Source organism: Cibotium barometz, chromosome 1 (genome assembly GCF_041138505.1).
Source record: "Cibotium barometz isolate CiBa-2024 chromosome 1, ASM4113850v1, whole genome shotgun sequence".
Taxonomy (NCBI): domain Eukaryota; kingdom Viridiplantae; phylum Streptophyta; class Polypodiopsida; order Cyatheales; family Cibotiaceae; genus Cibotium; species Cibotium barometz.
The window spans coordinates 22,720,642-22,792,730 of NC_141046.1; the positions used below are offsets into that span (position 1 = coordinate 22,720,642).

Below are 72,089 nucleotides of genomic sequence, written 5' to 3' on the forward strand. Positions count from 1 at the left end.
ATTATTGGAGGAATGAAGGTTGAGCTCTATTTTAAATCCTTGTGAACAGAGTGAAATACTTCAAACTTAGGAGGGTGTATATAGACTCATAAATGACAGACTAGGCTGACACACCCTCACCTCCCCCACCTATTCATTAGATTAACCATGAATTATGATGGGATAGATCACGAAGCAAGGTTGTGTACCAAACATATAACCCTCATGTGTGATTGGCTGAACAAAATAAGGTGGGCACCCTAGCATTCACAAAGGGAACATAGTTCAGATGAGTAAGCCCTAAAACTAACATGACAATCCACCTCATGCACTTGGATATGGCTTGTGCAGGTGGGCAAGTTTGCTCACCCAATGTCAGCAAGAATGTTAGCAATCAATCATCTTCTTCACGTGGCAGATAATTATTTTTTTGTCCCTTTCCTCCCCTTGCAACCTTCGACCACCAAAAGGATGAAACTAGCCCAAGGTGACAAGTTTTAAAAAAAAATGTGTACACCTATGTTGAGGGCACACACCCTCATGGGGAGGCTGGGGTTTGTGAGGGACCGGAAAAGAGCCGTAAGGCCATTTCTCCGGTTTCATGCCAGAAACTGAGTTAATTTCCCGTCATTAGACATGGGTGCTTGTTTGTATTCGAATGCACATGGGTCAACGTTCATTGAAAACATTTTTCTCAAAAGATCATGAGGCTCATAACTTCAAAATTTTAAGAAAATTGGAAGGTTATGAGAAATGGATTAAGTTTTTAAGGATTTGGAAGGTGAGAAAACATATTCTACAATTATAATAAGAATTGTAGTTTGTTTTTTTGTGGGTGCCTAGCCTGCTGGTCGTACATTATTGTCTGTGTTAAACGCTCCGTGCAGTTGTTCCGACACTACGCAACCTCTGTGATGAAGGCAGAGCGTGCATCGTAAAACCCTGCGCCGGCTCGCGTGGTGTGCTTGGATTAGGGTGATTGTCAGTGGGATCGATGATGCCACATTCATAGGATCTCTGCTTTGCCCCGTCTTATAAATGGATTTGGAACGCCTTCAACGCGCTCGGCTGTCCCGCCTTTCCTCCGAGAAGAAGGGCCAGACGGAAAATGGCGGTTGGGTTGCAGCTTCTCTGCTCAAAACCTACTCCTGGAACTCGCCCTACTGTCCTTTGATGGATTTCAGCACCCCTCTTCCCCGCGCCCAGTTTGTCAAGGTGGGTCGGAACTCCTCTTTACATTTCCGCTCCTTTCATGTTTTTGGGTATGGCCTTCATCAGTGGATTTGCTGCAGGTTCCTCATGTCCAACAGCTTTGCAGCTGGGATTGTGGACTGGCTTGCGTTTTGATGGTCTTGAAAGCACTGAGTATAGACGGCCATGACATAAAGTCGTTGGCTGAACTCTGCTGTACTTCCAGGTAATGCATTACATTGGAATAGATGCATACACATGCTCTTGCATGCATTTACGCTGGAAAGATGCAGGCACACATACACGCACTTAATTTGAGATAATGCATTTTCACAGTGTCTCACAAAACACACATTTCGGTATATTTGAAATTCACATGACAGCATCATTGTTTGTAAATATCCTTTTTTATTTCTAGAAAGTGTTTTAGTTTGGAGTGCCTGAGCAAATGGACTTAATACATTTCGCCATGCACCATTTGGCTTAGTTGATGGGAGTGGATTCTCAGCCTGCACACATGAGAGGGTGAGCTCCATCCGGCAAAACCCTGACGTCAGCACTCCGTTCACCTCCGTTCAGGAGAGAGAGATTGTTTGATATGGCGCATGCTGATTTGTGTTAGGGTTAGGGTTCCACTCAGATAGACACACAGAGAATCAGCAGCAAGCAACAAGTAGATGGCGCTTGCTGATTTGTGTTAGGGTTAGGGTTCCACTCAGATAGACACACAGAGAATCAGCAAGCAACAAGTAGATGGTGATTGATGCTCACACAAATGTATTCCATTGGAATGTGTGGAGCTAGGGAGTCAACTCCATAATATCAAAATACAATAAAAGTGGTGGTGTCCTTTCACACCAGATATCCAAGGGGAAAAACCCAAAGGGAGAAAAGTGCCCTTGGTTAGCCCCCGTGTTCACATGTGGCACTACTCATAGCATATATGCCAATAAATCCCCCCTGTAGTGGCAATGTGAACCTATAGTAGGTCGGCAGCAAATCACTCTCTTTAGGAGAGTAAGCCTAAAGCTTTGCAGAAAGCTTCAAACTTCTCTCGAGGCAACGCCATGTAGAGCAGTAAGATAATGAGATCTCCTCTACATGAATCCTCTCCCTGACATAATGATAACGAATCTCTATGTGCTTAGTACGTGCATGAAACACTGGGTTTCGTGCCTTGGCTATAGCACTTTGACTGTCAGTGAGTATGGTGGTGGGTGTCTGTTGACACTCACGAAGACCAATCATCAATATCCTCAGCCATACACAATCTACTATGGCTGTAAAGGCTGCCCTATACTCAGTCTCACAAGTAGATGTGGCAGCAGGGGTTGCTTTTTGCTCAGCCTTGATATGCATGAATTCCCCAAAAAGAAACAATTCCCACCGATGGATTGCCGTGTATCATAGTCACCAGCCCAATCGGAATCACTGTAAGCATGTAACTGCAAGTTGTTCCCCTGGGATATACCAAAGCAAGATCCAGGGAGCCCTGAAGATAGCTGAAGATCCACTTCACTGATTGCCAATGCTTTGTACATGGGACCTAGGCTGTGCATAAATTTGCTACACTGGGAAATCCCAAACTGAATATCCGGGCGTGTGTTGCATAAGTATACGAGGCAACTGTCTGCCAATGAGGTGATAGCTGAAGTGGTGAAGGTGTTTGCCTAGGACCAAGAGGTCATCGGTTCAAAACCCCCCTCGGTGCTTCCTTGGCGGCATCGCCTACGGGTGGATAAATAAGCGCCTACGGGCAGCCGCCTCCAACATCATACATGCTCTTTTTAGCCCTGGCTCCATTGGAGTAGAGATGGGCTTACAATCTTGAAACCCAAATTTGTGCAACAGCTTTTGAATGTACTTTGATTGTTGTACATAAATTCTAAGATTTGTTTGCACAAATTGTATGCCCGAGTAATAATGCAACAATCCCAAATCTATTATCTCAAATGATGTTTCTAATTCAGCTTTGATTGTTGAAATTTTCTCCATATCATTCCTAGTTAGCAACATGTCATCTACACAACGAACGAGCATAATCAAAGTGCCATGATCCTCTTTCACATAGAGGGTGCTCTCTGTTGGACTATTGCGAAAACCTTGCGTGGTCAAATAAGTATGTATCTTCTCATACCAAGCTCAGGGAGCTTCCTTGAGACCATAAAGTGTTTTTCAAAGCTTGCATACTTTGTTTTCATGACCTTGCATTACAAAACCAATGGGTTGATTTACATAAACTTCTTCTTGCAAACATAGCAGCAAAGAAACGCGTTTCTTTTTGAAAAGAAACGTACGGGACGTTTCTTACATAAAAAAACGTGAGGTAAGGGTTTTTTTAAAAATTTGACTTTAGCCTTAGGAAAAGTTTTAACATTTTGATGTTTTCAATTCCCTGCTCGCTCTCTCTCTCTCTTTGTGCTGCGTTCTCTTAGCGCTCTCTCTCTCTCTCTCCCCCTCTTTCTTTCTTCATCTTCTTCTCCTCATCTATTCTTCCTCTTCATCCCCATATCATTGTTAGCTGAAAATTGAAATTTCCAATTTCTCCCAATTTACAAACCCTAATTTTTTCCAATTATGGAATAAGCCCCATTTTTTAGCCGTTTCTCAAAATTGCCTCAAGATCTACGCCTTCTGCTCTTCCAATTTGGTACCTTGTTTTGTGTTGCTTGCATCATCTGCTTGAACATCTCATGTACACTTATGCCTGCCGCCCTAGAAGGATTGCCTAGCGCGCTTTGTTCCCAAGATCGTCATTCTCTCGTCGTGGCTCGCCATACCAAGAAAAAGCACTTCCTATCCGGAGCGCAATTCGACCATCCACTATGCGTGTGGGAGACGTCCGGAGGCTGGAAACCCGTGGAAGAAGAAGCGGGCCACCGCCATATCCACCTCCTCCTTCAACTTGGGGTTCCAGTTCTCCCCAAGTGTAGATTGTCGCCGTGGGCCACGTAATGGTTGAGAGGCCGTGGAGATGGAGGGTGCCGGCGTCGTGGATGGAGTAACATTCCGACTTGATGGTGAAGGTGATGGTGTGCATGATCCCGATCCACATGACTCCATTGTAGAGGCTTGAGTTCCTCTCCCCATCGTCGCGGGATCCATGGCCACTCGTGGTGTCCTTCTTGTCGCTTCGACCGCTTCGTAGACGCTAAGCTTGGGCATGACATTCGTGCAAAACCTCACCTCATGCCCACTCTCATGCAAGAGGTGGGCTCGCACTTTGTCGGCGCCACCCGTTCATCGGTACGGGCAAAGCTTGCATACCCATGGCTGAGAACCGCCTCCATGAACGGATGTGGTGTAGTTAACCTCCTCCCACCATGTCCATCCCGTTGTCCTTCTACGAGAAGCCCCGGCACGTGAGGAGGATGCCATGGTTGAAGATGGCTTGCAAGTTGCCGCTTGACTCTTGAGCCTTGAGGAGAGAGAGAGAGAGAGAGAGAGAGAGAGAGAGAGAGAGAGAGAGCCTAGAGGCTAGAGGCCTAGAGGCTAGAGCCTAGACTCTAGAGGCTTGGAAGTTGGAAGACTCAAGAGGCTTGAAAGTTGAGGGAGAGGTGAACCGTGTGAGAGAGAGAGAGAGAGAGAGAGAGAGAGAGAGAGAGAGGCCTAGAGCCTAGAGGCTTGGAAGTTGGAAGACTCAAGAGGCTTGAGGGGGGAGAGAGAGAGAGAGAGAGAGAGAGAGAGAGTCTAGATTCTACAATCTAGATAGTAGGGTGGCGGCCCGCGGGCCTTGTGTGAGAGCCTAGAGGCTTGGAACTTGGAAGTTGGAAGCTAGAAGAAGCTTGAGCCTTGAGAGTTGTGTGTGCTAAGTGCTTGTAGCCGTGTAGAGGCTTGTTCTTATATAGATAGGCAAGAGAGAGAGAGGAAAGCCTCAAGGGCAAGAGAGAGAGAGAGGGCCAAGCCTCAAAGGCTCAAGGCTCAAGGGCCAAGGCCCAAGGCCAAGCCAACAGCCATAAACGGCTAGAAATGGCAAGCGCAACGGCCAAAAACGGCGAGCGCAACGGCAAAAAACAGCCAGCAAACGGCTCTCTGCCGTTCCCTCACAGTGCCGTCCCTGACCGGCGTCCCCGTCCCTGCGGCGTCCCCGTCGCCGTCCCCTGTGAGAAACGCGCCGTGGAGGATGTCCATCCATCCCCGTCCGTCTCGCTGTCCTTGTTCTGTCCCGATTCGCCGTCCCTGCGTTCCAAGCAGCCGTCCCCTCCGTCCCCTGTGACTATGGAACTTTCCGCTGTGCATTCTGACATGGTATCAGAGCCCAATGTGGCTTGAAGCTTGGAGACAGTGGGACATCGAGGGTTTGCTGATTTGAGGTGCTGATTGGAGACTGTTTGGGTTGTACGGGACTTGGAGATCGGGTAGAAGCGGCCATCACCGTCGGACAGCCACCTTGCATATTATTTGCAGCCTCTTCTTCTTTTTGCCCACCCACCCTCCCTTCACAAGACCTTGTGAACCCTTGAGATGGCAGACTTGCTTGAGATGGTTGAGAAGCACTTGAAGATCCCAACACTCCCCATGTTCCCGGTGGACAGTTGGACGGGAATAACTGCGGCATATGGAAGGTAATGATGGAGTCTGTTTTGGAGCCTTATGACTTGGCTGATTTCATTGTTGTTGGGGTTCCATGGCCGGAGTTGGAAGATGGGGAGTTACCCTCTATATGGAAGGAATGGGAGGCACAGACACAGTTATGGGATTGTGTTAATACCCACGTTCGTTCTTTCATCTTCCTGAATTGCTCACCACAGGTGATCAATCACATAAAGCATATGACGCTGGCCAGAGGGATTTGGCAACATTTGGCTTCTTTGTACAACAGGGTATCACCCATGAAGAGGATCTCCTTGGAAGTTCAGATGTGGGTGATGAATCCTGCAAAGTCATTGACGATGCAGGGGCACATCAACAAGTTGCAGGCTCTTCAGCAAGAGGTTCTCCAGACCAAGAAAGAGATATCGTCAGAGGATATGGCCATCACGTTGTTGTCTCATTTGCCCTCTTAGTACTGAGCATTTTACTCCTCTTTGATCACCAGTGGCAGCACCATCACATGGGAGGAGCATGTGCCGATGGTCTTGGACCAAGAAGAGCGATTTACAAACCCTCCACAGGGCGGAGGTTTTGAGGCCTTGATTGGCCAGCGGTCGAAAGGCCGTAACAATAACAACAAGGGCAAAGGGAAGTCTTCATCGGAGAAGTCTTTTGAGAAGAAGCCTGATTCAGATTGTGAGAAATTGAAGGCCGAGAGGACCTGTAACGATTGTGGCGAGAAAAGGCCACTATTGGAGGAAGTGTCCCAAGCAGACTGGGAAGAGTGGTGATTCTTCAGCTTCAGCTGCAAAGACTCCAGTCTTTGTGCACTTGGAGATGTTGGACACCGATGCTTCATCTTCTTCGAGCGAGGAGGCGGTTGGCTTCACCGCCAGGGATACTCGAGAGTGGATTCTTGATAGTGGTGCTTCCAGGCACATGACTCCTTTCTGTGACTTCTCTCAGGATCTTAAACGGCAATCAAGTCACATTTTCATTGGCGACAATTCCACCATTCCGATTCACAGTGAGGGCTGGATGGAGATCATTCCCGATGGCAGAGGGGGAAGCATTTCTCTCGTGTTCTTTACGTCCCCGCACTTGGTTTTCATTGGTTGTCAGTTCATGATGTTTGCAAGACTGGCTTCCAGGTGGAGTTTGAGGAGCATTCTGTTGCTCTACGGGACCGAGAGACTGGCCAGGTTGTTTGGGAAGGCAGAGTGGAGAATGGTATATACAAACTCTTAGCACTCTCCTCATTGATAGGCTCTCAGATTGGTGACTTGTGGCACTTTCGGTTTAGCCACTTGAATGTGGATGTGTTGCGGCGAGCTTTTCGGGACCAGATGGTGGTTGGCTTGCCAGATGTTGGTAGTAGGTAGGGACGTTGTAGTTCTTGCATTTGTTGTAAGCAGCACATGGAATCTTTTCTGAAGCAGGCTTCCAGGCGGCTTCAAAACCTTTGGAGTTGGTACACACTGACTTGTGTGGACCTATGCAGACTCCATCCTTGGGAGGTTCTTTGTATTTCATGCTACTGCTTGATGATTGAAGCAGATTCACTTGGGTTTATTTTCTTTCACAGAAGGACCAAGCTTTTCCTCGGTTCAAGGAGTGGCATGTGATGGAAGAGAAAGAGTTTGGCTTGCAGATAAAGACTCTTAGGGTTGACAAAGGAGGAGAGTTTTCTTCCAATGCATTCGTGCGGTTTTGTGCGGAACATGGCATCAAGCGGGAGCTGGCCAATACAGGTTCACCTTCAAAGAATGGAGTAGTTGAGTGAAAGAACATGACTGTGGTGGAGATGGCGAGGACGATGTTGGAGCATCGTGATCTTCCTTGTCCACTTTGGGGAGAGGCTGTGGCTACGGCTGTCCATATCCTCAGCCGTTCTCCAACGACTTCAGTATCGAACATGACTCCCTTTGAGGCGTATTTTGGCAGGAAACCAGATGTCTCCCATTTCTGTGTGTTTGGGAGTGATGCATATGTTCACATTCCAAAGAAGCAGAGGGGAAAGCTTGACTCAAAGTCCCAAAAGCTTGTTTTTGTGGGATATAACTCTCTTTCCAAGGGATATAGGTTGTATGATCCAGAGAGGAACGAGATCGTCGTCAACAGAGATGTGGTTTTTGATGAGCATGTTCCAGTTTCCACTGTTGATGAGCTGCCACTTCTTGGAGACCCAGATGATTTCGATGATGATTCCTAGTCAATTGTTCCAGCTGGACAGCCTCAGTCAGTTGAGGAGGTTGAGCCCACAGCTGGAGAAGAGCCCCCGCAGAGCAGCCGGAGGCTCCGCGTTCTGTTCGAGTACCCAGGTGGTTGGTAGACACCCTTTGGGAGTCGGGTGTTAGAGAGCTTCCGTGTGAATGGACCACAGAGGACAGACCTCGAAGATTGCATAGAGTTCGAGACAAAAGTCATTCAATGGAGCTCTTACAGGTAAACTATGCTTTGATGTCTCGTATCATGCAGGACAAAGAGTCCATTTCCGTCAAGGAAGCCCTTGCACAGGATACTTGGAGGAAAGCCATGCAGGTGGAACGAGATGCCATAGAGAAGAATAAGACTTAGGAGTTGGTTCCAAGGCTATCGAAACGGTTTGTCATTAGTGTCAAGTGGGTCTTTAAGACCAAGTATACGTCAGATGGGTCGGTAGACAAACACAAAGCCAAACTTGTGGCTAAGGATTATGCTCAACGGCCTCGCATCGACTATGAGGATACCTTTTCACCGACAGCGAGGATGACCACGATTTGGACCGTTCTTGCCCTTGCTTCTTCTCAGCGGTGGCCCGTATTTCAAATGGATGTGAAATTTGCGTTCCTTAATGGTGATCCTGCAGGAGGAGGTGTATGTTGAGCAGCCTCCAAGCTTTGAGGTTCCAGGATCAAAGGGGATGGTTTATAGGTTGCGGAAGGCCTTGTATGGTCTTAAGCAGGCTCCCAAGGCTTGGAATCAGAAGATTGATTCCTTCTTTGTACGGACTGGATTATAGAGATCAGTTGTAGATCATAACTTGTATCTCTTTCGGGAACATGGCATGGTCACGTTGATCATCCTTTATGTGGATGACCTCATTCTCACTGGCGGTCATGTGGAGCACATTGTAGACGAAGGCTGCCTTGTCAAAGGAGTTTGAGACGATCGATTTAGGCTTACTCCACTTCTTCTTGGGATTGGATATCTGGCAGACCCAGAGGGGGTTCATTGTCTCTCAGTAGCGATATGTCCATGAGTTGCTTGAGGCCTTTGGGATGGAGAACTGCAAGCCTATCATGTCACCGATGGACCCGAACACGAAGCTTGCTGTGAATGATCCTTGTGAGCCAGTTGATGCCTCGATATCGGAAGCTGGTTGGTTCATTGATCTGGTTCTTGAACACCAGATTGGACTTGAGCTTTCCTGTGGGGTTGTTGAGCTCGTTTATGCAGACACCGTTGAAGTCTCACTAGGACGCAAAGATTGCGGATCTTGCAGTATCTGCAGGGTACGAAGGATCTTGGACTCTTCTACGCCACTGGAGGTGAAACGAAGGACCGAGTTTGACTCCAAGGTTGGAGTGACTCAGATTAGGGAGGAGATCCAGACACGAAGAGATCTACATCAGGGTACAGTTTTACCCTCGGCTCAGGAGCTATTTCATGGAGCCGCAAGAGGCAACCAACTATTGCCTTGTCGTCTATAGAGGCAGAGTATTGAGCTGCTTGTGGTGTTGCTTGCAAGGTTGTGTGGCTGCGGAGGTTGCTTGGCAAGATTGGGTTTCCACAGAAGGAGCCCACGGTCATCCATTGCGATAACCAGAGCTGTATCGCTATTACTGGGAACCCGGTCTTCCATGCCCAGACCAAGCACATAAAGATACAATATCACTTTGTTTGTGAGAAGATCTTGGCTGGTGACATCTTGCTTCTTTATTGTTTGATGGAGGACAATGCGGCGGACCTCGTCACGAAGTCTCTACCTCAGGCTATGCTCCGGCGGCACTCTAGCTCATTGGGGTTGGTTTCACATCCAAGAGCTGAGAGGGGTGTTAGCAGTCATTTCCTGTCTGTACACTATGTCAGGGCTGCTGTTGGCTGTTTATGGGCTGGCCGACCGGCAGCCTAGGGCCATATAAAACGGCCCCTTGCCCCCACACTCCACATTGTGTATTTCCGGGATTTTCTTTGGTGTATATAGCAGAGTTACACAGCTTCTCTCTCTCTTTCATCTGTGTCTTGCTCTCTATAGCAGTTTTCTTTCATCTGTGTCTTGCTCTCTATAGCAGTTGTCTTCATTTCCGCTGTGCATTCTGACAGGGCCCCCACCACGAGTGGTGTGTTTGCTTTATTAGAATGATGTAAATCAGAAAATAAAGACAGAATCTTGACCTGCACTTTTCACCTTGATTGAAGCTTTCCCCTTGGTTGTCTTGGCCCTTGGAATGCAGCAATTCCTTGTGAATTATGAGATGAACTAATCGTTTTCTTGACTGGGCTTTAAATACCCTCTATTGCTGCAAGTTGGCCAGCTTCTAGAAGAGTTACACAGCTTCTCTCTCTCTTTCATCTGTGTCTTGCTCTCTATAGCAGTTTTCTTTCATCTGTGTCTTGCTCTCTATAGCAGTTGTCTTCATTTCCGCTGTGCATTCTGACAGGGCCCCCACCACGAGTGGTGTGCTTGCTTTATTAGAATGATGTAAATCAGAAAATAAAGACAGAATCTTGACCTGCACTTTTCACCTTGATTGAAGCTTTCCCCTTGGCTGTCTTGGCCCTTGGAATGCAGCAATTCCTTGTGAATTATGAGATGCACTAATCGTTTTCTTGACTGGGCTTTAAATACCCTCTATTGCTGCAAGTCGGCCAGCTTCTAGAAGTCGGCGTGGAGCAGTTTTCTCCACAACCTGGAAAATAGCATTAAATGCTGGATATTCCATCGCATTCACACTGTGCAAGGGCTCGTCACCTGCTGGCTGCTGGGCAGCACCTGGGCTGACTGTGGGCTGTCCCACAGCTGGCCGACAGGCTTTCTAGGGCCTGAGACCCTGGCTGCCTGTCCAGGGGCCTTAGGGCTGGCCGACAGCCCCTCCAGCCCAAGCCAAGGCTGGTGGGCAGAGCTTGGGGCCTTCCTGGCCCCTTGGGGGTGGTTCTATACCTCCCCCATACCCACAATAAGAGCTCTAGGCTCTGCCCTGGGGTAGCCTTTGGCTGGCCCCTTCTCTACATGCATCTACAGATGTTTGGCACCTTGTCGCAGATCAGATACTCAGATCACCTGAAATCATTCCAAAGGGAGGCTCACAGTACGGACTGGCACTGCTTCGTGTGTTGGACAATGCACACATGACCTCGGATGCATAGAGTTGAACCCTGTCTGACTCGTCCCGGACTGGGCTCACATGGGACCAGTTTCCACTTCAAGTTCTGCACCTTCTTGTTCAGATATGTCTACGTGGCATCCAAGTGTGGGATGCACGTGACAATTTTGCTTAGGAGAATATGGCATTGCTCATTGATACTTTATGCCTTTTTCTGCAATAAAAGCTTTGAAAGCAATGGACATGTATTCCCCCCCTCGATTTGTACGGAGGGTCTTTGCAACCTGTTTGAGTTTCAGCTTGTGCCACAAAATGCTGAAAACATGCAAATACATCAGATTTTTCTTTTAAGGGATACACCCAAGCAAATTTGGAGTAGTCATTGATAAAGGTTACAAAGTATAAATGCTTTCCAATAGATGGTGTCCGCATCCGCATAGGACCACACATCACTATGCACAAGCTGTAATTTTCAGAGTGTCCTTCTTGATCCATCTTTTGGGAATGCATTTCTATGCATCTTGCCTAATATGCACCCTTCACATACATGTTTTGGTGGCAGTTCTACACGAGGCATGTCCTGTATCATTTGATGCCTTTGCAATAGCATCAAACTGCCATAATTTACATGCCCAAAATTGGCATGCCACAATTTTGCCTCTTGCATGGCAGGTGTAAGAGTAGTAACCACATGAGCATCATGCTCTCTCTTGTCAAACTTATCAAGCTGATATAACCCATGGTACAATGAGCCGAAAGTGACCAATGCATAGCCTGTCAAAATACGCACCGGAGATGATAACAAAATCTGAGCTCACAAGAGCAAGTAGAGTGCAGAAAATAGACAGCACAAGAGAAGGAGAGAGATAGGCGTGTAACTCTTCTCTATACACAAGATCCCGCAATGAAAACAAGATACAATAGGTGGGGGGGCCATGGGGCCATTTTATATGGCCCCATGAGTGCAGTCGACCAGTAGATGGACAACCGACTGGACATGAAATGCCCACGACCAGAAAATACAGCAGTCGGCCAGCATATCATAGTCGGCCCTCACACGTGTGCAGTCGGCCAGCAGCAGAGAGCAACTGGGACTGCCTGTGACTAGTTGGCCAGCAACTGGTACAGCCGACAGGTCCTACACTTGCCTCTCCCACACCTTGGAAAAATAGGAAAAATAGGAAAAAATGGGAAAAAATATGAGGAGTGAGGAAAAATGATAAAACACCTACAAAGGGCGGGCACACCCACAACAGAGGCCCTAGTGTCTGATAAAGACATGAGATGACTTCTAACACCCCCTCTCGGCTCTTGGTTGTGAAATCAACCGTAGGGAGCTGGAGTGCCGCTTGAGCGTAGCCTGAGGTAGAGACTTCGTGAAGAGGTCCCCCGCATTGTCCTCCGTCGAACAATAAAGTAGCAAGATGTCACCAGCCAAGATCTTCTCACGCACAAAGTGATACTGTATCTCTATGTGCTTGGTCCGGGCATGGAAGACCGGGTTCCGAGCAATAGCTATACAACTCTGGTTATCACACTGGATGACTGTGGGCTCCTTCTGTGGAAACCCAATCTCGCCTAGTAGCCTCTGCAGCCACACAACCTCGCAAGCAGCACCACAAGCAGCTCGGTACTCTGCCTCTGTCGAAGATAGGGCAATAGTTGGCTGCCTCTTACTGCTCCAAGAAACTGCTCCTGAGCCGAGGGTAAAACTGTAACTTGAAGTGGATCTCCTCCCCAATCTGAGTTACTCCAACCTTGGAGTCTGACTCCATCCCCTCCTGTGTAAAAGAGTCCTAGATCCTTCGTACTCTGCAGATACCGCAAGATCCGCAAATCGTGTGTCCCAATGAGACTTCAATGGCGTCTGCATAAAAGAGCTCAACAGCCCCACGGAGAAGCTCTAAGTCCAATCTGGTGTTCAGCAATTAGATCAATGAACCAACCAACTTCCGATACTACTGAGGCATCAACTGGCTCACAAGGATCATTAACAGTTAACTTTGTGTTCGGGTCCATCGGCGAAGTAATAGGCTTGCAGTTCTCCATCCCAAAGGCCTCAAGCAACTCATTAACATACCGCTGTTGAGAGACAAAAACCCCCCTCTGGGTCTGCCAGATCTCCAATCCCAAAAAGAAGTGGAGTAAGCCTAGGTCGGTCATCTCAAAATTCTTTGACAAGGCAGCCTTTGTCACGCCAATGTGCTCCACATGACCGTCGGTGAGAATGAGATCATCCACATAAAGGATGATAATCGTAACCATGCTGCGTTCCCGAAAGAGATACAGGTTGGGATCTGCAACCGATCTCTGAAAACCAGTCCGAACAAAGAAGGAAGCAATCTTTTGATTCCAAGCCCTGGGAGCCTGCTTAAGACCATACAAGGCCTTACGTAACCTGTAAACCATCCCTTCTCATCCTGGAACAACAAAGCCTGGAGGCTGCTCAACATACACCTCCTCCTGCAAGTCACCATTTCATTCGTGCTGTCGGTGCAAAGGTATCCTCGTAGTCGATGCCTGGCCGCTGAGCATAACCTTTAACCACAAGTCTGGCTTTGTGTTTGTCCACTGACCCATCTGATGCATATTTAGTCTTAAAGACCCATTTGACACTAATGACTGACCGTTTCGACGGCCTCGGTACCAACTCCCAAGTGTTCTTCTTCTCGATGGCATCAAGCTCCACCTGCATGGCTTTCCTCCAAGTATCCTGTGAAAGGGCTTCCTTCACGGAAGTGAGCTCCTTGTCCCGCATAATACAAGACATCAAAGCATAGTTTACCTGAAGAAGCTCCGCTGTATTGCTTTTGTCGCGGACTTTGTGCGATCTTCGAGGGCCGTCCTCTGTGGTCCACTCGGAGGGTAACTCCGTGACACCCGACTCCCGAAGGGTGTCCAACAACCACCTGGGTACTTGAACAGATCGTGGAGCCTCCTCCTGTTGCGGGGGCTCTACTCCAGCTGCGGGCTCAACCTCCTGTACTGACTGAGGTGGATCAACTCGAACAATAGTGTGGGAATCATCATTAGACTCTGCTGGATCTCCAAGAAGTGGCGTCTCCTCGACAGTGGATACTGGAACATGCTCATCAAAGACCACATCTCGGCTGACAACAATCTCATTCCTATCTGAATCATACAATCTGTATCCCTTGGAAAGAGAATTATACCCCACAAATATAAGCTTGCGGGATTTGGAGACAAGCTTCCGTCACATGCACTCTGCACTCAGTGCATGGTGACAAGATGGCTCATCATCAAAAGTGCAACAGTTGTACAATTTTAGAACCCAATAGGATGATAATTGTCGTACGCCGTGACCCCATTGTACATCCTCAGTCCAGGATAAGTCAGGCACGAGCTACGTAGGTCATTCCTCAGCCTTAGTGGGTCAGTCAGTCAGTCAAGTCCCTTAGCCCACTTGGAGAGAATCATTCATGCATGTAGAGTCAGTAGAAGCCTTAGGGTTTGCATCAGAAAGCATTCCGCATCCTGCATAATATGCATTCATATGCCTGTGCATCATTTAGAACATCCCAGAAGTCTTAGGGAATTTACTAGGATTTATCTGGTATTTTTTCCATATTTAATAGTATTTATTTAGCATTATTTGCATTATTGGGCATTTATAAATATAAACTTTATTAAATGACCAACCTCCAGTTAGTATAAATAGGCTTGCATAGAGCTTAGTTATTCATTCAGTCTTCATTGTGCTAAGAGCTCTCCTCCTCAGCCCTAGGAGTATCATTGCCTTCAGCCCTAGACTAATCCAGCCCTTGGAGCTCATAAGCTTGCTTCTCCAGCCCCTTGAGAACCCCTTGCTTCAGTCAGCCCTAGGCGCCTGCCATCAGCATCAAATCAGCCTGCATTCAGCATCACTTCAGGCCTTGATTCAGCATACAGATCAGCCCCAGTTCAACGCCAGGTTTCAGCCAGCAGACCTGCGTTTCTGTCCAGCCGTACAGCAGCATACCTGCGTTTCTGTCCAGCAGCCTCAGAACACCTGCGTTTTCAGTCCAGCAGCATCCCTACAGGTCTGCGTTTCTGTCCACAGCAGTTTCCAGCCCTGAATCAACAGTTTGCATCAGTATCCAGCCTTCTGTGCATCATCCTTACATGCAGCAGTCATCTGGTGAAGGTAACATAGCATTCATAAGCATTTACAGCATTCTAACATAGCGTAGAACAGTCCACCATCTTCTTTTCTCAGCCTCAGGTGTGCAGCCCTTCCTCATACCCTTGGGAAGAGTGCATAGGCTCGAGATCAGTTCATGGAGGTGTTTCTACAACAGTGTACAGATCAGCCACTCTCCGATCCTCCGAGATCTTGCGTTTGGCTTATCTACAGTCCACAGTCATTCTCTCTAAAGAAATAAAGCAAATACTATCTCGTTATCGGGATAGGGGGCCCTTCAGTGGGTAATTCGGGACCCAATCTGGTGTACAGTTCTCATATATCTCTCTCTCATCTCTTTAAAGTTTGAAGTATTGAAATGGATTGCTAAACTCACGAAACTCAGGATACAGAAGACGGTGTGAGCATTTGTGTGATAGGATCTCCCAATACAAAGACTTCCGCTGCATATCACATTGGTATCAGATTCAGATTGTGCACACACACCGTATCCTAGCGTGGGGGCATCCGTGGATGGTTAGATTGCGTTCCGGCGCACGACCATCGACTTCAGCATCATGTCTATAGGGGAGAGTACTCATCAACCGGAAGACGTCTCCCCCGAAGGAGACCTTGTTCTTCCGCCTACAGCAAACACCATAGCTCTTCTTAGAGCTCAGAACCAGCCGCTCATGGAGCGTCTCCAACTCTTGGAGGCAGCAGCACGTCCTTCTACACCTCTAGCAGCACCCGACTAAATCTCCCTCTTCTTTCAGATGGAACAACAAAGGAGAGAGGACGAGGCCCGAAGGAAAAGAGAAAAACAAGAAAGACGGGACTATGAGGAAGCCCAACGCAGGATCGACGAAGACTGGCGTCAGGCTGAACTCGATCAGCAGCTCTCCTCAGTCTCCCCAGTCATAGGTGTCACCAACCAGCAGCCCGCAGCAGCATCAACCACCGTCATTCGTAGTCAACCAAACTTCGGTAAGTATGATGGTGATCATTCATTAGTTAATCAATTTATTCATCAGTTTAATGCTCATTTTCCATTAGCTAGGATCACAGACCCACAAGACAAAGTCCACTTAGCGGCTCCCCATCTCACTGGTGAGGCAGTCACTTGGTGGCAGCATTGGTCTAGTATTCATACAGACCAGGCCACAGGTGTCACAGCCTTTGACTGGGACATCTTTGTCCATGACCTGAAGACCAGATTTCTCCCGCCCCAGTACATAACCGGTCTGAAAGACGAGTTCTATGGACTCAGACAGAACGGATCCCCAGTGCTTCAGTTTTTCGGTAAGGTTATTACTTTGGCACAGCAGTTAGGATTATCTGAGCAGGTGTGATATGCAGCGGAAGTCTTTGTATTGGTTGATCCTGTCACACAATATGCTCACACCGTCTTCTGTATCCTGAGTTTCGTGAGTTTAGCAATCCATTTCATTTACTTCAAACTTTAAAGAGATGAGAGAGAGATATGAACACTGTACACCAGATTGGGTCCCGAATTACCCACTGAAGGGCCCCCTATCCCGATAACGAGATAGTATTTGCTTTATTACTTTAGAGAGAATGACTTTGGACTGTAGATAAGCCAAACGCAAGATCTCGGAGGATCGGAGAGCGGCTGATCTGTACACTGCTGTAGAAACACCTCAATGACTTGATCTTGAGCCTATGCACTCCTCCCAAGGGCATGAGGAAGGGCTGCACACCTGAGGCTCAAAGAAGAAGAAGGTGGACTGTTCTACACACTGTTAGAATGCTGAAAACACATATGAATGCTGAGTTACCTTCACCAGATGACTGCTGAATGTGTTGATGATGCAGAGAATGCTGGATACTGATGCAAACAACTGTTTCAATGCTGGAAACTGTTGTAAACTGTTGCTTCAGGGCTGGCTTCTGCTGTGGACAGAAACGCAGGTCTGTGGAGGATGCTGTGGACTGAAACGCAGCAGCAACAGGTGATTTCAGGGCTGCTACTGTGGCTGGAGCAAAACGCAGCACTTCTGTACTTGCTGGATCAGAAAACGCAGGTAAAACAGGCTGCAATCTGCTGGATTCAGGCGTTGAACTGAGATGAAGAGGATGCTGAATCTATGGCATGAACTGATGCTGAATTCAGGCTGATTAGAGGCTGAGGACAAACACCTAGGGCTGGACTGAAGCTATGGTTCTCAAGGGCTGGAGAAGAAAGCTTATGGGCACTAGGGCATGGATTAGTCTTATGCTGAGAGCAAGAGAGAGAGGAGAGCTCTTAGCACAATGAAGACTGAATGAGCAAAAGAGGCTCTAGGCAAGCCTATTTATACTAACTGGAGGTTGGTCATTAATATTTATAAATGCCCAATAATGCAAATAATGATAAATAAATACTAATAAATATGGGAAAAATACCAGATAAATCCCAGTAAATTCCCTAAGGCTTTGGGGATGTTCTAAATAATGCACAGGCATATGTATGCATGTTATGCAAGATGCAGAGTGCTTTCTGATGCAAACCCTAAGGCTTCTACTGACTCTACATGCATGAATGATTCTCTCCAAGTGGGTTAAGGGACTTGACTGACTGACTGACCCACTAAGGCTGAGGAATGACCTACGTAGCTCGTGCCTGACTTATCCTGGACTGAGGATGTACAATGGGGTCACGGCATACGACAAATATCATCCTATTGGGTTCTAAAACTGTACAAATGATGCACTTCTGATGATGAGCCATCTTGTCACCATGCACTTAGTGCAGAGTGCATGTGACATTAGGCCAAGATGGAGCAATTCATTCGTGAATTGGACTCTAACATTCGGTTCACAGTTCGTAACTTTGAACCAAGTACATATGACCGGGCTCTGACTCTCGCTCAGAATGAAGAAATGAAGCTTAACGGGGGCAAGCCCAAGCAGGCATCTTAGTCCAGTACCAAACCCCAGCAGCAGCAATCAGCTGCACAGATAGGGAAAGGTAACGCGTCTTCTAAAGATACTAAGAAGGACAGCAGTAATAGCTCCAGTTCAGGGGGTAAGAAGGATAAAGAACCTAAGAAAACCCCCGATGAAAAGGCTAAAGCAGGCATTACTGGAGGTTATCTTCCTCCAGAGGAGCAAAGGAAGTACCAGTCAGAAAATAGATGTTTTTTGTCATATTATAGGGCATGGTAAGAAGGATTGCCACAAATGGCAAGCGCCACAAGCCGCCAAAGCTCCTTCTGCCACAGTTGCCACAGCCTCCCCAGCTCCTCCAGCCCCGCCTACTACCTCAAATGCAGTTCAACTTTTACCTTCCATGCATCCTATGCCATCCGTGGTATTTGATGCTAAGCAGGAGGGTGAGAGCGATGCTGCTCAGAAGAGCCTCATCCGAGCTTATGGCTCTGCCCAGGGCCAACAGTTTGTAGTCCTTTTCGATATGGGTAGTTTTGAAGACACCATCTCTCCCCAGTTGGCTAATAAATTGAACTGCACATTAGTCCCATATCATCTGGATGTGGACGGGTTTACACCTGGTCTTCGCACCCACATTTCCCAGAAGGCACAGCAATTTGCCTTTGAAGTTCAGAAGGCCTCATTTCAACGAGATTTCATCATCTCACCTTTGTTGGGGTGTGACATGATCTTAGGAATTCAGTGGTTCTGTCAGTATGAGCCTATTCCCAATTGGGGGCAGGACACTTTTACTATTTGTAAAGGTTTTCCTGAGCCTGTCATGATTCGGGGGGATAGAAGCATTCTTGGCATCCCATTGATTTCACATCTCCAGGCCAGACGCGCTATCCGTAAGGGAGCAGAAGGAGCACTCCTTTATGTTCGTGCTCAAACAGCCCCTCCCTCATTAGTAGCATCCCTTACATCTTCAGTCCCTCAGTTAGCAGACCTCCTATCCAGACACCAGGACATTATGCTTAGGGACGATCTCCCGCCCAGTCTCCCACCCTCTCGCCTTGAGGACCATCACATTGATTTGGTCCCTGGATCAGATCCTCCTAGCAGGTTTCCCTATCATCTTTCCAAGACTTTAGAGGGCGAGTTAGAAAAGCAATTATCTGAGCTTCTCCGAGCCGGATTCATTCGGCCTTCTTCCTCCCCATTTGCTGCACCTATCCTATTTGTCCAAAAGAAGGACAAGTCTGCACGCCTTTGTGTAGACTACAGAGCATTAAACAAACTCACTATCAAGAATAAGTTTCCTATGGCCAGAATAGGGTACATTTTGGAGCGTTTAGACGGTGCTAAAGTTTTCACTAAGATCGACCTCCAGAGTGGTTACCATCAGGTCCGCATTTTTGAAGCTGACATTCCAAAAACAGCTTTCCGGACAGAGCGTGGTCACTACGAGTTCGTAGTCATGCCTTTTGGGCTTACAAATGCACCCGCAACGTTCAATAAGATGATGTCTAGGATTTTCGCAGTCCACATTGGGAAGTGTGTTTTCATATTCCTTGATGACATACTAGTCTTCTCAGCCACTGCGGAGCAGCATGAGAAAGATGTGGAGAAAGTCTTGCAACTTTTGCGAGATAATCAACTCTACATAAACGCCAAAAAGTCTGTCTTTGGTGTTAAGGAAGTTCAGTATCTGGGCTACATCATCGGTTCTGATGGGATTCGACTGGACCCATCGGTTCTGGTTTTGATGGGATTCGACTGGACCCATCAAAGGTTCAGGAGATCTTAGATTGGGACATTCCTAAGACCGCCCAAGAAATCCGTTCATTCGTAGGTCTTTGTCAGGCCTATAGCACACATGTCCATCAGTTTTCCAACCTTGCAGCACCTCTTACCGACTTGCTCAAGGGGGTGAAGACTCGCAAGCAGAAAGTCTCAGTTACAGGTAAGGCACTTGATGCATTCCGTGCACTCCAGAAAGCTGCCTCAGAAGCACCTGTATTAAAGTTAGCATCATGGGACGAACCTTTTGAGGTCATCACCGATGCCAGCAATGTAGCCATAGGTGCAGTCCTCCAGTAGGACAATAGACCCGTGGCATATTATAGTAGAAAGTTGGATGTCGCCGAAAAGAATTATTCGGTATACGACAAAGAGCTTTTGGGTGTGATCACAGCGCTCAAACATTGGAAGCCTTTTCTTTATGGACAGGCTTTCACAGTGAAAACAGACCACCAAGCACTTAAGTGGCTTCAGACTATGCCAAGTGCCGAGTGGAGTGATCGACAGGCCAGGTGGAGTCAAATCTTCCAACAGTTTGGAGGTATGATTGAATACATCCCTGGTAAGCAGAACCCAGTAGAGCAGATGCTCTCAGTCGAAAGTCTAGCATCCAGGCAGTCCAAGAAGCTACCATTCTCGAAATCACGGGGAAGGACTTGGATAGTATGAAAGACCAATATGTCGACTCCCCTGAGTTTGGTACTCAGTATAGTTTGGCCCTCACTTCTGAGCCTGGCCACTATTCAGTACAGAACGGTTGGTTGTTCTACAAGAACCGTCTCTGTGTTACTCCGGAAAAGCGTTCCGCTCTTCTCCACGATGCCCATGACTCCTTAGTTGGAGGACATAGGGTTATCAACAGTACCCTCGAGAAATTAGAACGGTCCTTTTATTGGCCAAAGATGAGGCGTGATGTCTATTCACATGTACAAGCCTGTAAGATTTGTCAAAAAGTCAAGGTTCCCCATACAAAGAAGGCAGGTTTACTTCAACCTTTACCTATCCCCGACGGACCTTTCATCGACATATCTATGGACTTTGTAGGGCCTCTATCAGCATTTATTGGATCCCGTAACACTCAGTGTTTTACCATTGTGGATCGCTTTAGTAAATTCTGCATGCTCATCCCATGCAAGCATACGGCCACAGCCGAGGACGTAGCCCGTCTGTTTCTCAAGCATTGGTATCCAATTTGTGGTTTGCCTAGCACCATAACATCAGACAGAGATTCCAAGTTTACCTCGCATTTCTGGAGGGCATTATTCAAAAACTTCGGAACTAAGTTGCAGTTCTCTAGTGCATTCTATCCCGAGACAGATGGCCAGACAGAAATTTATAACCAGTTGGCCTTTGATGTCCTCAAGTCATACTGTCATGACCAGCAGTCCAAATGGGAGCACTATCTTCCATTGGTCCAAGCTATCTTGAACGACACTCATTCATCCAGTGTCGGACGGACTCTATATGAAGCAGCCTTTGGTCGCTGTTTTTCTTCTCTTTTGACGAGAATGGTGTCTCCATCGGAAGCATTTTCCGAGATCATTGAGTCAGTCAAGGACCGCTTGACCAAAGCTCAGGAAAGATATAGCAGACATGCAAATAAGTCTAGACGAGATGTCCACTTCAAGGAAGGGGATTGGGTCTATTTGCGTATCATGAAGCAGAGATTGAAACAAGTGGGCAAACGTTGTCCCAAGCTTTCATTCCGTAGTTTTGGCCCTTTTCCAATAGTTAAGAAGATAAGTGATGTCTCAATGAAATTAAAGTTGCTTGCCAGTTGGACAATGCATGATGTTTTCCATGTTTCTTGGCTAAAACCATATGTTGGTCCAGAAGTGTTTGATGTTTTAGATGAACAGCAGCCAGACGTGGTAGACGAGGCAGAAGTTATTGAGCCTGAGCAGATCCTTCTTCATTGATGGAAGCATGGTTCCGGTCGACGGATTCGTCAGTTCTATATGAAATTCCGAGATCGAGGCACCCACGAAGCCGTATGGCTCGACGAGGAGTTCTTCCAGGAGTACCCCCAGTTATTGGCGGACTACTTGGAAGCCATGAACCTGCCGCCAAGATAATCAGGAGGGAATGTCACATGCACTCTGCACTCAGTGCATGGTGACAAGATGGCTCATCATCAGAAGTGCAACAGTTGTACAGTTTTAGAACCCAATAGGATGATAATTGTTGCACGCCGTGACCCCATTGTACATCCTCAGTCCAGGATAAGTTAGGCACGAGCTACGTAGGTCATTCCTCAGCCTTAGCGGGTCAGTCAGTCAGTCAAGTCTCTTAACCCACTTGGAGAGAATCATTCATGCATGTAGAGTTAGTAGAAGCCTTAGGGTTTGCATCAGAAAGCACTCTGCATCCTGCATAATATGCATTCATATGCATGTGCATCATTTAGAACATCCCAGAAGTCTTAGGGAATTTACTAGGATTTATTTGGTATTTTTTCCATATTTAATAGTATTTATTTAGCATTATTTGCATTATTGGGCATTTATAAATATAAACTTTCTTAAATGACCAACCTCCAGTTAGTATAAATAGGCTTGCATAGAGCTTAGTTATTCATTCAGTCTTCATTGTGCTAAGAGCTCTCCTCCTCAGCCCTAGGAGTATCATTGCCTTCAGCCCTAGACTAATCTAGCCCTTGGAGCTCATAAGCTTGCTTCTCCAGCCCCTTGAGAACCCCTTGCTTCAGTCAGCCCTAGGCGCCTGCCATCAGCATCAAATCAGCCTGCATTCAGCATCACTTCAGGCCTTGATTCAGCATACAGATCAGCCCCAGTTCAATGCCAGGTTTCAGCCAGCAGACCTGCGTTTCTGTCCAGCCGTACAGCAGCATACCTGCGTTTCTGTCCAGCAGCCTCAGAACACCTGCGTTTTCAGTCCAGCAGCATCCCTACAGGTCTGCGTTTCTGTCCACAGCAGTTTCCAGCCCTGAATCAACAGTTTGCATCAGTATCCAGCCTTCTGTGCATCATCCTTACATGCAACAATCATCTGGTGAAGGTAACATAGCATTCATAAGCATTTACAGCATTCTAACATAGCGTAGAACAGTCCACCATCTTCTTTTCTCAGCCTCAGGTGTGCAGCCCTTCCTCATACCCTTGGGAAGAGTGCATAGGCTCGAGATCAGTTCATGGAGGTGTTTCTACAGCAGTGTACAGATCAGCCACTCTCCGATCCTCCGAGATCTTGCGTTTGGCTTATCTACAGTCCACAGTCATTCTCTCTAAAGAAATAAAGCAAATACTATCTCGTTATCGGGATAGGGGGCCCTTCAGTGGGTAATTCGGGACCCAATCTGGTGTACAGTTCTCATATATCTCTCTCTCATCTCTTTAAAGTTTGAAGTATTGAAATGGATTGCTAAACTCACGAAACTCAGGATACAGAAGACGGTGTGAGCATTTGTGTGATAGGATCTCCCAATACAAAGACTTCCGCTGCATATCACAGCTTCCCTCTCTGCTTCTTCGGAATATGTACATACGCATCACTCCCAAAAACACGGATGTGCGAGACATCAGGTTTCCTGCCAAAATATGCCTCAAACGGAGTCATATCAGGTACGGAAGTCGTTGGAGACCGGTTCAGGGTATGGACAGCCGTTGCCACAGCCTCTCCCCAAAGTGGACGAAGAAGATCACGATGCTCCAGCATGGTCCTCGCCATCTCCACCATAGTCCTGTTTTTACGTTCTACAACTCCATTCTCTGAAGGCGATCCTGTATTGGCGAGTTCCCTCTTGATGCCATGATCTGCACAAAATATGAGAAATACATTCGAGGAGAATTCACCCCCTTTGTCAGCCCTGAGAGTCTTTACGTGCAATCCAGACTCTTTTTCCACCATCACGTGCCAATCCTTGAACCGTGCAAAAGCTTGGTCCTCGTGAAAGAAAGTAGACCCACGTGGATCTGGTACAGTAATCAACAAGCAGCATAAAATAGAGAGATCCTCCCACTGATAGTATCTGCTGAGGTCCACACAAGTCAGTGTGAATCAACTCCAATGGTTTTGAAGCCCGCCTAGAAGCCTGCTTCAGAAAGGATTCCTTGTGCTGCTTACCACATATGCAAGAACTGCAACGTCCTCTGCTGCCAACATCTGGCAAGCCAACCACCATCTGGTCTCGGAAAGCTCGCCCGCAGTGCATCCACATTTAAGTGGCCAAAACGAAAGTGCCACAAATCTCCGACCTGAGAACCTGTCAATGAGGAGAGTGCAGAGAGCTTGTAGATACCATTCTCCACACCGCCTTCCCAAACGACGTGGCCAGTCTCACGGTCCCGTAGAGCAACTGAATGCTCCTTAAATTCCACCCGAAAGCTAGTCTTGCATACTTCATGCACTGACAGAAGATGAAAACCAAGAGCAGGGACATAAAGAACACAGGAGGCATGCTTGCTGAAACCGATCCCGTCAAGTGGGAAAGACTCCGTTGGACACCCACACGCTTAATAGCACAACTTTAAAACCACAAATTTGAAATGGACAACTTAATACAACTTGAAATTTAAATGAAAATGAAATGGAAAGATGGACACCAGCACTGGGGCCGGAACGGGCCGACCCCCCCCTCAATATATGATATATTTATTGGGAGTATTTAATGAATACAATGCTCCATGGGTTCCAAGAACCAGATAATGTCCATGTACATATGAAAACAGTACCAAACAAATAGGCTCGAATTTCGATGTAGAAGCTCGAAGCAGAACGACCACTAGTGTGGTCCAATCTCTACGGTCCTGTGCTTTCACTGGACTCTGCGGAGAGCGCCTCACTGGGGTTCCGAGACCACGCACAAACAGGCGCTCTCGTACTAACGCCTGGCTCTCCCGATCTCAGCACCTTTGGACCGAGGTTCTCCAATAAAGCTTGGACAACCCGGCACCGAACGGGTGTGGCCGTAAAGGGATGAATCCCTTATCAGATTTAAACATAAAATACTTTACTGAAATCTGAAATTCACTTACTTGAAGATGACATGTGGAGGACCAATACCCGTGGTATTTGTGTGCAGTTACTTGAGTGAGACACCGAGTCACAGTAGCCTGTCAAGGAGATTGAGAAAGAACTTCCTCTGTAGAGGGTGTAGCCACCGTAGGAACACAGCTACCGAACTGTGGACAGTAGCCTACTGAAGCATAGCATGCGGATGATGGACAACAACTTGGCTGCAGAGCTTGGTTTGTAGTGCAGCCACGTGAGAGAAACAAGAAAACAGCTGCCTAAAGCATAGGGGGCGCCTGGCTGCTGTGTACAGCCACTTGTCTTCAACCTGCATAGCCGCCTGTAGGGGGATAATCAGCTGAAGAACAGGCGCAGCCTGCTGATGTTGCAGCGCCTGCTGAAGATAGCTCACATCCGCCTGTAGGGGGATCAAGGCAGCGCAGCCAGTGAAGTATGCAGCCGCCTGGAAGAGAGTCTGCGCAGTAGTACAGTGGGAGATGGCAGCCGCCTGCAGGAGAGGTAAAAGCATGCGCCTGGTTATTCAGAAACGCAGCCAGCAGCTTGGTTGCTGTAGGAGCAGAGGCACATAAAAATTCAGCAGCAGCCGCCTGGGAGCATGTTTGGTTGCAGCCAGAAGTGCACGGGAAACAGTCGCCTGGGAGAGAGAAGGCGCATGTTGGTGAATACGCTTGAAGGATGGAAGCGATTGATTTCTACGCTTGAAGCAGGGAGCTTTTTTTTTAATAAAATTATAGTGGAGTTACAACTAGAGATTTCCACGCATGCATGTGGGGGGACTAGTGGGGGTAGGTGACCATGCCCACCCCCACACTCACTTAAAAGTGGGGCTCCCCACCTTGGCCCCTAAGTGGGTGCCGCAAAATATGTGTGCATGTGCAAATAGTAACATGGACATATCTCCCGTTCATGGAACAAGTACAAATATCTGTCGGCACAAAACTGGCACGACATAAAAACATAAAAACCTGGTCTTCCTATGGAGTGACAGTCCCATAGGTAAGACACAGTTCCAGGCACGAGTCTCCCTATGGTGTGACAGTCCCATAGGCAAAACACGGCACGAATACTGGCTCTTCCATGGCGTGACAATCCCATGGGTCGAACACAGTCCAGGTCATACACGGGTGGCACTGGTCTGGCTCCCGTCCATACGACACCATCCTACTAACACACGGGTGGCACCAGTCTGGCTCCCGTCCATGTCAGCAAAATACTGGCCTCTTCACACGAGACACCGGCCTGGCCTCAAGTGAACGAGACACAAAAACTGGAGATGGACCAAATGGTCGGCCAATTGGTGACATCCCCCCGGGCTTCTAAAGAGTTGACCTCAACTGAAAAGCCTCAAGATATGCGTGCAACAATTGTGGATAATCTGCAAAATAATCTTCATTTACCCACTTGGCATCAATAGGCAAATAATTCTTAAATTTCACAAGGTATCTCCTGGAAAGCTTTCCTGCAGGTAGCTTTCTCTCCTTGTGAAAAACAATCTGTTCTGGCTGGAGGATCTCCTCAAGCTCTTCAATCTCTGGCGGATCTTCTGTGACAGGCTCATCAGGATCTGGCCCCACATATTTCCGAAATAGACTCACATGAAAAGCATTGTGAATCTTCCAATGACTAGGTAAAGCAAGCGTGTAGGACACTTCATTGATCTTGTGAATCACCTTGAAAGGTCCATAATAGCGAGGAGAAAGCTTAGGATATGATCCTTCTCGTCGTGGCCTCTTCCGAACCCTAGCTTTCTCAAATTTCAGCAATACCCAATCACCTTCTTTGACTTCCATGTCCCTTCTATGCTTGTGAGCAGCCATTTTATGCTTATCCTGAGATCTTGCAATGGCTGTCCGCACCTTACCAAAGTTAACATCCAAGTCACGAACATATTCATCAGCTGCAAATATCTCATCCTTTGTTCGAAGGATAGGTGGTAAGACCACTCTGCCATAAATAATCTCAAACGGAGCCTTGCCTGTGGAAGCATGGATCGTATTGTTGTATGCAAACTCAACAAGTGGAAGATACTTCTCCCATGCACTCTTTTGATCTACCAAATAACATTTCAATAAATCCAACACGGCTGAATTTGCAGCTTCACTTTGGCCATCCGTTTGGGGATGATAAGCTGATGAAAACTCAAGTTTAGTACCCATATTATCAAACAAAGCCCTCCAAAAGAGGCTTGTAGTCCTGGGATCTCTATCCCCAACAATGGATTTAGGCATACCATGATGCTTGAAAATATTAGCAAGAAAAAGCTTTACCATATGATCAGCTTTAATGGTTTTCTTGACGGGCAAGAAATGAGCTTGCTTGCTAAACCTGTCCACAATAGTCCAAATAGCATCATTCCCATGCTGGGATCTAGGCAAATCCATAATAAAATCCATCGTGATACTTTCCCAAGGTTGCGAGGGAATAGGCAATGGCTGAAGTAAACCTGGAGGCTTTTGCCTGTCAAATTTCACCTTTTGGCAAGTAATACATGCACGCACATAAGCCTCAATGTCTTTACGCATGCTCGGCCAAAAGAAATACCTCTGAATCATGCGGGTGGTAGGCATAATACCTCTATGACTAGCATAAGGTGGAGCGTGACATTCGTCCATAACCTTTGGACTCAAATCCTTTACCACACATAGGCAATTATCCTTCATGAGATAACCCTCGTTGATAACATAAGAGGCATGTGAATGACCAGCCATCAAATCAGTCCATATATGGCAAAAATCAGCATCCAAATGATACAAATCTCTCATAGCAGATAGGTCTCCATGAGAGGCCACTGAGAGTGCAGCAACATAAGGCCTCCTAGATAGTGCATCGGCCACCACATTTTTCTTTCCTGGAGTATGCACAATCTGAAAATGAAACATGGAAAGAAAATTTGCCATTCTCATCTGCTTCTGTGAAAGCTTGGTTTGAGATAGAAAGTATCTCAAGCTTTGATGATTTGTCTTGACTACAAATTCAGTCCCAAGAAGGTAATGTTTCCAAATCTTTAAGGCGTGAATTACAGCCAAGAGCTCTTTCTCATAGATATCCATGTGAAGCTCAGCATCATGCAAACGATGGCTCTCGTATGCAACTGCAGCCCTTCTTGATTTAGGACAGCTCCTATGCAATCACCACAAGCATCACATTCAACCACGAATGACTTGTGAAAGTCAGGAACAATCAATACTGGACCACATATGATCGCATGCTTGAGCTGCAAGAAAGCATCCTGTTCCTTCGAAGTCCATTTGAAAGCAATTTTCTTCTTCGTGAGATCATGTAGAGGAGTGGCAATCATAGCAAAATGCCTTATGAAACGCCTGTAGTACGAACATAATCCCAGAAAACTACGTACTTGATGTACGTTTTGCAATTCGGGCCAATTCCGAATAGTCTCTATCTTTGCAGGATCCATTGTAACTCCATCCTTGGATACAATATGTCCCAGATAATGAATCTCTGAAAGGAAAAACTAACTTTTCTTGGCATTGACGAAAAGTTTATGCTTCCGCAACTCTTCGAACACTGTGACCAAATGAGTTCTGTGTTCCTGTTCATTCTTGGAGAAAACCAAGATATCATCAAAGAAGACTCCTGTAAACTTGCGATGGGGTTGGAATATCCTATCCATCATACGATTAAAAGTAGCAGGAGCATTGGTGAGACCAAAAGGCATTACCAAGAATTCATATAATCCGAAGGCTGTCCTGAATGCAGTCTTATGGACATCTTGTGGCACCACGCGTATCTGGTGATAACCACTTTTCAAATCAAGTCTGCTAAAGCAAGCTGAGCCATCAAGCTTATCCAAGATATCATCAATTCGCGGAATTGGGAATCTGTTCTTGATGGTAAGCTTGTTCAAAACTCTATAGTCTACACACATACGGAATGATCCGTCCTTCTTTTGAACAAGAAGCACAGGAGAGCAGTAAGGTGAGGAACTGGGCTGAACCAAACCTTTCTCTAAAAGCTCGTTTACTTGCTTCATGATTTCTTCTTGTTGTGCATCACTCACTCGGTATGCGGGTTTGTTAGGTGGAGAACTACCTGGCACAAGATCTATACGGTGATCTTCGAGCCTTTGGGGAGGTAATTCACCTGGCAATGAGTCAGCAAAACAGTCGTTGAATGCATTAAGAAAATTCAGCCTATCATTAGACATAGCATCCACATTTTGATGATTTGGCACAAGACTATCATGCACAAAAACCAAGTACGCTGAAAGACTCTTTTTCATTGCTTTATTAATTTGGATGTGTGATACAAGTGGGATGGAATCCCCTTCTTTGCCAGCATTAATAAAATGCATGCGGCCTTTATGCATAAAAGAAATCATATTGGATTTGTAGTCTTTGCGGGGCTCAAGCCTATGGTGCCACGGCTTGCCCAACAATACATCACATCCATTCAGTGGAGCAACTAAGAAATGCTCATTATCAAGGTAGCCCTGAATATGGATGCGCAACTTCCCTATCAAAGGGGTAACCTACACCTCTTTACCAATAAATGCAGCTTCGGCTTCAATATGAGGTCCCATGTTTTCAACCTCAATACCCAATGCAGCTGCCATTTGCATAGAGATGAAATTGTCAGTTGCACAGTCATCAAACATGAAAAGTGCGGGCTGATCCTTGATTTGCTCCCAAGCCTTGCAAACCATACGCTCTTTTGCATCATGACCTGTATTACCTTGCACATCAGGAACTGCATGTACATTAGCTTTGGTGTGCTTGTCCTCGTGCTTTGGTTTGCGATCTGGGCATTGTCGAAACATGTGGTCTTTGCTACCACAAGAAAAGCATTTTCCATCCTTAGCATATTGCTCTCTTTGCTCCGGGGTTAAGCCGAATTTGTTCTTTCTTGGGCCCTGTTCTTTAGATGTGTTATTTTCAGCTTTACCACCCTTGTAAGGCTCCCGGAAGTTCTTTTTAGGTGGCTGTCCACCCTTTTGCTGATTTGGGACAGCCTTGTCCTTCCCCTTGGAACCTCCTTGATCCTGTTTAATCTTGAGCACCAATTTCTCCGTAGCAAGAGCAGAAGCTGTGAGTTATTGCAACGTATGTTTCGGGTGCAATTCAATACCCGATCTATATGCTGGTTGCAGTCCAGAACGAAACTTCCTCTTTCTTTCATCCTCAGTGATTTGCATGAAGGGAGTCATTTCCAGCAACACTTTCCAAAATTTGTTAACATACTGTTGCACACTCTCATTATCTTTTTGCTCCAACCTGTCCCACTTTTGAGTGAGAGTTTGCTCTGCATTGGGTGGCAAGAACTGAGCATAAAATCTATCCTTGAATTCCTTCCAAGTGGAGATGGGATCCTTGGTGATCTTTTCAGTGATCCACCAATGAGCAGCAGTCCCTTTCAAAAACATGCTAGCATGGCGCACCTTCGACTTTTCTGTAAAGTCCTCATCGCTAAAAGCAATGTCGAACTGTGCCACGAACGCTAACACCTTAGAAGCATCATGTTCACCATGAAAAGCATCAAATTTGACAGATTTATCACCTGCTTTGAATTCCTTGAGCTTCCTGGCATGAGGCTCATGGTCTTCTCTTTTTCTTTTTCCCTTATCCAACGGGGTAGCCCTGTCTGCATGGGCTCCATGGGCCGTCATAGAAGCTTCATGGGGCACGGTGGCATGTGCTCCACGAACTCGAAACTCAGATGCATGTGACTTACCTGCATATGGCAATGTCTCTCCATGAGACAACTCAGAAGGCAAAATTTTTCTAGAAGCAGACCTGTCACCATGAGATACATGTCTTGCATGCATGTGACTTTCATGCCCTCCATGAGCACTGGCATACATATATCTATCAGGCTTTGTGCCTTGTGGAGAGGATGCATGTCGAGAGGTGATTGTCACCTCTTCCCTTTGCATAAAAGATTTCAGCCTTTGAGATGCGGGATCTCCATGCTTCAAACGAGGTGGATTTCTGAATTTCAGCTCTCCGTCATCCCCCTCTTTGATATCACCTTTGCGGAGGAGGTAGGCAAGTGCCAACTCCCTTGGTTTCTTGCCCACTTCAGGAGCCATTGATTCAAAAGTTACATCAACCATAGCATCAGCCTTCCTGGCTTCAATAGCACTTTGTAGATGGGGATCTTCATGTAAAAACTTTAACTCTTGCTCTTGAGCCTGCAAAAGTTTTCTCATATGTTCCATTTCAGCCCTCATAGCATCAGGCTCTTGTTCAAGCATACCTGTCTTTCCTGGAGACAGTTGACCCTTGGATTCACTATCAGTAACCCTTTCAAGGGGCTTGTGCCTACCACGGAGGGCATCAGACCCACGAGAAGCACTAGATGGACCCCTCGAATTTGGCACTTCCAAAGGGTTGCCTTGGCTGTCCATTGTGTTTTAAGTTTGCTAAAAGCGGGATGTCCAGTACACAGGTTCGTTTCCCCACTAGGAAGAGGGAAACAACCGTGCTCTGATACCAATGAAACCGATCCCGTCAAGACTCCGTTGGACACCCACACGTTTAATAGCACAACTTTAAAACCACAAATTTGAAATGGACAACTTAATACAACTTGAAATTTAAATGAAAATGAAATGGAAAGATGGACACCAGCACTGGGGCCGGAACGGGCCGACCCCCCCCTCAATATATGATATATTTATTGGGAGTATTTAATGAATACAATGCTCCATGGGTTCCAAGAACCAGATAATGTCCATGTACGTATAAAAACAGTACCAAACAAATAGGCTCGAATTTCGATGTAGAAGCTCGAAGCAGAACGACCACTAGTGTGGTCCAATCTCTACGGTCCTGTGCTTTCACTGGACTCCGCGGAGAGCGCCTCACTGGTGTTCCGAGACCACGCACAAACAGGCGCTCTCGTACTAACGCCTGGCTCTCCCGATCTCAGCACCTTTGGACCGAGGTTCTCCAATAAAGCTTGGACAACCCGGCACCGAACGGGTGTGGCCGTAAAGGGATGAATCCCTTATCAGATTTAAACATAAAATACTTTACTGAAATCTGAAATTCACTTACTTGAAGATGACATGTGGAGGACCAATACCCGTGGTATTTGTGTGCAGTTACTTGAGTGAGACACCGAGTCACAGTAGCCTGTCAAGGAGATTGAGAAAGAACTTCCTCTGTAGAGGGTGTAGCCACCGTAGGAACACAGCTACCGAACTGTGGACAGTAGCCTACTGAAGCATAGCATGCGGATGATGGACAACAACCTGGCTGCAGAGCTTGGTTTGTAGTGCAGCCACCTGAGAGAAACAAGAAAACAGCCGCCTAAAGCATAGGGGGCGCCTGGCTGCTGTGTATAGCCACTTGTCTTCAACCTGCACAGCCGCCTGTAGGGGGATAATCAGCTGAAGAACAGGCGCAGCCTGCTGATGTTGCAGCGCCTGCTGAAGATAGCTCACATCCGCCTGTAGGGGGATCAAGGCAGCGCAGCCAGTGAAGTATGCAGCCGCCTGGAAGAGAGTCTGCGCAGCAGTACAGTGGGAGATGGCAGCCGCCTGCAGGAGAGGTAAAAGCATGCGCCTGGTTATTCAGAAACGCAGCCAGCAGCTTGGTTGCTGTAGGAGCAGAGGCACATAAAAATTCAGCAGCAGCCGCCTGGGAGCATGTTTGGTTGCAGCCAGAAGTGCAGGGGAAACAGTCGCCCGGGAGAGAGAAGGCGCAGGTTGGTGAATACGCTTGAAGGATGGAAGCGATTGATTTCTACGCTTGAAGGAGGGAGCTTTTTTTTTAATAAAATTATAGTGGAGTTACAACTAGAGATTTCCACGCATGCATGTGGGGGGACTAGTGGGGGTAGGTGACCATGTCCACCCCCACACTCACTTAAAAGTGGGGCTCCCCACCTTGGCCCCTAAGTGGGTGCCCACTTTTAAATAAATGTGAACACCTAACCTTATAAAATAAAAGGTTAGAATATAAAACATTAAAACAACATGTGCGACATACTTACCACCTGTTCACATGCACCAAAACTCGTCAGAATACAGAGCAGACTTCACGACTCACTGGCAGGCGTCCCCGCTCAGTAAGTAACACGTCAAGCAGGCAAACACACAAATACATGTCATGCGAAAACAGTTTCAAACATGCAAAATATGTGTGCATGTGCAAATGGTAACATGGACATATCTCCCGTTCATGGAACAAGTACAAAATATCTGTCGGCACAAAACTGGCACGACATAAAAACATAAAAACCTGGTCTTCCTATGGAGTGGCAGTCCCATAGGTAATACACAGTTCCAGGCACGAGTCTCCCTATGGTGTGACAGTCCCATAGGCAAAACACGGCACGAATACTGGCTCTTCCATGGCGTGACAATCCCATGGGTCGAACACAGTCCAGGTCATACACGGGTGGCACTGGTCTGGCTCCCGTCCATACGACACCATCCTACTAACACACGGGTGGCACCAGTCTGGCTCCCGTCCATGTCAGCAAAATACTGGCCTCTTCACACGAGACACCAGCGTGGCCTCAAGTGAACGAGACACAAAAACTGGAGATGGACCAAATGGTCGGCCAATTGGTGACACTTGCCTCCCTTGCCGTCAGGAATAATCTCCACCCGGCCCTCACTGTGAATCGGAATGGTGGAGTTGTCACCAATGAAAATGCGACCTGACTGCCGTTTCAGATCCAGAAAGAAGTCACGGGACGGAGTCATGTGCCTGGAAGCACCACAGTCAAGAATCCATTCTCGGGTATCCTTTGCGGTGAAGCCAACTGCCTCCTCGCTCGAAGATGATGAAGCATCGGAGTCCATCATCTCTAAGTGCACAAATGGAGGAGTCTTTGCAGTTGAGGCTGAAGAATCAGCACTCTTTCCAGTCCGCTTAGGACACTTCCTCCAGTAGTGGCCTTTCTCGCCACAATCATTGCAGGACCGCTCGGCCTTCAGTTTCTCTCGTTCTGTTTCAGGCTTCTTCTCAGAAGACTTTTCCAGTGAAGCCTTCTCTTTGCCCTTGTTGTTATTCCGGCCTTTTAGCCGTTGGCCAACTAAGGCCTCCGAACCTCCGCTGTGAGGAGGGTTCGTGAAACGTTCCTCCTAGTCTAGAACCATGGGCACAAGCTCCTCCCAGGTAATGGTGCTGAGCCTGCCACTAGTAATCAAAGAGGAGTAGAAAGCGGAATACTGAGCAGGCAAGTGGGACAGCAAAGTAATGGCCATATCTTCTGATGATATCTCTTTCCCAGCCTGGAGGACTTCCTGCTGAAGGGCTTGTAGCTTGTTAATGTGCTCCCGCATCGTCGACGACTTTGTAGGGTTCATAACCCGCATCTGTACTTCCAAGGAAATCCTCTTCATGGGCGATACCCTGTTATAAAGAGAAGCCAAGTGCTGCCATATGCCTCTGGCCAGCGTCATATGCTTTACGTGATTGATTACTTGTGGTGTGCAGTTGAGGAAGATAAATGACCGAACTCTAGCGTTGACACGATCCCACATCTGTGCCTGTGCCTCGCGGTCCTTCATTGACAGTAACTCCCCTTCCTTTGCTTCCGGCCGTGGAACCCCGATAACAATGAAATCAGCAAGGTCATATGACTCCAGCACAGACTCCATCATTACCGTCCAGATGCTGTAATTGTTCCCGTCCAACTGACGGTCCACTGGGAACGTGGGGAGAGTTGGGATCTTCACATGCTTCTCAGCCATCTCTAACAAATCTGCCATCGCGGGGATGTAACTGAAAAGGGTGAGTGGGTGGGGAAAAAAAACCTTAAACCTGCAAGTGGCTGTCCAGCACCTTAGCCCGCCTTCCTCTTGGTACTTCTCTTCCTGAATAGTCCCTAAGAGTCCACCAATCAGCAACGTAACAATCCCTCTCTTGCTCAGAAAACTCCCAAGATCTTTCAAGAGCCTAGGGCTCTGATACCATGTCAAAATACGAAGCGGAGATGATAACAAAATCTGAGATCACAAGAGCAAGTAGAGTGCAGAAAATAGACAGCACAAGAGAAGGAGAGAGATAGGCGTGTAACTCTTCTCTATACACAAGATCCCGCAATGAAAACAAGATACAATAGGTGGGGGGGCCATGGGGCCATTTTATATGGCCCCATGAGTGCAGTCAGCTAGTAGATGGACAGCCGACTAGACATGAAATGCCCACGACCAGAAAATACAGCAGTCGGCCAGCATATCATAGTCGGCCCTCACACGTGCAGTCGGCCAGCAGCAGAGAGCAACTTGGACTGCCTGTGACCAGTCGGCCAGCATCTTGTACAGCCAACAGGTCCTACACTGCCTCCCACACCTTGGAAAAATAGGGAAAAATGGGGAAAAAATACGGGGAGTGAGGAAAAATGATAAAACACCTACAAAGGGCGGGCACACCCACAACAGAGGCCCTGGTGTGAGATAAAGACAGGAGATGACTTCTAACATAGCCACGTTCACAGTCTTTCACTGTGCATCTGTTGTCCTCAAAGTTCATTGCATATCCTCTTTTAGCAAAAGAGGAGACGGACAACAAGTTCTTTTTAATCCCTCGCACATATAATACATGTGGAAGACATAAGGTTGCCTCATCTGTTGTTGTGAGGATCACCTCACCAACACCCTAAACTGGATAAGAAGAATTGTTTGCACGTGTTACCCGTTTGTCTTCAAGGGAAGGCATAAGCTTCTTAAACAACTTCCTCTATGAGCTAATGTGCTTAGCAGCACCACTGTCAAAGTACCATGTGTCGTGTCTTTCATTGACATTGAGAGACATACCTGCAAGTAAGAAAAGTCCACTCATCTTGCACAAGATTTACTGATGCATCATCTTTTGCTGCAGGTGATGAACAAGAATCTACAGCCATGCTGCTTTCTTTTTTCTTCTCCTTTGCAAGCCGTTTTCTGCACTCATTCAAATAGTGACCTGGGTTTTTGCAGTAATGAGATTTGCCCTTTTTCTTGGGCTTGCCTACATCATTTTTAGCCTTTTGTGAAGGCTATCCGAATCAACCTTTGGCTGAAAATTGCTTTGGCTTTTTCCTTGCCCTTGTCTTGGGCAACAAAAGCCCCATCACTGCCAACCAACTCTTCAAACAGGATTGGTTCCGAGTTTCCCTGCATAGATAGAGTGAGCGATGTGTGGAAGTTCAAGTAAGTTTCTAGTAGTGATGATAGTGTCTTGGAAACCAGCTCTTTTTCAAAAATGACCTCATCAATATTGAGGAACTGCTCTCGAAGATCCTGGATCTTCTAAGATGATTAGCCATACTATCACCATCATTCATGTTCAAGTTCTCAAGTTCTTTCTTGAGATATGCAACCCACCAATGAGCTTTAATTGTGCGATCAAGCATTGATTTCAGGAAAGCCCCAAATTTCTCTGAACCTTGCACCAAAATGTTGCCTTGCACTGCTACGTGCACCTGATTTTTGCAATGAAGCAAGCAATTCACAAAAGCCCCATGAAACGAACCCAAAAACAAGTACTTGAATGATCTGTGTCCAGATCTACTTTTGCAGAGATGTTTAGATGTTCAGAGATCTTGCAGGCTGATGCAGGCGAAGTATACAAACAGAGGACGCAGTAGCTTCGGCTGCTGACGAGTAGCAAGAGGCGACGGCACGAGCTGTAGACGGTGACGGACGCAATTGCGGGACGGAAGTGTTAGCACATTCATCCCCAGATTCTGCTCTTTTATGGTGCCCATTTGGTCCCTTTTGCATGGCCCTTGCTTGTGGGCTGACCACCCCTTTTTCTAGTATTTTTCTGGGATTTTTCCCAGCTTTTTTGGCATTTTCCAGTCGGCCTGTCCAGTAGCTCCAGTCGGCCTGTTTTGCAGCTCCAGTCGGCCAGCTTACCCCTACTATAAATAGTGGGTGTTGGCCTCTCATTGTTCATTCAGTCTTGTACATATTTTGCTCCCTCACTTATGAGACTTGTAGTGTCTCTTGCTTGGGATTATTTTGCTTTAGTATATTCATCATAGTTTTCTCCATCTCTCTCTCTCTCTCTTGCACTCTACATTCTAGTGCCACTCTGCTTCCGCTCTGTGCACTCTTTCATGGAATCATCGCTCCTGGTTTAGCAACCTCTTTCCCTTCCCAGATTCAGCACTGTTTTCAGCACCCTCTCCTCTGTGTTTTCTCTTAGATTTGCAGCCCTTAGCTTCTGCGTTTTCTGGACAGCACCTGCTGGTCTTTTCGCCTACAGTTTGGCTTCACCGACACAACCATCAGGTACTCTTTGATCAGCGTTTTCTTTTCCACGTGGAGATTGGACATAGGCGGCCTGTTTTTTCAGGACAACAGCCTTTTGCGTGCTGCGTTTTCCTCTCCAGTGGGCTTTTCCCTTTGCAGAGGGGGTCTGTGGTGTATTTGAGCAAGTGTCCATCAAATCTTAGTGTATTTAAGTGTATTGATTAGCATTGTGTTCAACCAAGTTACATTGGTATCAAAGCATACGGTTCTCTTTCACTTCTATCGTGAGAGACGATCACCGTGAATACTAGCTATCTCTACACTTAGAACATTATGGACAGCCATACAATGAATGTTTGAGATGCTAACACAAGAGGCAGGGACAATGAAATGCATGCTTCCAATGCTTTACAGGATGAGCAAACTCATATGGTGCACAATAGGGAACATGAATATGTGGGACAGTCGTCCTGTGGCAAAGAGAAGATGCAGGAAGAAGAGTCCATAGTCTTGAGGGCTGAACTTACTCGTATGCAGGCTCTTCTCCATGCACAACAAGAAGAATTGAACCTCTACCGCCGCGAGGATCCATTGGTACATGACCGTTTGAAGGCCAAGAAAGCTGAATCTTATATGGATCATGTAATGGCAATGATTGCTCAAGAGTTGCACATGCAACCGAGGGATGCAGCACGTGCATACTTGGCTCGCACCGAGGATGCCTATGCAGAAAAGGCAACCATCCCACACGTCTTGGAATCCCCACAGGTGCCCGAACAAGAACTTATGTCTAAGAGGATGAATCTCCTTACTATGGGAGAGGAACAATCAATGACTTCACGCCATGCAGGAATACCTCATGTAGCCCGTGAAGGATACCATGTTTATGGCAGTGGTGAAAATGTATGTCAAATGCCATTGCCGGCTGAAAATGTGCATGCACAACACATGCATCATGGGCTGCAATTTTCTGTTGGTGCAGGTATTCGTATCTCTCATGCCACTCATGCCTTTGAGTGTGCTCGTGAGGGAGAAGCTATGGCTGAAAATGTATCAATGCATGTTGAGGGGCCAGCCATGCCTCATGCTTACAAGGCACATGTATTTATGCCTTATGCATCACCTTTTGATACTAAAATGATGCTAGTCTCACAGGGGCTGTCCCAATGGACAAACATGGGGGAAAGCATGTTGAGATGCAAGCACATGCATCAAAGTCTAGTGACTTCAAAGCTGGAGACAAATCTGTGAAGTTTGACACATACCATGGGGAATATGATGCATCAAAGGCACTTGCTTTTATTGCCCAGTTTGATATTGCTTTTAGTGATAAGGATTTCACTCAGAAATCCATGATCCGGCATGTAAGCATGTTTATGAGAGGCACTCTTGCCAATTGGTGACTCACGGAGAAGCTCTCACTGAATCTTGTTAGATCATGAGAAGAGTTCAAGGAGAGGTTCTATGCTCAATTCTTGCTTCCCAATGCATTAAATGAGATAACAATGAAGTGGGATTGGGTGAAAGCAAAATGAGGGGGAATTGGTAAATGCATATGTACACAAGTTTTGGAAAGTGCTTTTAGAGGTGTCTCCATTTATGCATGTCACCGAGGCAGAAAGGAAGAGAAGGTTTCAATCAGGATTGCAACCCGTGTACAAAGCGGGACTAGTAATGTATCCTGATCATACCTTACACCAACTAATCGCCGCCGCCACCGCCACCGCCACCGAGCAATTGGAACTCAAATTGAGGCGATCCAATAAGGCTAAACCCTCATTTCAAGGCAAAGAGAGGGCTGTCCAAAACCTGCAAAATGATGGACAGCCACCTAAAAAGGACCAAAACCAAGATAAAAATGGTCCAAGGATGAAGTGGATTGATCATTGAGCGCTCTGCAATGTGCAGTGATAGTGACACTAGTGACTAAAACTACTATTTTTTTGGCTTCTCTAGATAGTAAATTGTGTTTTAACTTTTAAATTTTGATTGATTGCTTACAGTATGTAACCCGTGGCATTTGAGTCATGGGTACTGAATGTTTGAGTGATTCCATTTCGTGAAACCTATTTATTCTTTTGTTTACTGGTAGCTCTCATTTTGGTAATTGTGTTGTTGTTTAGAAATGAATTGTTTTTCAAATTTAAAGTTTGCAGTTTTTCATTCATTTTTTTGTGTATATATACACTATATAGTATATTTTTTTTATGTTTTTATGTACCTTACGTATTTTCAACATACCTCAAAATCTCAACCCATACTTGAATGCGTACCTTACATACTTGATTCGTACCATACCTTATGTACCTTCCCACCTTGCTCAGTATGAAACCATCCTCTATAAGCCTCATGAAAGTATCCATGTAGTACTGCTGTTTGTGTGAGAGTGGCTCATGTGTTGAGAGAGAAATGAAATGATATATTAACGTCTTCAAAAGGCCAAAATGACCTATGAGACCAAAAAGGTTACAACAATTGGTGGATCTGATACAATGTCTGTGTAAGGAAAGCTAAAAACAACTAAACAACTATGAGAGAGAGAGAGAGAGAGAGAGAGAGAGAGAGAGAGAGAGGTATTTTAAATTTATTTTTGGTAAAAAGAAAACCTTCACATATACATTCTATTTTCTTTGAAGCAAATAGCATTCCTTTTTCTGAAATTTATGGGATATGCATGGACTGTGCCGATTACAAAATATTCCCTTCAACTTTCTGTGCTGATAAGCTAAAGGATGGTTCATTAAATACAGCCTGCAGTTGGTAGCTGTCCATGTTTCCATCATACATTGTGCTACATGTCTCATGGATCCACCTGATTAGTTGATTAAGTGTTGTATTCTAAACCTGTATCTAGTGCTTGAATACCTGCAGCATCTGGACGGTTGATTTGGCACATCTATTGCGACTTTTTGATGTGGATGTGGCGTTTCTAACGGTGACCATTGGAGCAAATCCAAGCTTTGCAGTGGAAACATTTTATAAGGTGCAAAGAGCATGAAACTGGGAGCTTTTTAGTGAATTCATGATACATTGAATTGTGCATGATGATGCATCTTTAATAAACAGAAAATGGATTAGTTATAGCACTGAATTGGTCTTCTTTGAAAGATAGATAAGGTGTAATAGCACACAGTTGAGTTTGTGTTCTGAAGGTGTGCAAGTAGAATTAATAAAGCTGCACTCTCTTCCTTGCCAAATTTGGGAAATACTTTTATTTTATTTTTTGATCTACCTATGGAGTAATATCAAAGTAGAAATATGGAGATGCCAGCTTGAAAGCTATTTCACCCCTGTGACCTTAATGAAAGATGCTAATCTATGAAACTATATACAATATGCAAGGGCAAGATCTTTATTGTTAAACCCTAAGCCTAATCTACACACACAAGGACAACATTTCATAGTGGACTAAACTTGAATAAACTTTTACACCAATGATAACAACACTATGCTCAAAGAAGCGACAAATCTTTTATGAACCAATAGATTCACTGCTTAATATTGTAGTGGCCTCTTACTCTTCATGGAATCAAGGGCTCTGGTGGACACATCGTGGGAGGCTGGGAGCTCAATGGTAGCATCACAAATTAGGATATTTGAAGGCCAAACGCCTTGATGCTTTAATCTCCACTTCCATGTTCACTTTATTGCCATAATCCAGTTGGATTTGGTACAGTTCTAGAAAGACGCAGGGATTAAGCAAGTCTATTGTTTCCTTGGGGAGAGGAAAGATTTCTACCTGATTTTAATATTTTTGTTTAATTCTCATAGCAGGGATTGCTAGTAAGTATAGTTGTCATAACATAGATTGCTACTATTTTTGTGTGCCTTAGTTATCATAGCATATATTGCTAGTATTATACCGTGGTTTGAGTATGCCAGTGGTCAGTTTGGCTATTTGGTATGATAAAGCTTGCATGAAAAATTTTTATTGAGTAGTGTGTTTTGATGCTTTTTTGGTGATAATAGATCTCCTTTTTGGGAATTTCTTAGGAAAACATGGAAGAAGATGGTGAACGCGTTAACAAATTGTTTGAAAAAGCTCCACAAGTTGGCATCCAAGTGCAGGTATGGCATTGTTGGAAATCCATCCACATAGTAAATAGTCTCTGTTTTTTAAGTAAACCAACCAGCTGTAAGTTTAACCACTCCTAGCATGGTGAAGGTTTTCTACTTGGTGCTAAGTCATGATGTGAAGGGATAGTAAGTTTGAGTTACTTTTGGAGGGTTGTCTTTCAAAGGTTGGATACGAAGTTGCATAGGAGCACCGTGCACGATTGAACATCGACAAACAAATGGTCAGACTGAGAGGGTGAACCAGATCTCTGAGGATATTCTTTGTGCATATGTTAATTAAGGGGCAAAGTAATTAGGAAGAGTATATATCAGTTTTACAATTTGCCTATAACAGTGCAAAACACTGAACAACGGGTTTCAGTCTTCTCATGATGATGTATGGCTTTAGTAGTAGTTGGGTTAGAGAAGGAAAAGGTATAGTTAGGCAAAGACTTTCTTGAAGATATGAACTAAATGGTTAAGCTAGCTCAAGATAGTATTAATAAAGCTCAAGGTAGAGAAAAACGTTTCGTGAACCTTGTTGAGAGACTACGTGATCAAGTCTTATCTTATAATAACCTTAGAAGAAAATTTTGGTAGGTCGTGGCTGTTCTTTATGAAGGAGGCCTTGATTGCTATCGTTTTTAGTACGTTTCCAAGCGATGGCCTTGATCTTAGGGGGACAAGTTTGCTTGTAAAGCTCTAAGAGTGTAAATGAAGTTGTTTTGCATGGCACTTTGATGTGGCTATCACCATTTGGTCACCTAATTGGTCCACCCTTGCTTTCTCATTATGTATGCACATTGGATTGGCGTCCATGGCGGTCGGTCGCATATGCCGGGGATTGATGCCGCTTGTGTGATACCTCGGACTTGGCTTTCCGTTGGGACTTGTGCCTGTGTGTACATGCCCGAAAATGCTTGGAGGATTGGTGTTCCATTGGGTCTGGTACCTTGTGTACTTGCTTGGAGCACGTCTATTTTGGTATAGTCTCATGAACGGGAATTATCCATATCAACGCTGTATTGCATAACATCTTTATGTACTTGCTTGCAATTGAATTTGCATGCTGTTTTCATGCTTGCCTGATATTTGGGCATATTGAGAAGAAAAGCATGCCTTGTGCTATGTTGGGGCTATCGGTACCAAGCAGGTTCGCGTCAATTAGACCTCAGGTTTGGTGGCAGTTTGAGGCTTTGAACCTACGGTTGGGTGGTGAGTGGCTAGCCACAATCCATCGTAGTCATGTGATGCATATGACGTGGGATCTATGAAATCTTGTTAGGGTTTCGGTTCTAGGTCAGATAATCCTTGGGCATGGTCTGTGGAGACTTTTCAAAGAGTCTGCCATGGGGAGTTGTTGCTACACGTGAAGCCAAAAGGTCATGCGCTTAGTGGCCCCATTACGGGTGTAGATGTTGAGAAGCCCGAGTCAATGTGTAGGATAAGCCATTGGGCACAGTCGGGGATGATTGTGCCTGACTCTTCTACCAAGGGGGCAAGAGTTTGGCTTACGAAGATGCATACTTCTCCTTGGTTTCCCATGGCCCAAAAGTTGGGACCAAATTGTGTGGGTCTTGTCGGGAAGGATCTTCTATGGGCAAAGCCACTCCAAGTAACCTCGAATGGTGGTGGTTAGGTGGCTCCACTGTACAAGGGCCTCCGCTCATGCCTTCTCAAGTGAGATCTCGGGGCGGTGAAGGTGCTTGTATGTGCCCTTCTCAGTGAGAAAGGTGAGGCTGGCTGCCGCCACCTTCGAAAGTAACGGCTCATAACGGTTCGTTGCGAGAATTAGTGTCTCAGGAACTTTTCCCACATTAGAGGAGGAATCATGACGAGGTGTTTGGAGATGAGGTTCTTGGAGTGGGTCCCACTCCTCGGCTCCAGTCAAGGACACTTGTGGAGTCACTTCTCAGTGAGAAAGGTGCGGTTGGTTGTTGCCACCTCTGAAAATAACGGCTCATAATGGTTCATCGTGGGAACCGTTGTCTCAAGAACTGTTCCCACTTCTGAGGAGGAATTATGATGAGGCGTCTGCATATGAGATTGTCACTAGTCTGGACATTTCCTAGTATGACAGAGGTCTGCTAGACTCCAGGACGTCTAAATATTTGGAAAGTACAACCTTTGGGAATGGGGGATTATCCTCGAATACAAAGGATCGTACTCCTGAAATTTAGGAGAGTTGCTATTTTTGGCCCGACTCCGATGGAAATTTTGTTCGTGTCATTATGTTTGGAATTGGTCAAATACCAAGAGTTGCCTAAGTATCTATGACAAATGGGCTACCAGTTGGGATATTTTTAGAGATAAAGTTTGTGGAAGGACCCATCTCTTAGATTGGGACATGTGGCAAGAAAGTGGACCAAAGTGAGACAAGTGGCCTGACACTTGTTAGATAGTGGATCAAAGTGAGACAAGTGTTCTCACACTTGTCACTTCAGCTATTGTGTGGCTCTCCACTTGTCATTGTTGCTTTCTCTTGCCATTTTAGCGCTTGGGAGGCCCAAATCTATAAATTGGACCCTCTCTCTTCATTTGGGGAGGCTCTCTTGCTGCGCACTAGTCTCTACCACCGTTACAAGCTGCGCTAATGATGGCTACTCTCTTTTTCTCTCTCTTGAAGGCTCCCCATGAAGTATATCGGTTGTCGGGGAATGTTTTGGAGGCTTCCATTGCGAAGAAACACTGAAGGCAAGGGTATTTGATCATTTTATTATGGTTTCTAGCCAATGTAGTTATTGTATCAGTTCTTGTACTTGCTGTGCCAGCCCTTGTACCTGTTGTACCAACCCTTGTACCTGGTGTACCAGCCATTGTATTGGTTGTACCAACCCTTGTACTTGTTGTACCAACCATTGTACCTATTGTACCGGCTGAGTGGAGGGCTGTACTTGCTGTTTTCAGATTCTGTATCTGTTGTACCAGCCAATGTACATGCTGTACTGGCTGAGTGGAGGGCTGTACCTACTATTTCAGATTCTGTACCAGCTCTATTGGTGCTGCCGTGACTTGTTTTGGTTGCCCATGGTTATGCCCGACTTGTTCATGGTGATGTACATGGTACATTATTTGCTCAGCTGAGTTTTTCTCACATATGGCATCTTGAAGACCCCTGGTGATGGGGAAGATCAATTCCGTACGGGAAAAGGTGGTTTGCACACATTCATGGTATTTAGGGGCTTCTTTTGATGATAGCCCGTGTGTATGGTCCAATGATGGTTGTATATGGATAATCTGGCATCTCCCATGGGGAGAGTAAGGCCTTCAAAGCTTGTACATGTTATATTTTCTCCTTGGGTAATAAAATACTCCAAAGGGGGGGAAGGGGGGTCGGCCCATTCCGGCCAGTGTTAGCTGTGCACATGAAACTCGCCGCAGTTGCATAACAAACTATTCATTGCCAATCACACTCAGCCAACTTTAATCATGCTGAATTTTGACGCAAACCACTCAGATTTTTCAGCAATCACTTGAGAGAGAGAGAAGAATGGAAGAGAGGAAACTGACACAGCATAGACCCGGAACGGTTGGGCTTCTTCACAGGAATATAGATTATTCCTCTAGGATTTTTACAAAATGTATTGGCTGATTAAATTCAGCATGGTATCACCATCAAACAAGATTGAAAACAAATGATTTGGAATCTCCTAATTTGTACGTGATGACTTACCACGCACAAGAGTTGGAGAAACTCAGCCGTCCGGGTGCACCCCAATGGCCTTCCCAATGGGTCACACAACCGGTTGTCTTCTCTTGTATTTTGGATGCACACACGATTGTGGTCCTTCGAAGAAGAATTCAGCTAGCTTTTCTTAAAGGGCTTTGAAACACTTTCTCACATACGCTTGGGCAGTACCTTTGCCACGAAGTGATGGTCTTCTCTTTTGCAAAAGAATCTCCACACTTGATAGAGTAGCTTTAGCCTCCTTGTCTTCTTGCTCTCAAGCTCTAAGTGTTGTTTCTCTCTCTCACTTACCATGCACAAGAGTTGGAGAAACTCACCTGTTCGGGTGCCACCCCAATGGCCTTCCAATGGGTCACACAACCGGTTGTCTTCTCTTGTGTTTTGGATGCACACACAAGTGTAGTTCTTCGAAGAAGAATTCAGCTTGCTTTTCTTCAAGGGCTTTGAAACACTTTCTCACACACACTTGGACAGCACCTTTGCCACGAAGTGATGGTCTTCTCTTTTGCAAAAGAATCTCCACACTTGATAGAGTAGCTTTAGCCTCCTTGTCTTTTTACTCTCAAGCTCTAAGTGTTGTTTCTCTCTCTCATGAAATGATTATGAAGTGCTCGCTTCTTTGCACATGTATATAATGAGGATAGCTCGCCTCTTTTTATAGTGAAGTTCTTTCCCTCTTTTCAAAAATAGAAAGAGAGAGTCTAAAAGCGCATCTCCCTCTTGAAAATAGAAAGAGATGGTTTCTAAAACTACTGACTCCCCCACTGTGGCTAGGTGTGTTTCCTAGACCGATATCCTAGTGGCGGTCCATGGAGCAGATGAGGACAGTGGTCCGCTCACTTTCTCTATTGGATCCCATGACAGACTAGAGAGAAGTGAGCTTCCCTTGGAGGATTTTAGTGGTTGTACCTTGCAGAGGGTGAGGGTGATTGGTTTTCGGGCATGGGAATGGCATATAGATCCAGCATTGGCCAAGGTGGCGAGGGAGAGATTATGGCGGCTATGGATATGGGAGTGTTGATCTCTCATGCGCCTTCAGTGGGATCCAGGAGAGTGGACTTGGCATGATCCAACGGATTGGGAGGAGACGGTATGTGGTCTTGTAATCCGGTTCCTCCCTCCTACTACTTGCTTCCATATTTAAGCATAAAAGCTTACCAATTGCAAGTAGAGTCGATGACAACGGAAATCTTCGCGATGGAAGTTCTTGGAGTGATGAGATCTTCGATTTGTCGCATTTCTTTGCGACAAAAGTCTTCAAGAGGATGAAGGGAACCATGGGAAAGCTTCCCCTATGGTTCAACTTAAGAAAGGAGGGCTGAAATTGGGGTTTTCAGCAAAAAGACCAGAAATTACAGCAATAAAGAGAGCTGTTTTACTGAATTTCAGTCATTGGGATTGTGTAGGAGAGTGATTAGCATCTGGAAACACTCTTGGAAGCTTGAAAATCACCTTAGCAAGCTTGGAAATGGAGTTGGGAAGGAGAAAATGCAGCCCAACAGCCCTCATGAAGGAGGCGCCAATCTCTAGAGAAAGGAGGAGTGAGGTGGTGAGTTGTCCAGTGTAGGTGGCAAGCAGGTGCTTTGTGGAGCAAGCTAGGGTGGACACATGGCTGGTTACTCCCTTTGTACAAAGGGAATAAGGTCTGGGCGGTGGACACATTGTCCACCTCGGGACATGAGTGTGTGTGAACACCGATCTGGTCATAATTTGTCGCCCAAAACTTAATGAATTGTGTACACAGTCACCTATAAATTAGTGCTAACTCCTAAGGCTAGGTTTATGACCAATACTTACCACCTGTCACATGCCACATAACCATGTCAGCAGACAGTTTCACACGCACGGTTCGCGGGCGGGCGTCCCCTTACCCGGAACTACACATTGGTCAAGCAAGCATGACAGCAACATGCAATTTCAATTGCAAGCAAGCACATAAAGATGCTATGCAATGCAGCATTGGTATGGACAATCCCCGTTCATGAGACTATACCAAAATAGACGTGCTCCAGGCAAGTATACGAAGTAGTAGATCCAATGGAACACCAATCCACCAGGCATTTTCGGGCATGTACACAGAGGCACAAGTACCAATGGAAAGCCAAGCCCATAGTATCACATGAGTGGCATCAATCCCCAGTATATACAACTGCCATGGACACCAGTCCAATGTACATACATGATAAGAAAGCATGGGTGGACCAATTGGGTGGCCAAATGGTGACACCATCCATTCAGTACAGATTGGATCCATCTATACTCTCCCCCATAAAGGTAAGAGTCCATAGTCCATCATGCTTTATAAAGCATGAATCACACTTCTCCACTTAGGGGTGGAAGTATATCCATGGTCAATCATACTTCCCCACTCAGGGATGGAAGCATGTCCAATCATACTTCTTCCTCGCTTAGGGATGGAAGCATGTCCATTCATGGGTTCCTCTGGAATAAGAACTCATGTCTAATCTTGAAGCGTGTCATGCTAGGTCATAGAACATGTCCAAGTTATATTTATCTTTAAGATTCTTGATATAAGATCCATGTACATGGTTAGGGTTTCTCACAGACACAGGTGGGCAGTTGTCCTCAATTGAAAGGCATCCATATAAGGGTTCAATACCTCTGGATAATCCTCAAGGTCTTCTGGATCCATCCACTGAGCATCCAAGGGTGGATAGTTCTTGAACTTTACCAGGAATTTCCTGATAAGCTTTCCTTTGGGTCCGTTCCTTTCCTTATGATAGACAATTTGTTCAGGTTGGAATACCTCTATAGTCTGCTCATGTACTTCAAGTGGATCTTTCATGATTGGAGAAGTAGTCACCTCTCCATGATATGGCTTTAATAAACTTACATGAAAAGCGTTATGAATTTGCCAATGAGAGGGCAATTCAAGACGAATAGCTACATCATTAATCATTTGTTTGATTTTGAATGGTTCACAGTACGTGTTTGAGAGTTTAATAAATCGACTCTCTTTTCCTTTCTTCTTCTTCAAGCGTGCTTTCTCAAAGCAGCTACGGACCTTCTTTATAATTAGTGGGACCTTCTTTATAATTAGTGTCTCTTGTATGTTTGTTGGTAGCTTTCTTCTGTTTTGCTTGAAATCTCTCTATGGCATGGTGCACTTGAGTGAGCATCTGGTTCATGTCTTCAACAAACTTATTAGCTGTAAGGATCTTCTCTTTGGTTTGCATTATGGGTAGGAAATGTGGCCGTCCATAGACTACTTCGAATGGCGCTTTTCCTGTAGAAGAATGTATAGTGTTGTTATATGCGACAAATACTTCTCCCAAGTTGCGTTCTTTTCAGTACAGAAGCATTTCAAAAGATCCAAAATCTGTAAGTTGACATTCTCACTTTGCCCATCTGATTGGGGGTGATACAAAGAAGAAAAATCAAGCTTAGTGCCTACATTCTCAAAGAGGGCTCTCCAGAATAAGCTAGTAGGCCTTGGATCTCTATCTCCCACTATGGTCTTTGGAAGTCCACGATGTTTGAAAATTTGGGCCAAATATGTAGTAGCCATGTGTTCAACCCCCACTGTCTTCTTCACTGGAACAAAGTGAGCCATTTTACTAAATCTATCCACAATTGTCCATATGGCATCATTCCCCTTTGGAGTCTTTGGCAATCTTGTGATGAAGTCCATGGCAATACTTTCCCATGGTTTTTTTGGAATAGGCAAAGAGTGTAGTGACCTGCCTTGATCAAACTTCACCTTTTGGCATGTGATGCATTCACGAACAAATACCTCAATGTCCTTCCTTATAGAAGGCTGGTAGAAATATCTTTCTAACATCTATGTGGTAGGAAGAATACCCCTATGTCTAGCAAAAGGAGGTGCATGGCATTCCTCCATGACCCTTCGCCTTAATTCCTTCAGTATGCAAAGCTGATCCTTCATCATTAAGAAACCTTCCCTCATACATATTGTTGATAGTATGAGCAAAGTCCAAGGAAGCTTCTCACTTCATGGACATCTTTCGGAGTTGGCCACTCCACAATGGCCTTGGCTTTGGCCGGATCCATCATCCGTACATCTGCTCGGATGATATGCCCCAAGTACTTGATTTCTTGCAAAAAAAAAACTCGCTTCTTTGGATTTATGTACAATTTATGTGCTCTTAACTCTTGAAATACTACAGTTAAATTTTTCTTATGTTCCTCTTCATTTTGTGAAAAGACAATAATGTCATCAAAGAAAGCTCCACAAAATCTTCAATGTTGGTGAAAAATTCGATCCATTATTCGATTAAAGGTAGCCGGTGCATTGGTCATACCAAAGGGCATGACCAAGAATTCATAGAGGCCAAAAGTGGTACGTAATGCTGTCTTGGAGATATCCTCTGGTGCAATTCGAACTTGATGATACCGACTCCTCAAATCAATCGAGTTGAAAACTGAAGCTCCACTTAGTGTGTCTAAGATATCATGGATTCTTTGAATAGGGTATCTATTCTTTATGGTAACCTTATTCAAGGCTCGATAATCCACACATACGGAAAGAACCATCCTTCTTTTGCACTAGCAAAACTGGCGAGCAATAAGGAGAGTGACTAGGTTGGACCATGCCCTTCTCTAGTAACTCATTGACTTGATTCATGATCTCCTCCCGTTGTGAAGCACTCACACAGTAAGGGACTTGATTCGGAGTTGAGCTTCCCGGAATGAGATCTTTCTTATGATCTTTAGGTCTCTCAGGTGGGAGTTCTCGTAGAATAGACTCACTAAAACAATCATTGAATTGCTGCAAAAAGTTCATATGCTCAATATTTACATTATCTTCAGATTTACTTTATTGTGCAAAGACTAAATAATTGCAAATGAAACTTTTCATTGCCTTTTTAATTCGTACATGACCCACAAGAGGAATGGAGTTTCCTGGAACTCCTACTTCTAATACAATATTCTTTCCTTTATGAGTGTCTTGCGCATCCAAGGCATGTCAAGCACATGGTCACCATGAAACTCGTTTCAGTGGCTTTGAAACTCATTTCACATTTCAGTGTTGAAACGTTTCATGTGCACATTGAAACTATACCGTTTCATGTGGGGAAAAAGGTTGTGATTTTGTGTGTTTTTTTAGCTTTTATAATTCTTTCTTCTTCCTTCTTTCATCCTATTTGTTCTTTTCTCTTCTCTTTTATATGTCTTCTTTGTTTACTAATGATAAATATGCTAATATCATCTTATAACTATTGGCCAGTACCTTCACATTTTATGTATATGATCGTTTCGGTCCAACGTTTCATTGTCTACCTACCTGGTGTCAAAATAAATTGTTTCAGCATCGTCTCGTTTCGATAGTGAAACATTTCGCGGTGACCTTGGTCAAGCATCACATCACACCCTTGAGTAGGACCTATGAGAAAGTCCACATGGTCCTTGCCTTTTACTAATGAAATGACCGGCCTCCACTTTAATGAATGTGAACACATTGAGTTATAACTTGTCCGCCCTTTGTATTCATTAAAACTTTGCCTCTTTACATAGGTTTCAAGCTCTGTAAAACATCAAAAACTCGTCAACAGACAAGAGCACTCCACTGGGGATAGACACCATGCAATGCCAGGCGTCCCCGGCACGGCTTGTCCCTTCACACATCCATGTAGGCAGGACACAAAAACAGATCATACTTTATCAAAAATCCACTAATGCATTACATGCATCCACGATTTATGCACATGCATGCACTGTGTAGGAACGAAATCATCCATTCTCAGAGCTTGTACTGTTTGGGCACCCCAAGATCCCCAAAGTCCCATTCACACATGAGAATGGCAAGATTTGTGACATCTCCCCCGTCTCCTAAATAGTTGTCTGCAACTATGAAAGCTCCCTGGCACGGCTTGTCCCTTCACACATCCATGCAGGTAGGACACGAAAACAAATCATACTTTAGCAAAAATCCACTAATGCATTCACATGCATCCATGATTTATGCACATGCATGCACAATGGAAATCTCCCGTTCTCAGAGCTTGTATTGTTTGGGCACCCTAGGATCCCAAGAGCCCATTTACACGGGAGCATGCCAAGATTTGTGACATCCCCCCCGCTTTCTAAACAATTGTCCGCAATTGTGAAAGCTCCCTTACCAAAAGGCAAGGTTGTTCTCATCTAAAAAGATGAGCTCGGATCTAGTCACGCTAGGACCTTGAAGATCTGATTGAAAGAATCCAAACCAGCCATAAGCAATAACTATATACCATTGAGCTCCCATGTGGACACCCATCACACACTGCGGACAAAAAGCTAGACTCAAGTCACATGCAGGACTTACTGATCATATCAGTGAAGCGTTTCCTTGGTTGTGGAGTCTCTCAAATCAACAACCAGTCTCACACAAGCCTTGCTTGAGTGGATCTCTCAGGTCTGTACCCAGTCTGACAACCATATCCCCAAGCCACTTAGCAAGGATCCCCAAGCCACTAAGCAAGGGAGGAACCTACTTCTATCCAAGCCACTTAGCAAGGATATTGTCCTGTGTTTCTCAAGTCACTAAACGAGGGTATACTTTATATATATATATATATATATATATATATATATATATATATATATATATATATATGTATGTATGTATGTATGTATGTATGTATGTATGTATATGTATGTATATGTATGTATGTATGTATGTATATATATATATATGTGTGTGTGTGTGTGTGCGCACACACACACACACACACACACACACACACACACATATATATATATATATATATGTATGTATGTATGCATGCATGTATGTATTTATGTATGTATGTATGTATCATGCACCCATAAGCTCTACAACAGACTTATATCATCCAATAATAGATTTGTTTTGATTGAATGCTATATGGCAAGCTATGGACACCCATAAGGCTTTATACAAGTTTATACTTTATGGTCACAATAAGCTTTTACAGGTATTCTTATGGTATCTTGGATTATATACATGAATCTGATGCATGGGTATAAGAATGATGCCTGGAGTCTAAGGCCCCTGTGAAGAGCTTTTGTACCTGTGATGAGTTTCTGAAGACTTGCCTCAATGAAGAGTTTCTTAAGGCTTGTATCTATGAAGACTTGCCTCAATGAAGAGTTTCTTAAGGCTTGTATCTATGAAGAGTTTTTGAAGTCTTGTACTCGTGAAGAGCTCTTGAAGCCCTGGTGCAGATTCTGAAGATCTGGAGGTTTGCTACAGACAGGGCAAGAGCTTTTGGATTGTTCTACTGCAGTGAGAGAGATTGGGACGTGGTCTTGTGAAACCCGATGGGGACCCGGAGTAGTATACAGACACTTCAGATGCCTACAAAGATATGAAAACATAGCGGAAATAACCATAAACAATATCAAATAACAGCACTGAGCCGGAACGGCTGGTCCCCCCCCCCCCCCCCCCCCCCCCCCCCCCCCCCGTGGGAACTGCTTTATTCCAATGAATAGACAGATATAGGTATACCAAGGTGCGGGTGCAGTCCTGCACCGGATTTTCCACAAAGCTTAGCAAACACTTGCTCAAAGATCTGGGGTACCAATCAGCACCACAACTAGTGCAAATCAACCCCTAAACAACAGCCTGGTACGGTGCCAAATCCAGCCCTGAAATCCATGCAAAACAGCCCCCAGAACGGAGCAAGTGTTGAGCGAGGTTATCTTATCTTCAGTATGTTTTTCCATTCATTTGCAAGTGTATTCAATCTTCAGTATGTTTTTCCATTCATTTGCAACCCCGATTCCAAACCTAACCAACTCACCAAGCCACCTTACACGGTACTAGATATCGTGCTCGTACTTTAAACTAAGGTTTGAATCCTTTACACAAGGAACATTCATGCACACACCATGGCTAACGGAGCCACATCCACATCATCATCCTTGTGGCCTTTGGATCTCGTGGATCCATTCGCCATACTGTCACTCACCATTAGGGATGATTCATGCTCCCTAGATCTCGAAATGCTCCACACCGTTTGAAGAGTCCTTATTCATGCCAAAGTCAAAACACCCCTTGGAAAACATCGTTTTAAGGTTGCTTACCTATCGGTAGAATGTCATGCCGTGTTCCATTTACTCGAAGTAGCCCCTTACCTCTGTAAGGTTACCCTCACGGTCTTCCGTATAACCTAGCAAGTAGACAGATGAGATGGAGGTGCAAGCCATGACAATGATAATGCACACAGAGGAGGAGATAGAGATAGAGTAAGAGGGAGAGAGTTGATAGCCTCAAGAGATATATGTTGCACAACTCAAATGATATTCATTGAGATCATGAATCCACCCAAATACATGCTTTTATAGGTACCAAGTCCTTGTCTTTTGACCCTTAATAAGATAGGGCGTTCACAGTGCACACCTACTGTGTTCACACCACTAAGGACACTTGACCAGACTTAAGACTAACTCTGAAATTACCCAACACAGGGCACCGTAGGAAGGAGGTGGATATGCTGCACAACTCAAATGATATTCACTGTGATCATGAATCCACCCAAATACATGCTTTTACAGGCACCAAGGCTTCCCTTAATAAGAGGGTGCTCACCCTAAGGACACTTGACAAGATTCGAGACTAACTCCGAAATACTGGAGGGGGGGGGGGGTGGGGGGGTGGGGGGGTGGGGAGGGGGGGTTGGGCAACTTGCACGCAAGGCCTGGGGGTCGAGGGATCTCTCTCTCTCTCTCTCTCTCTCTCTCTCTCTCTCTCTCTCTCTTTCTACAGAGCAGCACTATATTTGCCGATGCCCAATATACTATGAGGTTTGGGGGAGGTCTCGCTGCTACTTCCGAGAGGGCTTTGGTCCACTCTGCAGGATTATGGACTTCCCAGACTAGAGATGCCTTGGTATGTTTCTACTTGAGATGAGCAGACACCGGAGGATCCTCTCCAGAGACCCCAATGCTCAGGCACCACCCCTTTACCCACAGGCGACTATCACCAGCTTCTTCAGAGACGAAGGGGACAAGAGCACCCATGATGCACCCACCAGAGCCATCCCGCTAAGATCGACTAGAGGAGTCACACGGGAGCCAACAGCAGTATTGTAGCTGCGCCAAGCGCCCCCAGCTCCAGGGCAGATATCTGGTCTACAGATCCAGATCCAAGACATCCTACAACGGCACGAGACTACTTCCACTCGGCCATCCAACTCGATGGAGCTAGGCAGCCCCTTGGTATCTGCCCTTAATTGCCCCATGGCCAATGTTCTACATGGACCACTACCACCAGGGAGAGCTCCACCCTGTCCCCGAGGAGTCACTTCAGAATGGGCTTTCGTGCTTCGACATACCTGGCAGCCAGGCCCATGGGACACCAGCCATGCCCCTCCCATCAACTCCAGATCCAAGACATGCTCAACTGCCATCACACCACCTTCCACTATGACAGAAGGGGAACTCTTGGCCACACTCAGTAACCCTGCAACGGCACCAGACTACTTCCACTCAGCCATCCAACACTTTGGAGCTAGGCAGCCTCTTGATAGCTTCCCTTAATCGCCCCATGGCCAATGTTCTACATGGACCACTACCAGGGAGAGCTCCACCTTGTCCCAGAGGAGTCACTTCAGAATGGGCTTTCGTGCTTCGACGTACCTGGCATACCAAGCCCATGGGACACCACCCACGCCCCTCCCATCAATTCCAGATCCAAGACATGCTTAACCGCCATCACACCACCTTCCCACGTACCGTGACAGAAGGGGAACTCTTGGCCACACTCAGTAACCCTGTAAGGGGAACTCAGGGCCATGCTCAATAATCGTGTGCTCAACATACATGAGAGAGTGTGTTACGACCCTGAGTTTTCCCTCTGGACAACAAGCAGGTGGGCACGGGCACGGGATGGACATTTTGAATAGGCATCAGTTTGGATATGAAAAGGAAACCCATGTATGTGGCCAGCCCAAGTGTGAAGGGGACAAAAGGTTTTAAAGAAAGGGACAAAAGGATTTTTAAAGGTTATAAGGTTTTTAAAACCTTAGATGATATAATAATAAAATATTATTATTTTTGAAGTATGCGTTTTGCCTATGTTGCTTTTGGCTTTTTGGAGAAAAGCGTTTGGAATCGCATCTTTGGTTATAAAAAGGCGAAGGGTGGCAGATTTTAAATCATCGTATGGCATGTGGCGCGTGGCGCATCACCTTAGCGATCATGATTGCAGAATCGTGGGTGGTGTAAGGCGCTTCTTCTACTCTTTGGTTGGCTGGTCGTTGGCGCACGGCATCTGAGGCACCACTGTAGGCAAGGCAGCACGGGTGAGGATGCACGGCAGCAGCCAGTCGCCAAGGAGCACGTTCAAGAAGGCGATTCTCACTGGTTTGGGAAGGCAGTGCAAGAGATGGGCGCACAGCAGCGAAACAGCCAGGCGGGCTGCGTATGTGGACTGCAGCCAGGCGGGCACAGAACCGTATGCTATGCTGCCACGTGGGCTGGATTTTGTGGCTACGCAGGTTTGCAGGAGTCGCATCCAAGTTGTCGCAGAAGCACACGTGGGCTGCTGTTGGGCGCGCCTCTGTGCTATGGGCGTTCGTTCTTTTTTGTGGCGCATCTGTTGGGCTGCGTGTGTGGAAGCAGCCAAGCAGGCAAACTTTGGTATCGTGGATTACTGGCCATGGTGCATGGATATTGTTCTCTCTCTCATCGTGGATTGCAGGCTTTGTTTACGGGATTGGGATACAAAGGATCAAGCTAAGATGCACAGGATGATGTTCTTGGAAGAGATGTGTTGTTGCTCTTTGTCTTGGACTTATGTGTATTCAGGGATTGCTTGACACGTCTTTTTTCTTTCTCTCTCTAGGTTTTTGGCACTGTGATTGGATGGTGCATATGTGGGTTTATCTGTCATGGAAACATGACATTGGTTTTTCGAGAGGAAACAGGAATTTGGTATCGAGGAAACAGGCCTATGGTTATGGGATACAGGTCTTTTGTTTATCGGATACAGGTCTTTGGTTTCATGTGGAAAACATGTCTTTGGATTCATGTGGACAGGTTCTAGTTTTCTGGAGGTTACATGCAAGTTGTGACTATAGGGAAGGACATGGTTTGGTACAGCCCTATTGCAATTTGGGAAAGGGTTTGAGAGATCCATGTTAGCGATGGAGAAGACCTTTTCAAGCAGGGAGATATTGTACAGGTGTGCCTTCTCTATGGAATGCTTTGCTGTAATAACGAGAGTTCTTATTTGGAAACACTGGGTGAAAGCTTCAAGGGATCCTATTGGTAGAGGATTCTACAAGTTGTACTTTGTACTCAAATTTTGATCAAGTAAAGAAATACCGCAAGGGGCGCCACTGCGTTTTGGGGCCAATCGGTGTCCTTGTGCTTTTTGCAAGAGCACTCTAGCTCCCCCTGTTTGTTTCCTTTTCCAGGTCCCCATGGGTGATGAAGTGTTTTGTGTGCGAGTGTTTGTTTCACCGCGTTTCAGAGTGTACCCTCTATTGGATGATGATGTGCCCCACATGCTTCATATTCTCATGTACTCCTTGATGAGACTTCTTGTACTAGTGCTTATACCCCAGTACTTCCCCATGATGATCATTGTCTCAGCCTCTACTTTGAGAGAGCTATGTTATTTGTACTTGTTCAGTTTTTCTTTTCCATGATGAGACATACCATCGATAGCATTGTATCACTTTGGTCTCATAGATCCATTGGGTCTTTAGGAGATGTTTAATATAACTCTCTCTCTCTCTCTCTCTCTCTCTCTCTCTCTCTCCATCTTTCTCTCTTATCAAGCGTTTTTTGACTTTGTGTTGGAGTGAGCTTTGCTTCTATTATAAGGATTCTAATGTTTATGATGCCCTCTTCTTCTCTGATGCAGTGGAGATCAATAAGTGCACAAGAACTGTCCATGCTTATCTTATCTGGACTATACCTTGCCATTGCGTTGGTCGACAAACGAAAGCTTTGGTATATAAAATCATCTTCAATTCTTCTGTCTGTATCTGCACAGATGAGATCTTTGTGATGCTATTTTTTCTCGCTGTTAATACTTGTGAGCAAAAAAATGTTGACTTCTCTGAATACTGCAGTTATCCTTGGCTAGAGGAGCTCTGCCTGTCAGATTGCTGTGGTATAACCACGGGATATACTGGTAAGGCCTGTGTGTGTGGGTGTGTGCCGTGCACGGTCTTGCCCCCCGGAGGAGGGGGGGGGGGGGTGGGACACTTCTGTTTGATGTTCCATGCGGCTTATCATGTTGCCACAGCCTTGACTATTTGCGTTTGGAACTTGGTAGGCCATTATGTGGTTATCTGTGGCTACGACATGGACTTAGACGAGTTTGAGATCCGGGACCCTGCTAGCTCAAGGTTTAGTCAAAACATTTCATTCCCTTTATACAAGACTTACTCATTACTTTACTCTCTAGGATTTTAAACTTGACAATGGCATACAAGGTTAAGGTCCTTTTGTCTTGCCTGTAGTGAACATGGAAGAATATCTTCACAGGCATTAGATGAAGCTCGCAAGTCTTTTGGTACAGATGAGGATATCCTTCTGGTGTGTGCTGGTCATCAACTTTATAGAATTGTAATTGTTCGTGTGTTGTTTTTTAAAGATTTTTTTTTAAATTATCATTGCTTGTGTCCTTGCAGATATCGCTCAACAGCTATAAAAAAGACACAAAAACCACACTTGCTGTGTCTCTGAAGTCATCTGCATGATCTCATTTTTTAATGCCGGAAAGGACCTGTCTGACCAAAAGCTTCAGTCTTCTCTCCCAGCTTGTCAAAGCGAATTTCATAGCTCAATCAATGGCTGGTTATATTTCATGGAAGTAAGTCCGTTTGCATGCTCATTCGCCAAGCCCTTTTAATCTATCGATTGTTAGGGTGCCTTGATACCACACTGGTTACTGAAGTGCTAATGTTGCCGCCCGCCAGTGTATGAAAAGTTGCCCATCTTGTACAGGCTTCAATCATTAATTTCCTTCTGAAACAGTATTGCATGCAATTGATATAGATTGATACATGACATTGGGTTGCCATAATAGCCGCCTTCTAATAGAAGTGTCATGGCTTGATTGCCACTCATTTTGTTAAGAAGAATATTTTTTAAGCTTTAGGGCTTCTAGAGCAAGCTTATGTGATGCTGCCTCATTTTGGGAGGTCTAGGCCCTTTTCTCAGTTGCACTTACAACAACGAGAGAAAGATTTATCAATGACCTTGTAAGTAAAAGTTTCACTAGGCATTTATGCCTTGGAAAAAAGATTCCATTCATCCAACTGTTATCTAACTGCGTGTGGTTCACATTTCTGAACTTGTTTGTGAACAGTTATCTAACTGTGTGTGGTTCACATTTGCCATCCATGCAAAGCAGCTGTCTTTGTAGGCGGATCGATTTTGCCGCTCTTTTAGGGAAACAAAACAAAGGAAAAAGATGAGGAAGTTTCACATGTGAATGTGTGTGGTTCACATTTGTGAACTTGTTTGTGAATAGTTGTGTGGTACACATTTTTCATCGATGCAAAGCAATTGTCTGTGTAGCTGGATCGATTCCGCCACGCTTTTAGGGAAACAAAAAAAAGGAAAAAGACGAGGAAGCTTAATGAATGCTGATGTTGTGTGCAATGACAAGGACTCATCATGCGAGCGAAAATGGCACATGGAAGTGCCATCATTTGGCCTTTTACCTCTTTATCTTTATGAAAACCCATACTAACCATTAATATGATGCTTTCTCAGGTGGCTCAAACTATCAAGGATTTCAATTTATAACCTTGAGAAGCCCCTCTACTTGAAGGCTATCCATATCTAGTTGGGCTAGATGTGTGTCGATCATAGGATTGAAAACAACCGAATAAGTCATAAAAATCTCTATCTCTAAGGAATTTCTTCACACATTATGATTTGCCTGCAGAAATTGACTCGTATTTTAGAGAACCAACTTTATACCGCCCATGAAAACATGATTGGGATTTAATCAATCCAATGCTAAATTCGCCAAAGGGAAGTGCCCTTCAATTCAATTTGAAATAATAATGCGTTGGTCAGATTTTATTTTAATTTATTTTGCTTCCTCTAACCCTTGATCCAGTAAAGATGGTTCACTCCATCTATACAACTAGAGCTTCTCTTTCATGATGTTTATAATGCTAGTTTATGCTAGAGGTTATCCATCCCAGGCTTCTGTAGAAACCTGTTGCGAGAACTCAAGCCAACGTTTTACACAGTGCCTGTTGATGCTTGTTACACAACGCACATTCATTGTATCCTCACTGTGGAGATACTCTATATTTGGCTTTGTGCTTTGTTTTAGAATCTTTTTGCTATCCATGTTCATCATGAACTTTGTGGGAATATTTTTGGCAAGGTTAATTGGTTTTGAGGTCTTTGGGGCATCCACTTTGTTAGACCTATTAGTCCAGTGTGGGAATATTTTTGGCAAGGTTAATTGGTTTTGAGGGCTAACCCATCAAACCAACACAGTTATGCCAATTGTTTGAGACTTGAGATGAAAATAGCTAAATTTACTAGAATTCGTTAGCACTTACAAATGAAAGTTGTGCTCATGTACAAACACATGCACATCTTGTTTAGCTAAGTTGATTTCATCCAATTATTACTTTGTGTGAACTCATTTAACTAAGTTACTTTTCATCGAATTATGGTTCACTTGCCTTTTTAAAGATCTTATAATGAAAGTGAAATGTTTTTAATGATCATCAGTATTATGAAATTTTCTAATGACTCAACCTTTTTTTCAATATTATTTTATATTTTAATCTGCACATCATCATGTCAAAAGTAAACTTTGCAAGAGCTCGTTTTGTTTGTCATGTAAATGAGTTGGGATTGGATGATTCAAATTGGTTCTAAAAGTTGTGTGCTTTGTCCAAGTGTAAACGAGTACTTGCTGGTGGTGTAGTCATTCATAGGACTTTTGCTGATTTTTTATAGTTTGGTTTTTTGTGATTTTATAATCCTAATTCTTAAGATTCATGGACACACCATAATATGCTCTTGTCTTGTACGGACTCCACTACCATCAACCTCAAACAATTGCATGGAAAGGAGGTTCGATCCTCTTGGAGCTTCAAAGAACCTGAAGAGCCTAACCTTATGGAGAGCAAATGTGAACACACACACACACACACACACACACACACATTCATATTTGTTTTTTTTAATTATTAAAATTTTGCCGAGAAACACCTATCTACATATACATACATACATATGTGTGTGTGTATACACACACACACACACACACACGTATATATGTTCATGTGTGTGTACATACATATATATACATGTCACACATACACATACACACACACATGTATATATATGTATGTACACACACACACACACACACACACACACACACACACATATTCACTTATGTTTGAAAATTTGTTAATAAAACAATGAACAAATAATGATTGGTGCACACTAGCTTGATGTTTGATCATTGTCACGTACAACTTACATGCAAGGAGGCGTGTTATAATCTTGTTTTTTAATTTAAAAAAATCATATTTGGTTTCCTTTCTAGGTTTTTGCGGACACGTCTCCTTTAACTAAGGTGTTCACATGCATAGAACTTAGAATTAAAAAGGATAGATAATGGCCACACCATTTCCCATTGAAAAGTTTGAGGTGAAGGGTTTTCACACAAAATTGAAGTTCCTCCTCTCATGTGAAAACTTTGTGGGGCATTTTGAGGGCTAGGGAGTCCATGCAATAGTATGAAGAAAAAAAGACGAGCACACAAATCGAAGTTTCTCCTCATGAGAGAAAAGTGTGGTGTGCATTCTGAATGGTGGGGACACATGTCCATACCATATGGAGAAGAAAAGATGAGCACACATTATCTAGCATTGCTCTTGGTCTATTCGACTCATTTATACATCACTTAGCATCCAATTCCACATTAGAGGGAGTGTGAATTGCCACGACACAATATTTGGGACTAAGGAAAAACATTTAAAATAAGCCTTAAAATCAATTCTTATGTCTGAAAATGGGTTACATCGAGTCATTTGCTAGTCATATAAGTACCATGAAAAATTTGATGCATCAATTTTTGTAAGTTTGCGGTGTCCAATTGATGATGAATAATGAAGATGTGAGAGTATACTAGGAGAATCTGACATACTTGTACCAATGCTCAAAAATATTCTTGATCCAACTTTTGATGGAATTCAATCTTCTATATCCAATCTTTGATTTAATTCAATATTCTAAATCAACCTTCTAGCATGCACTTTTCTAGAAACAAAGGAAAAGTGACTATTGTGGAAAGATATAACTTTTGTGGAAAGATATGACAAATGTGGGGAGATATGACTATTGTGGAAAGATATGACTCTTTGAAAAAAACTATTGGAAGAAGAAAAAGGACTTCCATGATGCCAATATGACGCAAGAAAACATGACAAATATGTCTCTCCATGATGGAAAGCAAGAGCACTTGTTGTGTGGTGGGAAGATATGACTCTTTGAAAAAAACTATTGCAAGCAGAAGAATGACTTCCATGATGCCAATATGATACAATAAAACGTCTCTCCATGTTGTAAAGCAAAGAAAACTTGTTCTAGATGTGTTGTGAAAGAGCATGACTTCCCCCTCTTGTTCTATAGGACTATTTATTCTATCAACACAATGGGCACCACACGATTGTATATCCAGGGGGGAGTATTTGAAATGTAGTGATGAAAAGGGAATGGTTCTCTCATGCTTCTCCATAGAAAAACCTCATCTCATATGCATAACTCCCTTCTTTTAGAGATGCACAGTTTGTAGAAAAAGTACCAAAATAGAAAAAGCAACTAGCATGTCTTGAGTAAGAGCAACCATCCAACCATTAATATTAATTAACCTCACATGCACCCTAACTATGAACACATACAAGCCAAGACACTAATCTCTTGCTTGCTAAATTGGTCCCTCGTGCATATGCATCAATAGGTCCTCTTTAGTGGACTTGGCTAACCTATGAGAGGGTGAAGTCATGCTCTTTCACAACACATCTAGAACAAGAGTTTAGACACCTAAGATTACATCCATAAGGTTAGAACAATGCCAATGCATAAACGTCATACACATCTCATACTATGAAGTCTACACTCATCTTGGTGACTTTGTGTTGAGCATCAACCAACACTTATTGAGTTTTGCACAAAGAACAGAGGCATAACGAAATACACAGAGTAATGCTGAGACATAATTGGAAGTAAATTATATTAATATTCATTGTTTGTATTACAATTAATCTGTTGCATGAATTTGCTGTATAATGATTGCTTGGCACTTGTATATATAGTAATTATAAAGAAGATATGATGCAATGTTTATGCCCAATTGTATCTCCATGTGGTGAATCCGCCTAAGGTATTATAATATTTCTCCTAGAGTATGATAGTGTCGCTAACACCTGGCACACCCGATCGGTCGACTGCCAGATGAATGGAACCCACTTTCCATCAGTAATAACAAACCAATTCCCCAGAGAAGATGAAGAATGAACATAAGAATCTTCGGGATTGACAGCATCTGCTTTCAGGTTGCCAAGACTTGAAAAATTTTGTGGATTTCTATACTTATTTTTTCCTCTGGATGGACTTGTTTGTAATCTTTATACATTTGTATAGAATAAGGATTATAATTGTTCCACCATTGAGCTATAGGGTCCGGGCATGCTGGCGCGCCAAGCCAAAATTCATCGTCCCAAAACATTCAATAGCATCAGCATGTCCCCCAAAAGGAGACATTTGGAATTCTCTTGTGGAACTTCATGATGATCCGCTTGCCGCTCTATGGATTGTCTCTCCGTACTCTTTTGCTTTGCTCTTTGATTAGTAGGTTGGGCATAGGCATATTTCACAAAAAATTGATTAATTTCTTCGTAGACTCTCTTAGTGCTCCTTTGCTTTCCTCTTCAATCAACAAGTTGGGCATATTTCACCAAACACTTATTACTTTCCCTCCAATTGCGAGGGGTAAAGGAGTAGAGGCTTTTGTGAGAGAGTGGAAAAACTGTTGTAAATAATTCGCCCCATGAAAACAATCTTCTTGATAGAAATAGATGAGATGTCCCCCCTTTTGTTGTTGAATCTTCTAGGGGTGAGTGGCTCGTTCTTGGTCAAGCTAATCCACCAACAGGTTGGAGTGAAGGGTTAAATTTTCATTCGCCTTCCTCAATTCGCTGCACCAAACCAACACGACCAATAGGAGTGCTTGAAGACAAGGTTGCTCTTGTGGAATGTACACCTAGAGTAGTAAGCTCTTGGCTCCTTTCTTGAAGCCGAGTTGTCAGATCTTAAAAAATTTTCTGGAACCAATCTAGAACAAAAAAACCTACAATAAAGTATATTGTGAAGTGCTACTGAACTCAATTGCAATCAAATATATGATTGTGACTCATAATTTCATATTCTCTTTTTACTACAAACATAGCAGGCTTATTCAAAATTAATTGGTCCCAATGGATCAAGACCTAAACTCTTTTGGTGATGATAATGAATTGGTTGATATTAAGGTTTATGAAGATGGATTTCTGTTAGGTGTTATATCGCTTAGACAGTGCTGCACACTTTCACAATTACGTCATGATGTGCTCCTAGAGACATCAAGCAATGTTTTAGGAAGCTTCTCATTTATTTTTAACAACAAAAAGGTAAATGAAATAACTTAAGCTTGCTTAATATCTGAGTTTATCATACATACAGCTGAAACAACATCATAATAGGTATTGCATCGAAGGGAGAACAAGATAATACAATGCAAAGATATCCCAAATATGATTGTCAAAATTTACCACGATCAACAATTACAAGTTTGTTTACACATCATTACAAAAGCAGTTACATGAGAGTAGGTGATGGGACATGCTCATCAGATTGTGACTTTATTTGTATAGATGATGGGAGCACATCCTCTAGGAGAGGTTGATCCATGGGCATAGGCAAAGGCTAATCCATGGGCAAAGGCATAGGCTGATCCTCAAGCAAGGGCTGTTCTTTTGGCAGAGGCTAATCCATGGGCAAAGGCATAGGCTGATCCTCAAGCAAGGGCTGTTCTTTTGGCACAGTGCGAGAGGAGGTCAAAGCCTCAACTCCTGGCATGCTCACGCTACAAGGGCTTCCCCTCTTCCATGAACTTCTGTACCATGGGATCCTCTTCTGCAAACAGGCTCTTGTTCCATAGTGCCTTCTTCTGCATGAGGCTCTTGTTCCATGCCCCTCTTCTAGCAGGCTCCTTTTGTCTGGTCTCCTCCTCAAAAATTTCCCCTATCTTTGGATCAGATGCCATGCTTTCCTTATCTTTGATTTTCTCACCTGAGGTCCCTTCTTTTTTTTTGTCACATCCACCTCTTCTTTTGGTGCTCTATGAGCATGGTCCAGTAGAGAACTTATAGTTTTAGACCTAAAACTGTCCACAAACTCTACATTGTAACTGTGTTCATCAAGCTATAATCAAGATTAATGAAGTTTAGTTACCTTTTTATCCCATATTGATCAGTGTATAGTGTCATTATAAATGAATGGGTGTCTGAACTTACAATGCTTGGTCTTTCAAAATCATAATAAGTGTCCAACATGTATTTTGCATGAATCAAGGTCCTCCACACAAGAGTACCCATCTTTCTGCTGTGGAGTCTGGATATGCATTAAAAATCATAAGCAATCTATTACATCATATTGAAAACCAACATGCGTAGAGGGAAGGGGAGCACTTACATGCATGAAAAGAGGTTTAATAAAGTCTAGAAGATTGACATTGGGGGGAATGTGATCACAAGAGCATTGAACAATCTCTTTAAGAATCTACAACAGAGAGATGTACTTATTCTAAAATAACCTTACCAAAATAAAACAAAACTTGTAAAAGGTAAACATACAGATTAAGCTCTTGATGGGTCCCATATAAGGAGTTGAAGAGAAAGCATTCATTATCCTGGACATCAATGCATACAAAGCTCCAATTCCCACTACAAGAAATACGTAAATCAATCAGTCTTCAAGTAGCCTCATGGTAAAAAGATCAACATGATAGGTAGCATTCACTTACTCTAAGTGGTGATAGGGAAAAAGGATGGTATTGACCCTATGAAAGTTGTAGCGTGTAAACCATTTGGTTAAGCTTGTTACTGGCTCTCTCAAATTTCTTACATCTTGAGAGAAGTGGGGGTCCAAAATATATACTATTGGTTGGACATCTACAGGTAACTTGGATCTCATCATGCTATCAAAAAAGGTTTGGTCACAGTAGGCTTTCAAAAATTCATTGCTAATATTATACCAAATAGTTTGGAACTTACCATAAACTAGCAAAAATAATTGAGTTTGAAACCTTGCAGATTCTTTCCTCAAGATCCTTGTGCATTATTTTGACAAAAGAATCTCTCCTCTATTTTGATAATTACTCTAGACCCCAAGTCTAGCAAGCTCTACAAGTTCTTCACATCTTGAATGGCAATAGCATTGGATAGAGCCTAAAAAGGAGCATCCTTTTGGATCTCTAGTGACTGATCATAGGCAACCTTTGCCCTTATGTCTCTATTATGTGTTACCTCTTGAATCTTGATTCCTTCATCTTTTGGCTTCCTTGCTAGTGGTACCATGAGAATGTTCCTCATCTTCACATCTACCCAGTCAGTAGGATGGAGCTGGTCATATCTCCAATGTACCCTCTTGAGGGTCTCCATGTCTTTATGCATGATTGTACTCATGTGGGCATGGGTACCAACATAGTGTCCTAGAAGAACTCAATAAGGAAGTCTTATGTTGCTTCCTAGATAGCAGACCTCTGCCACCTCTTTCCCAGTGAGACTAGTTATCACAAACCTCTTTCACAATCGTTTGGAAGGGTTCCTTGGGGATAGCAAACCCAATAGCCTTTTGTGCCTTTGGGATCTAGCCTTGGATGGTGTTGGTGCCCTTCCTGTTGGCAACCCTTGCAATAGGAGGGTCCTATCCAGGGATTTCATTAACGTCTTCACAATTTCGTGATCACGTTAACAAAACCTATTGTTAACATATTAAAACTTGTGATCACAATGTATATTCACACGACCTGAGAAATGACCTGCCGGAACCCACTATTCCAGTAATACCTCCGGGCTTCCACCATTCCCGGCGGGCCCGCCGGGGTATGAGGTTTTCCCGGCGGGCCCGCCGGGAAAGCTAAAAGCCCGGCGGGCCCGCCGGGAAAAACAAGAAACACCGGCGGGGTATTATTCTGTATATAAACACTGCCCGACACCCGTCGTACAACTTTTGGGAAGATAGTCCTTGTTTTGGGGGCGTGATATCTCTCCTCAAAGTACTTGTAGAGCTCTCGAGTTGCTAGAAGTGTCCTCTTGGGAAGAACGTCCTTATTTTAGGGGCTGTCGTCTTTCCTTGTAGGCACTCCTAAGGCTATTGGGCCACTCGTCCTTAGTTCTTTGAACTGGGGGCAGGGTGTGGTTCGTAGCTAATACTTGCGGAGATTTAGGGACAAATTTGGAGTCATTCAGCTTTGCATTTGAGCCACGTACGTAATCTACCTCATTCTGCTTTATGAATGGTTTGATGGAGCCAAGAGTCCTGCTTAGGGGCTTGTATTGGTTCTTGATACTTGATATAGTTTAGAGTAGACAAGGGTCTATTGTCCTATACTAGAGTATTGGGCAAGCATAGATCTTTGATTGTGTAAAGTATCCTTAATTGGGTACAAAAGGCATCCTTCATTGGGGGTGCAATGTGCATGATAGTTTCGAAGTAGTTTTGTAGTAAGACCTTGCAAGATAGTTTGAAATAGTTTTGTGTTATGTGATGATCTTTTGTATTTGTCAAGATAGTTTCGAAGTACTTTGTCTGCAGATGTATGTTTTGTTATACGTGAGTGATTTGTTGTTTTTTCATTTGTGTATTCATTGTTATATGCTTGGTTGAATAGGCTATTTGTTGAGATGGAGGACAATGTTGGATCCAGTGGTACCTCCAATAGAGTCCAAATTTCAAATAGCAGGAAAAAAAAGGCACCTGGGATAGAGTGGCAATATGCAATTAACGTTGGTGATCGATTCATAGATTGGGAGTGTAAGCTATGCCATGCAGTAAAATCAGGTGGGGCGCCTCGACTAAGAGAACACTTTTTAGGCGGACCGCAGAAAAAGTCATGTACCCACCCCTCTGCACCTATAGTGGCCAAACGCATAAGAGAAGAAATTCAAAAGAAAGATTCAAGAAAACATGACACTCCTCCCGTTAATGTATCAAGGCAGCAAGAACACTGTTCTTCTAATCATCAAACTCCCGCTACATCGCCTACTTGTACCCCGAACGGCAATATGCAGCCAGAAAGTAATCTACCCAGTGCATCTTCTTGCAAGCAAAACTTTGACGTAGGAAATATACCCATGCGTCAAACTTCATTGCAAGAAAGCCTACGTCAAGGTCGACTCGATGATGCACAACTCGTCCTTGCTGAAGCGATTTACTTTTCTGGGAGTGCTATGATGATGGTGGACAGTGAGCATTGGAAGAGAGCATGGAAGAAAATTGGTGAGTTTGGACCAGGGTTTTCACCGCCTACGTACCATGCTATGCGAAATGATCTATTAGAGAAATGTTATGCGCAGGTAAAAGAACGTGTACAAAGAATTATTCTTAGCAATATAGAGCTTTCTGGATGTAGTATAGTAAGTGATGGATGGTCTAATGTGCAAAGAAAACCATTAATTAATGTAATGGTTATTTCACCTAGAGGTGAGACTTTCATCCGTGCCGTGGATTCAGCTGGTTCAATCAAAACTGGGGCTTACATTGCTCAAGTTATTAGCACTGTGATAGAGGAAGTGGGTGCCAAAAATGTAGTCCAAGTCGTCATGGACAATGCAAAAAATTGTAAAAATGCATCCAGAATCCTACAGCGACAATATCCACATATTTTTCCGGTAGGCTGTAATACTCATAGTTTGAATCTTGTATTAAAAGATTGGTATAAATCTGATGATACCAAATGGTTTGCCTCAATCGTCGACACTGCTCGCCAGCTTGTGAAATTCATGCTCAAGAGACAGAGAGTTTTGGATATGTTTCGACCTCGCATGTCAGTTATGTTAAAGCTTCCAGCGGAGACTAGGTTTTGCACTCACTTTTACACTTTTGAGTCTCTTCTTAGAAATAAAGATGCAGTTTGTGAAACATTTACATGCATGGCATTTCATGACTGGGAGAGCACTCAACTTGAAAAAGTGAAAGAGAAAATCAAAGTCTTGAAGGCAGCGCTTACGAGAAGAAGTTGGTGGAACAGTGTGATGGATGCATACCATGTAATGATGCCTGTTATGTATGCTGTACGAAGCCTTGATCAAAGAGCGCCTAATCTCGGAAAAGCATGGATGCAATGGTGGACTGTCCAGCGGAGTTTGGAGTGTCCTGAGAAATTAGAGCATTCAGTGGTGGAGAAGCAATGGCGTGTACCATTCTCTAGTAGACAAAGAAAAGTTCTGTTGAAGTACTTTCATGCTAGATGGATTGGAGCGCATTCACCACTGCACAGTGCTGCTTACATGTTAGATCCTGAATATTGGAATATGGATTTGATGTCCAACGTTGAGGTGGTGCAAGATTTTTATAAAGTGGTAAACACTTTCTATAATGATGATGATGATCGTGTACAGTGCATAAAGGAGATGACCTCATTTCGATTGAAAGAGGGTTTATTTTCCAACTCCCTTGTTCAACAAATGGCTAAAGAACAACCTGCATGGAAGTGGTGGATGATGAATGGTGGTGAGCATTATGCTTTATTGCGCAACCTTGCGATGAAGGTTCTAAGTCAGTGCTCTTCAAACTCAGGCTCAGAAAGAAACTGGAGCATGTATAAATATATTCATAGTACTATTCGCAATCGACTTCTTGCGGATCGAGCAGATAAACTTGTTTACATGTACTGCAATGAAAAGATCTTGCCAGACATCGAAAGCGAAGAGTATGAAGAAGATATGCCCAGATGGATGTACAATTGTGAAGATGTAGACGAGAACTTTGATGTTGGACGTACGTTGTGCACCACCCTTGAGATAGAAGACAATTTAGACATTGACTTAGATGAGCTTAATTTAGCAGACGAGAGAGTAAACGGTGAAAGAATTTTGGAGCAAGATACTGACATGGAGGAAGAAGTCACTTCATTAATTTAATAAAAAGTACTTGTACAAATGATCATATTTGGAGAAATTATCAATACAAAAGTAGAATTTGTTTTTCTTAGCTCTCATCTTGAAATAAATTGCGAATTGCACTAGGAGTTGCATCTAAAGGTCCTGGTGGTTTATATTCGCTAGCCATGCCGAACACTGTATAAATACCTTGATTTATTGGGACACTGCACAATGCACATGTGGAAGTATTTTGCATTTGTCTCACTAAACATATTAAGTGGTAGTAGTGTCCACATGGTAGTATATACTGGCTGCTCCACCCATCGAATACTTTGTAACATACAGGACATTGGGGGGTGGAGGAACTTGTAGCCTCAGCAGAAACTCCCACAAGATCAGGATGTATCAAAAAATGAGAGATGTGATTTCCTTGGCGCACAGGAGCAATACGTGAAGAGATGCTCTGCACGTCTTGGCTGATCTTTGTTAGCTGCTCTTGAATTCCTCTATTGGCCGGGGGAGGAGTTGACGCTTGAGTTAATCGGTCAGCTTCTTTCTCCTTCTCTGCTAGCTGTGCCCCTAAGCTTTCTTTGACCTGGTTTAGCTCCAGTCCGGCGCCCTCCACCATAAGAGCAAGTTCTTCTCTTGTGAATGTAACTGTCTCTTCACGTATGTCGTGGGTGTTGACAGTGGCCTCTCTGGAGGCGAAGTCCACTGGAGTTTCCAGTACAAAGTGAGCATATAGCATTTTAGCAAAATACAGTGGAGCGTCGGCGTTATGGAGAGGACGGCCGTACACCTCCAAGAAAATGCGCTCGGCATTAGTTTTGATATCATTGTTAGTGCAACGAGAAATCTTCCATCTTCCCTTCTTTATCTCGCCATCTGGACATGGCCATATTGCCTTTATCATCTCTGTGGTTACCCGTTTGTTTATGTCTTTCCATTGGGCATAAGTTGGATTTGTCCATTTCGATAATCTGCACGCTGTTCTTGTAGCTTCGCGGGCTGTCAGGCCATGTGCAAGGGCCTTCATTCTCTCGTATGCCTTCTTGGCTAACTCCTGATGCTCGTTCGCTTGCGCTTGCTCCATATCTGCATGAACGTAAACGACATTAGGATTTTAATGAACTGTAAAGATCAACGTAAGATAAATTGACCATTGCTCTCAAAATCTTGAAGTCAAACACAACGAGAGGAGATATGTATTGCAAAGACTCGATGAGAAATATCCACTTGACTCCAAAAACACTTCAAACAATGCTCGCACATCAAATTTTAAAGAGAAAACATAAACTTAAACACCAGAAGAGGAGAGAGATATTGCAAAGACCCAATGAAGAGAGAAACAAAATTTTGAAACATTGGACACAATAAATTTTGAAGAGAAACAAAATTTTGAAACATTGGACACATCAAATTCTCAAATTCCTGAAACTTCATCTCTTGATACTGTATCATTACAAAGTCGGGGTGAATGCCACCGATAGCTCTACAAGAGGACGTTGTGCCCTCGTAGGGTCAGTATTTAGTGACCTAAAAAATTCAACTACTTGCAAAATTGATTTTCGCTCATCGCGATTAGGCAGAAACATCCAATTTTTGACTCTATGAATAATAGTATCCATGGTAACTTTGTCATGGGAACTATTATCCATCCACAACTCTTGCACTTTCTTCCAAAAGTCATATAAAGTTTGTAATAAATATCCCAAGGCAAAAACATCAGATGCAGGAGTGTATGCATCTGCCAAAAATGGATCATAAAGCTCTGGGGCTATCCACGGCCGTTTATTTCGCTCTCTGTCTGCGTGGGAGACTGCCTGTGCCACCTTCTCGGGGTTCTTGTCTGCTTCATAAACAAAATTGAGAGACACCCGTTTTTTGGGCGCTCTCAGCAGCAATCCCCAATCGATAATACCTATGCGTGGCTTTAGCTCTTTTGTATAATCCAACACTACATTAAAAGGATGTAGGTCGGTATGTACAATACCTGCCATATGCGCTGCCGCTACACCTTCCACCAGGGCATGCATAATATGTGGCATGTTTATTACTACCTCTTTTATTTTTGAAAGTTCTAGATGACCTAAAGGGATATTATCAGGCGGCGGTTGTCTCCATCCTCGATCCAAACGAAAAATGGCTCTGGTGAACTCACTGAATCTGAAGGGAACCTTCAGTAGAGTATCACCAAGAGCGCCGCCATTAAAGTACGGGAAAATTGTGATCCAAGGAGCCTCTTTTGTAAAGGCAATGCATCGGACAATCGATGGATGTAGCACTTGCATACCCTGCTCTGCCTGGAAGCTCTCGAACTTCGCGCTGCCTTCTCCTTTGTAGTGCTTTCCGCAAAAAGTGATGTGCTCCGGTAAAAATGATATGCCTTTAATTGCATACTCTTTTACTGTTCCAAACACACCGGAGCCTATTGTTCGTCCTTCGTGAAGAGCTTCGTGCGGGATGCCAATAAGATGTGTGCACATAGAATTGTAGATGGTACGATTAATGACACCTGTACCACTTGCATCTGCCTGACTGGACGTTGCAGCGACGTCTTGGGCAATTCGCACTCTTTTCGGGAGGGACTCTGCATCCAACGCCTTCATGCGCTTGCTCTTGGCCCTCTGCTCGCTCCATACAACGTCCCATAACTGTAGACGTTGCATGTTGGCTTCAGGCGGGGCAGCATCTCGAAGATCACTGCACGCTACTCGCATGCTCCCCAAAATGGTTCGTGTTATGTGCTGATGGTTGAAATCTGCTATCTTCTGTCTATCCAGCAGCTCAGCGTTGCCTCCGCTTCGAAGCCGCCGCTGTGCATTTTCCCATATTTGGTCTATGAGATCTCGCATGAGTATCTCAGACTGGTTGATCTTCTTGACGACATCATCAGTACATTGTGATACTGTGATGACCGCTTCAACGCGAATTGCTCGCAGAACAATTTTGCGCTCTTCGGGAGTAAGCATGTTGATCGTCTTCGTAAATCTAGCAAATAACACTAAACATAAAAAAACAAAATATCAAACATTACTGAAATAAACATCAAGCAGACGTGAGAGAATAGCAACAAGTATATCAATATCGTCAATGTTCATACAAAAACGGAATATCAAATAATTTTAATGAACTCAATATCATCCAATACATCATCAAACGTGAGAAAACAGCAATAAGTGTATCATTACTTATCAATGAACAAACAAAAACAGAATATATCAAACATTACTGAACTCAACATCATGCAATACATTATCGAACGTGAGACAACCGCAACAAGCGCATTATTACTTACGAA

The 72,089-nt window shown here is 44.5% G+C and overlaps 1 protein-coding gene across 2 annotated transcripts; it reads left to right on the forward strand.

Moving 5' to 3' along the window:
* The first annotated feature begins 879 nt into the window (after positions 1–879).
* LOC147641748 (guanylyl cyclase 1) lies at positions 880–57,912 on the forward strand. Of its 2 annotated transcripts, XM_086799096.1 has the most exons (9): positions 880–1,194; positions 1,272–1,396; positions 39,821–39,932; positions 40,943–41,017; positions 56,512–56,600; positions 56,723–56,784; positions 56,929–57,001; positions 57,116–57,191; positions 57,287–57,912. In XM_086799096.1, exons 1-9 carry the CDS (start codon positions 1,018–1,020, stop codon positions 57,353–57,355), a joined length of 858 nt encoding a protein of 285 aa, XP_086655222.1. In that variant the 5' UTR covers positions 880–1,017; the 3' UTR covers positions 57,356–57,912. The 2 variants fall into 2 exon arrangements, with proteins under 2 accessions (XP_086655222.1, XP_086655230.1); XM_086799104.1 differs by lacking the exons at positions 56,512–56,600; positions 56,723–56,784; positions 56,929–57,001; positions 57,116–57,191; positions 57,287–57,912 and adding an exon at positions 55,486–55,781 and having other exon boundaries at positions 886–1,194.
* Positions 57,913–72,089: the final 14,177 nt, after the last annotated feature.

Excerpts from the sequence above, each read along its gene's own strand:
- LOC147641748 (XM_086799096.1), top strand. The coding sequence starts at position 1,018 with ATGGATTTGGAACGCCTTCAACGCGCTCGGCTGTCCCGCCTTTCCTCC. Across the intron at positions 1,397-39,820 it reads GAACTCTGCTGTACTTCCAG|CATCTGGACGGTTGATTTGG; the intron begins GTAATGCATTAC and ends GAATACCTGCAG. Across the intron at positions 41,018-56,511 it reads AAGTTGGCATCCAAGTGCAG|TGGAGATCAATAAGTGCACA; the intron begins GTATGGCATTGT and ends TCTCTGATGCAG.